The sequence below is a fragment of the Portunus trituberculatus genome, chromosome 9, assembly GCF_017591435.1.
Source record: "Portunus trituberculatus isolate SZX2019 chromosome 9, ASM1759143v1, whole genome shotgun sequence".
In the NCBI taxonomy this organism is placed as follows: domain Eukaryota; kingdom Metazoa; phylum Arthropoda; class Malacostraca; order Decapoda; family Portunidae; genus Portunus; species Portunus trituberculatus.
Window position 1 is genome coordinate 12,009,222 of NC_059263.1, and position 72,089 is coordinate 12,081,310.

Sequence of the window (72,089 nt, forward strand, 5' to 3'; positions counted from 1 at the left end):
CGGTAATATAGCAGCACTTCACTTTATTTCTGTGTGTGTGTGTGTAATAATAATAAAAATAATAATAATAATAATAATATATGGTTTATTAATTTGACAATGTAAAAAAATTACACTGAAAATGTACAGGGGGGGGGGACATTAACACATTGAACTAAAAATGCTTAACCTAACTATGGATCTAACTTAACCTAGAAAGCACTTATTTATTTAAGGCTCGCACAATAGTGGGCACCGCGCTAAGTCGGTACCGATCAGTGCGCGGTGCTCTTAAGGGCGCCACGCGATTCTGGTGTCGGGTGGCGCGAGCAGGGGGAGGCACGTCGGGGGGTAGCAGGTGGCGGAGACGTGGATGACGCAGCAGTCCTTCCCCAAATTTTTCCAAGGCTTCCTGGTGTCTTGTGGCCAGCCTCGGCAGACTCAGGCAGGTCAGGGCGTCCTCGTAGGACCTGTAGGCAGGCCTAAGGATGACCCTGAACGCCCTCCTCTGAACCCTCTCCAGCTGTTGTCGTTGTGTGAGGTTCAGGGAGGAAGACCACGGTGGGGCGGCGTACATGAGCTTAGGGAGTATAAAGGTGAGGTACACTCCCCTCAGCTCATCTGCCGGTGCTCCCAGGGACCTGAGTCGGCGCAGTAAATATATTTTATATGAGACTGACCTGATGATGTTGGAAACATGCTGCTTCCATGATAAGTGATCATCCACCAAGACACCTAGAAGCTTGGTGCTGCGGACCACCTGGAGGGAGTGAGGGCCCACAGAAAGCTGGGGAGGGAACACTGCTGCTGTGGAGGTACAAATGTGCATCACCACGGTCTTGGTGTGGTTGATGGTCATTTTGTTGTCCTCCGTCCACGTCTGTAGTTGGTTTACAGTGGACTGCAGTGCTGAGAAGTCTGGGTTGGTGTTGTTGACGGGTACACCCACGGTGCAGTCGTCCAAATACTTCCAGCGGTGGGGGGTGTGGACGAGAGCATCGTTGATGAGGATGAGGAAGCACAGTGGACCCATCTTGGTCCCCTGAGGGACCCCGCATGTGAGTTGTTGGAAAGAGGAGACAGAGCCCTGATAACGAACGGCCTGACGCCTTCCCGTGAGGAAGTCTGCCAGCCACGCTATCAGGTAGGGAGAGAGACCCAGAGTGATGGCTTTATTTATCACAACAGTGTGATCAACAAGATCAAAGGCCTTTCTGAAGTCCACAAAAGCAATAGCTAGAGAAGTGTTGTGTTTGTCCAGGTGGCTGTGAACGAATTCCAGGAAGCTGACAGGGTAGTGAGATGTGGAGGTGGATTTAATATTGCCAAATTGTTGTGTGTCAATAGAGTTACAAATTTTGTTATAGGCCCAGTCGAACACAAAATCTTCACAGATAAGGCTGGGTATAGGGGTGATGGCGACTGGTCTTAGATCATTCAGTGACTGTGGATTATACATTTTGGGGAGTGGGGTGACGTAAGATGTCTTCCAGTCATCGGGGCAGGTATGTTGAGAAAGGGAGGCATTGATGATAGAGCAAAGGGGTGTGGCAAGTTCTTGGGCAAATTCTCTGTAAATTTTGATGGGGAGGTCAGTGGGAGTGGTGGATCTGTTTAGTTTAAATTTAAGAAGCTTCCTGTAAACATCAACCTCCTGGACAGGGAGTGGAGGGGAGGAGGCAGGGAGGTAGGCTGGGAGAGTAGTAGAGTGAAGGGGAGGGAGTGTCTGACAGATCGCAGCGAAGTGACCGTTAATCTCTTCGGCCGCGCTGTCAGGTGAAAGGTGTGAAACACAGGGAAGAGAAGAGGCTTGTTTTTGTAAACCACACAAAGACTTAATCTTGTCGTACCACTGTCTGTTGTTAGTAAGCTTGAGATGGTGAATTTTGTCTGGGTAGTAGCTTGCCTTGGCTTTTTTAATTTCCCTGATAACTCTGTTCCTTAAACTCCTGTACTGGTCAGGGCTAGAGTGGAAAGCCCTGTCACGCTGACGAAGGAGTCGTTTGATGCAGGGCGTCATCCAAGGGGCATCAGATAGGTCCACTGTGATGTCCTTGGTGGGAAAGTAGTGGTGGAACGCTTTCGTCGTGGTGGTGAAGTAGTTCCGCCATTTTGTGTGGACGTCTTCCTCCTCCAGTACCTCGGTCTACGGGTCAGCCACTGCCCAAATTCCCTCATGGCGGAGTCAGGCATGGGCCTGTGGGATCTGGTGACAGTTGACCTGGGAACCGAGGTGGTTGGGGTGGGTGTCCACAGGATGGAGAGGTGGGTGCTGCGTCCCATGGGGGGGGAGTGGCTTGGGAGGCGAGTACTGCTGGCTCAGGTCTGTCATGATAAGGTCGAGGGTGGACAGGTGGTGGGTGGGGAAGTCCACGACCTGGGTGAGGTGTAGCTGGTGCAGGATTTCACTGATATCCAAGCGGTTGAAGTCACCACAGATTACCAGCTTGGCAGCAGGAAATCTCACCTGTAGAGCATCAGCAGTCTCGATGATGTGATCAGTGTGTGTGTGTGTGTGTGTGTGTGTGTGTGTGTGTGTGTGTGTGTGTGTGTGTGGTGGGTAGGTGGGTGTACATGGGTCAGTATAGCCCTCCGCCACAACTGTTGTCATCACCACCACCCCCATAAGACTACTGCCGTGTCAGAAGCCAGAAGGTTGTCTGTAAAGACAGTACGCATGTATATATATTTATGATAACTATCTGTTACGAAATCTCTTATCAATGAGACACTATACTTATACAAATACAACATGTCGATTTATTGGTTATTGTGACATCTTTCTCTTCGTTATCGTGTCCAGCTTTTGTTATTTGTCAAAGCAGGAAATATTAAATTGTATCCTGTTGTACAACGAGTGTTGGCAACTCCCGCGAGGCAATAAACAAGGTGCTTAAAAGGCAATACTATTTCTCTCATTCTCTATTTCTACCGCCTGATATACGAGTCCCAGTGTCATGACTTCTCCTGGTCCAGACGACATTCCTTATGCCTTTTTGCGTCACATGTCTGACCGGGCTTTTAACTTTTTATTAAATGTATATAATATGATTTGGCATACCGGTGACTTTCCATCTTCTTGGGCTGTAGCAGTGGTTCTCCCATTTCCGAAGCCTGGGAAAGATCATCTCCAGGCTACGAAGTACCGTCCTATATCTTTGACGTCTTGTATTTGTAAAGTCTTAGAAAATATGGTAAATGTAAGACTCATGTGGTACTTGGAGAGGGGGAAGTACTTGTCATCGGTACAGTATGGCTTCCATAAGATGAGGTCTACTACTGATGCTCTTTTATCCCTGGAGTCCTATATTTGTGAGGCCTTTGGTAATCACCACCACCAGGTTACTGTATTTTTTGAACTGGAGAAGGCCTACAAAACAGCTTGGTGTCATGGGATTTTACGTTTCTTATTTAATTTTGGTCTCCGTGGCCACCTTCATATTTTTATCCAGCAGTTTTTATCCAGACGTCTTTTACGGGTTCGAGTGGGGAGTGTTCTCTCCGATGCTACTGCTCTAAATGACGGTGTCCCACAGGGAAGTATTTTTAGTGTTACGCTATTCGCAGTTGCAATAAATGGCGTTATAGATACTCTACTAGATGGCGTTCACAGCTCTTTATATGTGGACGACTTGTGCACCTCTTTTGCTGCTGCTAGGATGTCACTGATTGAGCGAAAGCTCCAACTGGCAATCAATCGAGTGTCCAGTTGGGCCAACATAACTGGATTTCGTTTCTCCACCTTAAAGACCGTGTCTATGTATTTTTGTCGTAATCGTGGCATTCATCCAGTTTCCGATATATATTTAGCCAGTAGACGCATCTCATGTGTGGAGGCCACTCGATATCTTGGCCTATTGTTTGGCAACCGTCTTACTTGGGTTCCCCATTTCCGTTCGCTTAAGGCGTCTTGCAGGACGGCACGCGAAATTTTTTTTCCCAAACGATTTGGAGCTGACAGATGACAACAATAAAGATGGCGGACGAACAGGAGGAGGAGGAAGAGGATTTGGTGTTAGGCGCCGCAACAGCATAGGTCATATGGCGCTGCATGAAACTATTTAATTAAAACCAAAAGGGTTTAAAACAAATCGTAAAATAACTAAAACAAGTAAAAACGATAAAAATTAATGGTAATTACAAACAAACAGCTACAATAATATACATAAAACATTAAAATACATATAATAAAATTAAATAAAATTCACAGCTTAGGGAGAAGGCCAGCTTCTCCCAAAAATCTAAAAACGTCATGGCCTTGGGCCAGACACTTTGGCCCAAGGACCTTTGAGATATAATAATAGACACCGCTATCTCTACCGCGACAGCGGTAGAGGTAGCGGTGTCGTAACTCTATCAAACTAGGGCACTCTACCAATAGGTGCCGCACGGTAAGCGGCACCAGGCAGTCATCACAGTAAGGTTGAGGGTCCCTGGTCAACAGGTGCCTCTGTGTAAGGTACGTGTGACCTATACGCAGCCAATAAAGTCTGTAAACGTCGATCTCGAACATGGGTGTATGTCCAGTGAGGGATAGAGGAAATAGTGATCTCTCCTATTTTCGAGGTTGCGACCCCCGTTAGCTATCTCCTCTGCCAGATTGCTGCAACTGCCTCACGAATTAGAGGAAAGACATCTCAAAACGGAACAGACGCAGGAGATGGAGCGCGACTTGCTGCCTCTTCAGCGAGGCGATCTGCGTGTTCATTCCCTGGAACACCAACGTGACCAGGAACCCAACAGAACCCAACACGATATCCTCGTTGTGTAAGAAGGTATAGCCACTCCAGGGCTGATAAAACCAAAGGGTTAAAGGATATAGTGCAAGAGAGAGAAGTAAGAGCACTGCGACAGTCACTAAAAATTGTAAAAGACGAAACCGGTAGAGTAAAAATTATTTGTAAAGCTAGGACTATGGCAGACAGCTCCGCAGTAAAAACGGATGCCACTGAAGGAAGGCTGCCAGACCGATAAAAATAGGGGAAAACCACACTAAATCCAACGCCTGAATCGGATTTGGAGCCATCACTAAAAACAGGGATATCATCAGAATGCATATAAAAGTGTCCTAAAATCCGTGTGTGGGACAGAGCTGGCAGAAAATCCTTCTTGCCATCCATGGCAGGGCATAATGAGATAACAGGAAGCTGCCAATAACCAACTCGCAGGAGACGGAAAGAGTACACAGGAGTGGGGTCGATAGATAACTCTGCCATGAAATTTGCAACACGTAGGCCAAAAGGTTTAGGGAGACTCGGTCGAGTGACATACGCCTGGGAGCGCGAGTCCCGCAACATTGACACACAGGGGACAAAATCAGGCAGACGGTGGGTGCGAAACCAACACCGGAGCATCGAAGATTGGCGCCGGAGGTCGAGCGGCCAGAAACCAGCATCCACTAGAAGGCTAGGTATTGGAGACGTCCGAAATGCACCCGTAGCCAAGCGGACCTCAGCATGATGCACGGGGTCAAGCGAGCGTAGTCGTGCATCTGTTGCGGATGAGTAGATCTCACAGCCGTATTCCAGCTTCGGAAGTATGAGTGTACGGTGAAGCAACAGCAACGTGTCCCTGTCCGCACCCCAAGAGGTATGACTTAAAACCCGAAGAAGGGATAGTGCCTGCCGACAAGACGCCTTAAGAGAGCGAAATGGGGAACCCAGGTGAGACGGTTGTCAAATAAAAGGTCAAGATATCGAGTCGCCTCCACGCATGAGAGGCGAGGTATAAATCCGGGTCTGGATGGACACCACGGTTGCGACAAAAATACATGGCTACGGTCTTCGAGGTGGATAATAGAAAACCGTTCATGTTGGCCCAACTGGACACCCAGTTGGAGCTTGCGCTCAATCAGTGACATCATAGAAGCAGCAAAAGAGATGCACAAGTCGTCCACATATAAAGAACTGTGAACGCCATCCGGTAGAGTATCTATAACACCATTTATTGCAACTGCGAATAGCGTAACACTAAGAATACTTCCCTGTGGGACACCGTCATTTAAAGCTCGAACCCGTAAAAAACGTCTGGATAAAAACTGCTGGATAAAAATAGGAAGGTGGCCCCGAAGGCCAAAATTAAACAAAGACTGTAAAATGCCGTGACACCAAGCCGTGTCGTAGGCCTTCTCCAGGTAAAAAAAGACTGTTACTTGATGGTGGTGATTAGCGAAGGCCTCACAAATGGAAGACTCTAGGGATAAAAGAGCATCAGTAGTAGACCTCATCTTTCGGAAGCCGTACTGTACCGGTGACAAGTACTTCCCCCTCTCCAAATACCACATGAGTCTTATATTTACCATCTTTTCTAACACTTTGCAAATACGTCCTAGGACGTTAAAGATATAGGACGGTAGTTCGTAGCCTGGAGATTATCCTTCCCAGGCTTCGGAAATGGGAGAACCACTGCCACAGCCCAAGAAGATGGAAAGTCACCGGTATGCCAAATCATATTATAAAGATTTAAAAGAAAGTTAAAAGCAGTGTCAGACACGTGGCGCAAGAAGGCATAAGGTATATCATCTGGCCCAGGAGAAGAGTCGTGACACTGGGACAAAGCAGTCCGCAACTCGGAAGCAGAGAAAGGGACATTATAAGACTCCTCCAGCGGAAGAAAAGTTTATGCCGAGAGATTCCATTCTCTGGCGGTGACGTGCGCCCGGAGCTGCAGGATGCTTCTGGGAAACACTGGCAAAGTGCTCCGCGAAGAGGTCAGCGACATTCCTAGGGTATGCCACCGTTCGCCCAGCAGACAACAAAATTGGTGGGGAAGGAGCAGAATACTTCCCAGTAATTCGGCGGACTTTGTTGAAGACATCCGTAAGAGGGGTGCGGACGTTTATGGAAGAGACATAGGCTTTCCACGAGGCTCTTTGTGCCTCTTTCAAAATGCGGCGGGCCCGAGCTCGGCATCGCCGAAAAGCTTCCAGGCACTGCGGGTCCCCACGATGTCGCCGGAGACGAGAGAAAGCTGCCCGTTTCTCTTTTACCGCTGCAGTGCATGCTGCGTTCCACCAAGGAACGGGACGCTTAGTAAAGCGACCTGACGTCCTAGGAATTGTCTGAAGGGCTAAAGAAATTTTAAAAATCAGTAAAATAATCAACAGCCTCAGCACAAGTAGAAAAGTCAGCCAGCGGACGAATAAAAGAGCTAAGGTCTGTGAATCGACGCCAATCTGCCTTGTCTAAAACCCAGCGTGGTGACCGGGACTGTGGCTCAGATTTCACAGATTACAATAAAATCGGAAAGTGGTCAGTACCGTGTAAATCCGGTAGGACTCGCCAATTAAAATCAAGGAAAGAATTAGATGTACAAAGAGAAAGATCGATAGCTGTAAAAGTCCCAGTAGGAGTGTGGAAATGTGTAACATCCCCAGAATTTAAAATCTCCAATCCCTCATCCTCAATAAAAGAACCGATTAAAACCCCACGAGGATTACTAGCACCTTCATCCCACAATGGGTGACAGCCGTTAAAATCTCCCAACAAAAGAAAAGGCGGAGTCAGCTGACGCACCAGGCCGCCAAGCTCACCCCTGGAGACAGGAAGCCGAGGAGGGAGATATAAACTGCAGATGGTGTACAGTCGTCCCGTAAAGACCTTAACAGCAACCACCTGAAGGGGAGAGTTAAGTTGTACCAGGATAACAGGTATATCCTGACGGACTAGAATAGCTGTGCCACCGTGGTGGCCCTGGTCAGGGAAAGGAGTGTTAAAAAAAGCACGATAGCCAGGAGGACAAGAATAAGTACTATCACCTATCATAGTCTCTTGTAGAGCTACACAGGCTGGAGAGAACTCCGACAGCAAAGCTCGGAATTCCCGCCACGAGGCGCGAAGGCCTCTACAGTTCCATTGTAGAAGCTTGAAGACGTCTATTTGGGTGCAGTGGACGCGTGAGCCTTTTGAGGCTGCCCGTGACTGACCTGACTAGAAATAATCAAACGACGAGAAGACACCGGGAATTGAGGTGTGCCGGGTCGTTGGACCTCACCCTTTCGGCTTATCGGTGGATGATGCGAACAATCATCACTTTTACTGGTCCTCGGAGGATGAGGATCAGGCAGGACTGCACTTTCCGATACAGTTGGTCCACGAGGGACGGCTATGACAATATCATCGGACGTCTCCATGCTCAGACCGTCCTCATCATAAGAAGCCCGATCTGAAACGGAGGGCGTCACAGAAGGCTGGACAGAAACTACTGGAGCTACCCTAGCAGAGCGGTCCCTGGAGGACTCACGATTATAAGCACCGGGAGAAAACTTAGACTGCTTATGCTGAGCTAAATCTAACGACTCCGCAGAGCCGCGGTGCCGCTTAGTTAGACCCTTGATACAGGTGGCAAATGGACATCTACTACATGGGTGACTTTGTTCAAGTCCGTATTTTTCTCGTCACTTCTAAGAGATGACTCAACCGAGTCATCCGCCAAAATGGCAAACCTGTTAGCCAGATAAACAGTACCACCCGCCCCAACAGAGCGAGAGGTAGCAGGAGGAGTTGTCTTCGGACCGGCAGACTCAGCCGAAGAGCGAGCGGCCAATGAAGCATAGGATGTCGCACCAGTACCATCCTTCTGGCGGTACAAGAGTTCACGGCGGGCGCTACCGAGGCTGATAAACTGACTATTGGCAAGCTGTAGAATGTCCTGCTCCAGGCGATACCTAGGGCATTGCCTGGAACGTACCTGGTGAGCATCACGACAATGAAAACAATAAGCTGCACCATTGCAATGCTCCTCTGAATGCGAGTCGAGTGCAGAGCAATTACCACATCGGGAAGCTTCCTTACACGAGCTTTTCCCGTGACCGTACCCATAGCATGAGAAGCACTGAAGAGGGCGAGAAACAAAGTGCCTCACCCTAAGGTTGATAGGACCGATATTAACACGGTCAGGAAGGGTGGACCCAAAAAAAGTGAGAAGGACCATGTTGGAGGAGTTCCTCATCTTAGTCACCTTTTGTACTGAGCTAGGGCACATTGCTAGTATTTCCTCTTCTAGGAATTCATAGAGGTCTTGGCTATAAACACAACTTTTGCTATAGTTAAAGGTGGGATGAGCCTTAACAGTCTCAAACATGCTGTCAGAAGGGCATGGGAGATGTTGCAACATCCTAGCTTGCGTAAGATCTTTTGCTCGCACAAGCACCCCCTTCCCATACTTTTTCAGATTCCCCTCAGGAATCGTGCCGATTTCTTTGGACAGGTACCGGGAGGCATGGATGAAATTCCCACGCCCATTTCTATAGTACGCCACAAACCAACGTGGAGGTGGGATCTGGCGGACTGTTGGAACTGAATTCTCTAAATAGTTTTCAAAAACATTTGGGATGTAATCCATGTCACTGTCTGCAATATTACGTGACTGGAGAAATTCAGTTTTAAAGCCATGGCCGGCGAGGGGCAGAGATACTACATGTTCATAAGCTAAACAAGCTTCATCACATGACATAAACGTTACATAGCAGCGGTTAGAAGGAAAGTCCTTATCATAAACCAGTCGAATGCGAACAACCGTACCATACGCCTTGAGAAGTGAGTGCAAGGCATGATAGGAAAATGATGGATTAACATTTACCATTACAAGAGAGTCATATGCAGCAGAAATGCATCCCTCAAAAGAACTTCCAGAACAGGAGACTGCTGTGGGAGGCCCTTGTGGAGGGGAATCCTCCTCCTTACTCAGACCTGAAGATGATGTCTCGTGGGCCAGGTCAGCCACCTCACGAGAACCTGAATGTTTTTTGTGTTTTCCCATAAAAAAAAAACAGCTACACAAAAAACCACCTACTGGGACTACAATGGGAGGAAGCGCTGGCTGCCGTGGACGGGGTACCTCGTCCCCATGCGGACCAATCGTTTGAAAAATAGGCCCCACATGATACGAATGTTTGTCCACGACAGAGCTGAGACCCCTCTCCCAAAGCATCCCAGCCCGGACACCCAACCATCCAGCACAGGACAGCCCCTATTGGGCGATCCCTCCAGCGGGTGGCTCCGCTGGTCCACTGGCAGCCTACGTAGGAACCATTTAGTCTGGCCCTTCACTGGCGACCGAACTAGCATGGGTAGCCCTTTCCCCCTCGAAAGGGCAGAGCAGGGGCCTAGGCCTCCTCTAGCCTAGCTCGCCAGGTCACAGGGGCACGCAAGCCCCCCCACCACGACAAGGCGGTTCCCATCTGGGGGGGACGAACAGGAAGTGCAAGATATGCTGCAGCTTTGTAACTTATCTTTCCTCCCTGCATCAACAGTCCAGTCCATCATGTTTCCAGACTTGCCAGAGATACCAGAAGATACTGAAACAGCATTCAATTTGGTGCAGAACTATCAACAGCAGCTAATGGAGCATCCATTCGTCACGTCAGGAAGTACCAGGTACAGTGACCAGTGTAAATAAAAAGTATTTTCTTATGTAGCATCCCGTAGGACAGGCTACCCAACTATTATGATTAAAGGGTCAGCTTAGTGCTTACAGTGTAATTTGTCAAGGTCTGCATAAATATTCTACAAGTAATTATGAGAATAAAACCAGCAGAGTACACAGTAGTCAACTCATATGATTTTTATTAGGTTTAACTAAACTTAACGCTTTGAGTAATCCATCGGCAGGACCTTCATGTTATACAATTATATTGAAGTGGTTTGTTTTGGTAGTTAAATGTGGTTTGACTATATTTTGGATTTGGTGTAGTTTTTAATTATTAATTTTGAACCTTGGGTTGTATTGATGACAACAGTGCCGCTATTTGGTGATGAGAGTCTTGTGCTGTTGATGGACGTGTTTCTAATTACCTACCAAATATTCCTTAAATTTCTATTCTACACTGATTGGACATGTACCAAATTTCATGCCTACCCATTATGACTGTAAGGCACTTGTATAACCTACCTGTATAGGCCACTATTTTTTTTTTTTTTTCGGTAAGCTGGTAGTTTCCGGTAGTACTGAATACAAGTACCGGTATATAACAAAAATGGCACTGGGAAAACAATACTACCCAGCCTAACCTCCCCTGCTAGTGCTAAGCCACTAAATCAGGGAGAGGTTAGGTTAGATGGTTTGATTTTGCTTGTACCGGGTATCTTTGTTATTTTTTTCTTTTCTTATCTTCCACCAGACAGTCACACCCAAAACAGCAAGGCTTCAGTCAGCACCTGGAAGAGAAGGACAATCTGGACTTCTTCCGGAATCTGAGGGTGACAAAGGACACCTTTTAGCAAATTCTGACCATTGTGGAGAACTACAAACCAATATCTGTTTCTGCTAAGGAATGTTTGCAGATGGGCTTATGGTTCTTAGGCAATAAGGCTACTTATCGGGAAATGGCTGAGTTATTTGGCCTATCAGAAAGTACTGTGTTCAGTTCTGTGCAATTTTTCATAAACATTATTTGTAATGTAGGATATAATTACATTAAATGGCCAACCATGACTGAAGCAAAAGAAAATTCAAGTAAATTTAAATTCATGGCAGGGTTTCCTGGAGTTGTTGGTGCTTTGGATAAGTGCCACATACAAATAAAAGCACCAAAAGAGGCCCAAGCTGACTACATTAACAGAACCAACAGACATAGCGTAAATTTAATGGCAGTATGCAATTCTGAATTATTATTTACTTTCATTGATGTAGGTTTTCCTGGTTCTGCTCATGACAGTAGAGTTTTTAAGAATACTGAACTATACAGTGTGATGTCTAATTTCCCTTTAAATATCTTTCCCTCAATTAATTATCACATTATTGGTGACTCTGCCTTCCAACGCTCCGATCATCTTTTGACTCTATTGAGACACTGGTAGATTAACGCAGCAGCAGAACTTTAATAGGAAACTGTCCCAAACCAGACATGCAATTGAAAATGCGTTTGGCTACCTAAAAGGCAGGTTCAGGCGTTTAAAGTATTTTGATGCAGACGTTGATAGAATACCCAAGATAATTCCCGACGTCGGAAAGTGCTAAAAAGCTGCCAGATTCGCCAGATAATTAAGCACATTCAACTCGGTATGCTGGAAAAAAAATTACGTCAAATATGTGCTATCAAACTAAGTAATAAATTATTAGGAACATCTCTAATCAGCTTCACCAAGCACAGAGAACGTAATATGGCAAAACGAGCCAAAAATGCTTGGTTCATGGTCTCAGTTTTGGGACACTTCATCACCTTGAGTGAATTTCATTATTTTCAGTAAGCAAGCACATTTCATTGATTGAAGTTAATTAATTAGCAATCAAATCCAGAAAACGTGACGAATATCAAATTAACACGATGTTTTGATGCAAAATCCTTGTATGACTTCAGTGAAAGATTATCCGTTCCGTATGTAAACAACAACAAGCAGGGTTTCTACCTGCTCCCCACCGGTTATAGGCAAACAGTTCAGGGTCTGGATGCGATGCTGACGTTCCTTTGCACCAATCTATGAAGTGCTTTGAGCAGATAGCATGGTCCTTGGTAGCTCTCCACGTCGGGCCTCGTTTACATCGTGTCTCCCATAATCTTCGAGCCGCGTATTTCTTCCTGGGAAACACAGTCCATCCTTTTCACGCCTTGGTTTTTTTTTTTTTTTTTTATATAGAATTGCAGTCAGCTACATGTATAAACCGGCATTCTGTTCCAGCTCTAAGAACACTCCGCACTAGGGTGACCAAATTTCTGAGACAAATTACGGGGACATTTTCAGTTCAGGGAGGTAAAAAAACATGTAGTGTTTTTGCACTGGAAAAACTAAAACGGGGACACTATTCGTACCATTTATAAACCAGCAATCAAAAGTTTCTCTCGCCTTATTTACCCAAGTTGCAAAGAAAAAAAAAATCTGTATCTGATGAAATATCTGAGATCATGAACACCCATTAGCTGTTAAAATGTGTCCGCTATACACTTCACCGTCTTCACGGAAACTATATAAAAAAAAAAATAAGGCCTTCTTATTCTTGACATTGTAGAGTGTGTATTACCAGATCATATGGATAATGTTAGGATAAACAATTGGAATTAATGTTTTGCAGTACAAAGACTCAATACCTCACTATTTATTATGATATGAATTTTAGAATGTGTGTCTCTTGCGAACTGGCTGGCTTTATACCGAGTCGTGTATTAAAACAGCCAGCGATCAATGGCAACCCAGCAATATCCGACGTTGGGAATTAAAGTTGCATGCATTTTGCACAATATCACACTGCAAAACCCTGAAGAAGAAAGCATACTGATAAGGGATGGGATAGAGATTGATCCTGAAGATCACCATGATGTTGCTGCAGAAATAAATCTCCCTGACATAGGTGGGATGGAGAAAAGTAACTTAATTGCTATGCAGCTCTAATTGAGTGAGTTGGTTGGCAGAGGATATTTAAATGTAAATAAATATATACATATTTAGTCTATTATTTTGTTTAGTATAAAATATATATATATAAAAAAATTAAATCAAATAAATCCGATTTAAATAAAAAAAAATCTGATTTATTTGATTTTTTTTTAATGATACAAAAAAAAATCAACAACCCTGTTTACACTGTTGCATAACTTTAAGCTTTTGTAACTATTATTTACAGTTCTTATGCCACGTCCACACGGTCAAGCACTGCTCGGAAGTCTGGGTATGGTGTGACGTCAGAAATAGAGAAATATACTTCAGAAATGTAAAAGTCTTGCTATTTCTCCATTTCTGACATCACAACGGCACAGACTGCTCAGCAATGTTCGACCGTGTTGACGTGGCATTATTTATCGTATAGAAATAATTGAAAGATTTTCACACATTTACAAACATCATATGTTTTGTACTTTGGCTATTTGTACTAAAATTTACTTAAATTATTTATTTGTACCAGTTCACTGAAAAAAATTACAAACTTTCCTAATAATTGTTTGTGGTCTGTCACTGAGCCTGGCTAGCTTATAGTTTAATGTGCTCTGTCACAACTGGGGCACAGGCACGCTCTTACACACTGAGCACTAAGGTATCTCTATTTCTTTTTCTTTCTCTGCAATTCAAACAACTCTTTCAGGACTTCTAATTTCTTTTCTTCTATTTCCAGTATTTTTTTTTGTTGTTGTTTTTTAGGACTTCCACCTGAAACATTCTATTCTTTTCCATTCCCTCTTCCTTCTTTTTAATCCACTCTTCCTGTATTGCCAAAAAGTTTTCCATTTTACGCCTAGAGGCTTTCACCTGTTTTAAACTCTCCTTTTGCATTAATTCAAATCTTTTTGACTGTGATGGTGGTCTTATTTTCTTCCTCTTAACTGACTGCCTCACTTCAGGGATATTTAATAATGGTGGCGGGTCATCAGGATCAGACATTGATGCAGGAGTGGTAGCTCTGCTGACACCTGATGGTCCTGCAACAGGAGTGGCAGCCCTGCTGACACCTGATGGTCTTGCAACATGAGTGTCAGCCCTGCTGACACCTGATGGTCCTGCAACAGGAGTGTCAGCCCTGCTGACACCTGATGGTCCTGCAACAGAGTGACAATCCTGCTGACACCTGAGGCTCCTGCAACATGAGTTACAGTCTTGATAGTTGTGGTTCCTGTAACTAGAGCATCACGTATTTGTTCATTCTCAAGGCCACACCTCTCAGTTCTAGGGTGTGTGATGGGTCGTTCACCAAGGAATGAACAAAGAAGATCGTATCCCTGGGGTACATGCAGTTTACGAGCTCCTGTTGTCTTCATGTTTTCAATATAACGCATGAAGGCATACCTTAGGATGGATGGATATTAATGTAGGCGCCGCAACAGGTCATTTGGCGCCGCTACCAAAATTTTTAAATATACAAAAATGTTTAAAAAACAAAAAAGAAAAATAAAGAAAAATAATTATAAAAAAACTAAAAACAATAAAACCAATACAATTAAAAGTTGCTAAAACACTAAAAGTACAATAAAATCGAATAAAATATCAAAATTCATAAATAAAATTCTAAAATTCACAAATAAGGGAGAAGGCCAGCCTCCCAAAAAAAAACTAATAAATAATGGCCAAGGGCCAGACACGCTGGTCCAAGGACATGAAAGAGGAGGTAGACACCGCTATCTCTACTGCGACAGCGGTAGAGGTAGCGGTGTCGCAGGTAAACTAGGGCACTCCACAAGTAGGTGCCGTACTGTGAGTGGCACCAGGCAGTCTTCACAGTAAGGTTGAGGGCCCCTGGTCAGCAGGTACCTATTTGTAAGTACGTGTGACCTGTACGTAATCGCGCCAATAAAGTCTGTGCACGGCGATCCCGGACATTGGAGTATGTCCTCTAAAGGAGAGTGGAAGTTGTGATCTTTCCCATTTTCGAGGTTGCGACCCCCGTTAGCCATCTTCTCTGCCATATTGCTGCGACCGTCTTACGAATAATATCAAATACATCTCGAAACGGAACAGAGGCAGGAGATGGAGCGCGACTTGCTGCCTCTTTAGCGAGGCGATCTGCGTGTTCAATGTTCATTCCCTGGAACACCTACATGACCAAGGACCCAACAGAACCCAACATGATATCCTCTTTTGGTAAGTAGATAAAGTCACTCCAGGGTTGATAAAACCAAAGGGTGAAGGGAAATAAAAGAGGAGAGAGCAGTAAGAGCACTGTGAGTCACTAAAAATTGTAAAAGACGAACCCGGGAAAGTAAAAATAATCTGTTAAGCTAGGACTATGGCAGAAAGCTCCGCAGTAAAGACGGAGGCTACCGAAGGAAGGCTGCCAGACCGACAAAAAGAAGGGAAAACCACAGAAAACCCAACTCCTGCGTCGGATTTGGAACCATCAGTAAAAACAGGGATGTCATTAGAATGGATAAACAAGTGTTCTAAAAACCGTGTGTCGGACAGAGCTGGCAAGAAATCCTTCTTGCCATCCATGGCAGAAGGGCATAATGAGGTAACAGGAAGCTGCCAATAACCAACTCGTGGGAGCCGGAAAGAATACACAGGAGTGGGATCGATAGATAACTCCGCCATGAGATTTGCAACACGTAGGCCAAAAGGTTTAGGAAGACTCGATCTAGTGACATACGCATGCGAGCGCGACTCCCGCAACATTTACACACAGGGGACAAAATCAGGAAGACGGTGGATGCGAAACCAACACCGGAGCATCGAAGATTGGCGCCGGAGGTCGAGCGGCCAGAAACCAGCATCCTAGAAGGCTAGGTATTGAAGATGTCCGAAATGCACCCGTAGCCAAGCGGACCCCAGCATGATGGACGGGGTCAAGCGTGCGTAGTCGTGCATTTGTTGCGGATGAGTAGATCTCACAGCCGTATTCCAGCTTCGGAAGTATGAGTGTACGGTGAAGCAACAGCAACGTGTCCTTGTCCGCACCCCAAGAGGTATGACTTAAAACCCGAAGAAGGGATAGTGCCTGCTGACAAGACGCCTTAAGAGAGCGGAAATTGGGAACCCAGGCGAGACGGTTGTCAAATAAAAGGCCAAGATATCGAGTCGCCTCCACGCATGAGAGGCGTCTATTGGCGAGGTATAAATCCGGGTCTGAATGGACACCACGGTTGCGACAAAAATACATGGCTACGGTCTACGAGGTGGAGAATCGAAAACCGTTCATGTTGGCCCAACTGGACACCCTATTGATCGCCAGTTGGAGCTTGCGCTCAATCAGTGACTAGCAGCAGCAAAAGGGATGCACAAGTCGTCCATATATAAAGAACTGTGAACGCCATCCGGTAGTGTCTATAACACCATTTATTGCAACTGTGAATAGCGTAACACTAAGAATACTTCCCTGTGGGACATCGTCATTTAAAGCTGTAGCATCGGAGAGAATACTCCCAACTCGAACCCGTAAAAAACGTCTGGATAAAAACTGCTGGATAAAAATAGGAAGGTGGCCACGAAGGGCAAAATTAAACAAAGACTGTAAAATGATATGACACCAAGCCGTGTCGCAGGCCTTCTCCAGGTCAAAAAAGACTGTTACTTGATGGTGGTGATTAGCGAAGGCCTCACAAATGGAAGACTCTAGGGATAAAAGAGCATCAGTAGTAGACCTCATCTTACGGAAGCCGTACTGTACCGGTGACAAGTACTTCCCCCTCTCCAAATACCACATGAGTCTTATATTTACCATCTTTTCTAACACATTACAAATACAAGATGTCAAAGATATAGGACGTTAGTTCATAGCCTTCAGATTATCTTTCCCAGGCTTCGGAAATGGGAGAACCACTGCCACAGCCCAAGATGAAAATTCTCCGGTATGCCAAATTATATTTTATAGATTTAATAAAAAAGTCAGACATGTGGCGCAAGAAGGCATAAGGAATATCATCTGGCCCAGGAGAAGAGTCGTGACACTGGGACAAAGCAGTCCGCAACTCGGAGGCAGAGAAGGGGACATTATAAGACTCCTCCAGTAGAAGAAAAATTTATGCCAAGAGATTCCATTCTCTGGCGGTGACGTGCGCCCAGGGCTGCAGGATGCCTCTGGGAAACACTGGCAAAGTGTTCCGCGAAGAGGTCGGCGACATTCGTAGGGTCTGCCACCGTTCGCCCAGCAGACAACAAAATTTGTGAGGAAGGAGCAGAATACTTCCCAGCAATTCCACGGACTTTGTTGAAGACATCCGTAAGAGGGGTGCGAACGTTTCTGGAAGAGACATAGGCTTTCCAAGAGGCTCTTTGTGCCTCTTTCAAAACGCGGCGGGCCCGAGCTCGGCAGCGCCGAAAAGCTTCCAGGCACTGCGGGTCCCCACGATATCGCCGGAGACGAGAGAAAGCTGCCCGTTTCTTTTACACAGCTTTAGTGCATGCTGCGTTCCACCAAGGAACGGGACGCTTAGTAAAGCGACCTGACGTCCAAGGGATTGTCTGAAGCGCTACTGAAATTTAAAAAAATCGGTAAAATAATCAACAGCCTCAGCACAAGTAGAAAAGTCAGCCAACGGACGGATAAAAGAGCTAAGGTCTGTGAATCGAGGCCAATCTGCCTTGTCTAAAACCCAGCGTGGGGGCCGGGACTATGGCTCAGTGTTCATAGATTGTAATAAAATCGGAAAGTGGTCACTACCGTGTAAATCTGGTAGGACCCGCCAGTTAAAATCGAAGAAAGACTTAGATGTACACAGAGAAAGATCGATAGCGGTAAAGTCCCAGTAGGACTGTGGAAATGTGCGACATCCCCAGAATTTAAAACCTCCAATCCCTCATCCTCAATAAAAAAAGAACAGGGCCGCGTTCCGTTGGGGACCGTAAGGCGTACAGTATGGCATACTTCCCCCGAATCAGGGGGACCAGCATACAGCTCGCCTTGCGGAAGCTTGCGAGACCTTGCGCTCCTCGGAGGTGAATGCTTGGCGGTGTCTGGCAATCTTTGTTTATCAACAAACCGCAAAGATGGCCGCCCCTTCACCACTATGTTTTCAGTGTGGGGGCTGCAAACGCTATTTTGATAGCTTATGCGATGTCACAGAACATCAAAAGCAATGCGGTAAGTCTGTTATTCCTTGTAGAATGTTGAAATAAGGCAATATGACCAAAATATTAGTATTTATAGCAATAAAAGACGGTGTTATATGTGTCGCATTTCTTCCCACAGACGCTCGGGCCTCTTCCGCCATGGTAGCTGCTGCTACAGAGGCCCTTTTCAGCACCTGTGGCTGCAGGAACAGCCCCTCCATCACCTGTGGTTGAGGGAACAGGCCCCCCTGACACCATGGGAGGTAAAGGTATGTGTTTTAACTCACTCTGGCCATGATACAACGTAGTGCGTCATTGGTACACCACCTACGTTCTCCTTTTCTCCAGCCTTTGTGTATTTTTAATTGGTAATTTGTTTAAGAGTGCACAGGGGAGTATTGTAAGGCAGGTATTTTCAGTAATTTTTATGTGTTTTGAATAAATGTAACCTTAAGGGAGTGCTAGGGTACTTATAGGTGAACGTGTCATTGAAAGTTGTTCTACTTCTCTAGTGAGCTTATGTATACTTACTCTTTTCAATAGAGTATAAAGCCTGAAAGTTTACATATTTCCCATACACTGGATATGGTGAAGTTTATGTATGAGTATAGTATTAAAAATAAAACACTCCGGATTGAGGACAGTCTTTGTTGTTTTCAGTTATGCATTCCTGCAGCTGCACTGCCAAAGCAGTTAGGAGTTAGGCACACATAGGTTCATAGCCAAAGTTATGTTAGACTAGTGACCTTAATACTATTTGTTTTGTGCCGAAAATGCATTTTTCCTGAATTGTACCTAGACAGCTTTCAGTGCCAATTAGAATGAAATGCCCCTTTCATCTATCTAACTTATGGATTTGTTTTACAGGTTTCTTCTGGCCTATCAATGCTGTCCTCCTCCTCATTGCCACAGTGGGAGATTTGAAGCAAGAATTTGCAAAGGGGACCAGGAAGAAGGTGGAGGTGTGGAGGGACGTGGCTCTGAAGATGCACCAAGAAGGCTATCCAGTGAATGGAGAACTCTGTGATAAGAAAATGCGCTCCCTAAAGCAAAGGTAGGAGAAAATTTACTTTAGCACAATGTTTCTTAACCTCTTATGATCTCAGCACCCCTTTTGGTCAGGCCTAAGCAGTTCAGCACCCTGTACTGAGGGAGCGGGGGCGTCTTGCCGTCTGGTGACAGACATTAGCACACAACCGAACGTGCACATTAGTAATATACAAAGCTTATGATGTTGATTTAATATTAAAGTGTGGAACGCTCGTACAAATCAAGTGTTTCTTTAATCATTAAGGTACAACAAACATGAAAATCAGGTTAAAGTTTACCCATATTGTATTTCCAAATATGTGATAAAAATACGTTTGTCCAGACGTATTCCTTTTACCTTTTACTGCCACATATGTGACCTTCCCCAACACCCCCTTAAATTTATTTCAGCACCCCTTTTGCACCTCAGGTTAAGAAACACTGCTTTAGTGGCTTAAAAGTTACTGTGTACATCTATTAGTGGGCTGCAGCGCTTAGAAACCAACTTTTGCTTTGTATACACCAGCCCTGACCTGTAAATTCCCTACTCACACATTTTCTTATCTCCTCATCCATGATGCCTCACACATTACTTTACTCATATTTTGCCTGCCACTCCCCCACCAAAAAAAAAAAAAAAAAAAAACTAAATATGTACTCAGTAAATGCTTCAATTTTTCCTCATTTTACTGATTTCATTTTTCAGGTACAAAATCATCAAGGATAACACAAAGTTGAGTGGGCGAGGCACTGATGACCAGTGGCCCTTCTATGATGCAATGGATAGCTTCATGGCAGGAGACCCATCAGTGCAACCCCTTTCACTGGAGTCTTCTCTTCAAGGTACATATAAAAAAAAAAAAAAAAAAAAAAAAGTTGAGTTGAAAATCAGTAATTTGGAAGACAATTTCGTAGAAATAGATTACAAAAACCATACAACAAGTTGCATGTCTTGCTTAATAATAAGGTAATATATAATAAATTGGAGGAACATTAAAGAGGTAGTGTTGTTGCACATAAATTAAAGACAAGTGATGATGAAGCCCTCTCAACAAATGCGATATGTGAAAGGATTTCATAAGTTGACTGCAATATTTTTGCAGTACCATTGTTTGTTTTCTTTACAAGTGTTATTCTTTGATTTTTTTTTCTCTTTACATGTCTGTCCACGAGTAGTACCTAGTCTTGTGTAAGTTAAAATCAGACATCCTCATTTTTATCATGTACTGTATCCGTTCACTGGAGAGGGAAAAAAAATCCAAAAGCTGCTTTTTCATGTGCTATTTGTTGAGCCTTGCAGTCATTTTGGAAAGCACAGGATAATTGCACATTTCAGTGCTCTAGTTCATATATTTCTCTATCAAATAGTGGCTCAGCAACATCTCATTTAGTATAACCACTTTCTTTTCAATCCTTTTATTCCTGCAATATTTTTGTGAGTTAAACTTTAATGCATTTTTATTTCACAGTACCGGCAACAACTGCTACAGAAAGGCCACAACAAATACTACAACACCACCACCACCACCAAGAACAATTACACCTCCAAGCACAACACGAACAACAACAGGAAACACAAAGACAATTCATGATACTTTTACAACAGATATTCAACAACCAATCTGAAATTATTAAACACCTTCACAAGAAAATTTTTTTTTATTTATTTATTTATTATATTTTTTTGGCCTCTTGCAGCCTTTATTTTATTTTATTTATATATTTTTTGTGGCCTCTTGCAGCCTTTTTTTTTTGGGGGCTCTTGCAGCCTGTCAATCTCATTGTTCATTCTATTCATTGTGTGTATTATTAAGTTGATTCCACTGTGATAAACTGGGCAGGTAATGAAAACTAATACTTGTACTCATTGTGTGTATTAGTTTGTTGATTCCACTGTGATAAACTGGGCAGGTAATGAAAACTAATACTTGTAGTCATTGTGTGTATTATTAAGTTCATTCCACTGTGATAAACTGGGCAGGTAATGAAAACTAATACTTGTAGTCATTGTGTGGATTATTAAGTTGATTCCACTGTGATAAACTGGGCAGGTAATGAAAACTAATACTTTTGTACTCATTGTGTGTATTATTAAGTTGATTCCACTGTGATAAACTGGGCAGGTAATGAAAACTAATACTTGTACTCATTGTGTGTATTAGTATGTTGATTCCACTGTGATAAACTGTGCAGGTAATTAAAACAGGTTTTTTTTTTAGGTTTTGTATTTTTATAAAGAAACTTTTTTGTATAAGTTATCATTGTTTTGTACTTGTATTAATATATATGTATGTATGTATGTTGTTTCCACTGTGATAACTGGGCAGGTAATGAAAACTAATACTTGTACTCATTGTGTGTATTAGTATGTTGATTCCACTGTGATAAACTGGGCAGGTAATTAAAACAGGTTTTTTTTTTATGTTTTGTATTTTTATAAAGAAACTTTTTTGTATAAGTTATCATTGTTTTGTACTTGTATTAATATATATGTATACTTACATACATCTGTCTTACTATAATCCCACTGTACTCTAATTATTTCTGAGTGAAAAGTATCTTTAGTGGTCATGCGGGTTGAGGCGCCGCATTCTGCCACGGTGGAGGTAGTTTGTGGGGCATTTATTCAGACCCAACTACTGTTTCATACATGATTTTAACAAATTTAAATATTTTACTAAATATTAACTTTAACCCTCTCAGCACGGCATGACTTGAGGCAGAACATGAGTATTTTAAGCTTGCTGGGACAAATGAAAGGGCATATTAAGCTTACTGGTCTATGAAAAAAATATATTTTAAGCTGTTTGTCAAAGGCTGTATTTCAAGCTTGCCCTATTCCTTAAACTATCAAACTGAAAATCCGCTCTTCTTTGTCCGTGCAGAACGGGTTAAATGAATATATTTTACAAGAAGGGTAAATAATTTAAACTTGTACTTTGACTTAACATGATTACAAATTATCTATTTACATGTGCATGGCCAAGCCAGTGGCTATCTCATCCCTTTTCTGAACTGCCGCAGCATGTATTTGTCGTGCTGCAACATTATCATCTCCAACATCATGTCCAATTACTTTTAAGTCCTGCTGAATCTCTAAATCTAGGTTTAAGTTTTCCTTCATTAAAATTATATTATGCATCACACAGGCACCAGCTATTACTAAAGGGATTCTTTCTACATCAATCATCTCTAACTTCTGTAGCCGCCTAAATTTTGATTTCAGAAGCCCAAATGCCCTCTCCATGATAACCCTTGAAGTGGAGTGGATATGATTAAAATTAACCTGCCATGGAAGCAAGTGTCCATTGTCTCTATATGAAACTAGCATGTAAGGCTGCAGAGTATAGGCTGAATCTCCTAATAGATGATAATCTTCAGGAAAATTACCATTTTCCAACAGAGTGTAAAGTGGGCTATTTCTAAACACTCTGGCATCATGTACAGAACCAGGCCAACCTGTCAGAATGTTAATGAACCTAAGTTTGGCATCACAAACAGCTTGCAACTGAATGCTAGGAAAACCTTTCCTATTTATGTATGCCTGTCTTTCATGTGACGGCCCTGGGATAGGGATGTGAGTCCCATCAATGGCTCCTATTACTCCAGGCATATTTGTTCTTCTAAAAAAGTCATCAGCCAGTTGTGGAAGCTGATCTCGTGTTGGCCATGCAATGAGAGTACCTCTTATGGCTTTCAGTGCATTGCAGACTTGGAAAAGAACACGGTGAAGAGACGATTTGCCAAGGTCAAACCGATCAGCAACCCCGCGGAATGACTCAATGTTTCCCAGCAGCCACAGCGTAACCAACACCTCTTTGGATACAGGAATGATCTTGGCAGGCAGGTGTGGGGCAAGCAAACGGCAGACTTCCTGTCGAGTTAAAATTGCAGTTAATCTTTAATCTATAATTCCAGAAAATATGTCTGTGTCCAAATGGAACATGGCACCACAATGAGCCGATAACACACCAAATGCTTTACCACCATTTAGTTCAAGAATTCAAGAGTCATGTGGACATGAAAATACCTATTAGATGTTATCAGGCACATTGCCAGGGACAACATTTCTAAGTACTGCTAGTACATATGAAAACACATTTTTGACCTAGTTATTCTTCACTATGAGCCTGTGCATGAGAGCTCTGATACCTTTGAAGAATAGTTGATTTTTTTTTCGATATTTTTTTTTTCACAAATCAAATCTTACTTTGTGATATTGGCAATGTGAAAAGTAGTGATTTGTGATCCATAGGAAGCATATTTTGATTAATACATATTATGAACCTAATTAAAAAATGTGTAATATTTCAGTGAAATGCATCCTGATGCGAATAAATGCTTACATGCGATGCCCATCGCGAATAAATGCTTACATGCGATGCCCATCACTCTGAGTCTTGTGATTGATAAGGAAGGTAGAAAAATTTAACTTTGAAGTAAAAGCCAGTTTTGTCTATAATAGGCTAGGCTAAGTTTTAAGTATGAAATGCTTTGGGTTAGGTAAGATTAATAATCTTCATAGGCAAAAATGGTAGCATACAGACAATGGTGTGCTAGCATAACATTATGTGCATAATTCAAGGAAGCTACTGGGTATTCTTGCAATGACCACTGACAATCCAGCATCTTTTTACATAAAGCAAAGCACTGACAGAGCCTCACACATAATTAGTTAATAATTTTGTGTAATACTCATTGTTTTATAAAGGAACTCTAGTGCCTGGTGAAGGCAGGGGGGCCCCAGGGTTTTATTGCAGTTTCTGCCAATACACTATGTATGTTTTTTATTATCAAGGTTACTATCTCATTATTAGTAATATTTATGACTTTGTCAAGCTGAAAATTATTTCTTGAACTATGTTAGGTTAAATCAGAGAGGTTGGTGTGGAGTCCATTTTCGAAATTATTTCCAAATGGCTAATGAGTTTAGAAGTGTTAATAATAATAATATGTAAACAATCATAATATTAAAAACCACCAATAGTGTATCGCCTGGAACTGCAATTTGTGTGGGCCCAGCCAATTTCTAAGCACTGTAGGGGGAGGCAGTTGTTAATGACGGCAAGGCTTGGAAATAGTATTTAGGATCTACTATTTCTGTTTCTTATGATGAAAAGATCACATCTATACTAATAGATTTCTTAGTTTATGCAATATATAGGATTGTTTATGCCCAAAACACGACCTCTGTTCTCCTTCAAAGTTGCCGTCTATCACTGCCTCACCCTTTCCACAAATCAATTAACCAAGTTACCCATGTCCTTCACTACTTACTTCAACAGTTTCCCTTTGCATACGAAAGTGTTTCTTGAAGTCTTCCCCGGAGTAAAGAGGCACTATCGTCTCTGCATAGTCCTTGACCCTCACAAGACTTGGCGGCCTATCATCTCCCTCTTCTCCTTGACTTGGCAGCCTCTATTCTCCCTCTTCCTCTTGCCTCAGCAATATTTCCTCCTCTCGTGCTAAGAGGAGCTCTGCAGCGTCCAACAGAGGGTCTTCTGCGAGCTCTTGAGCGACGAGGAGGAGAGCAGCTTGGACGGCCATCTTTGTCAACCATACCCGTATGGTTTACGCGTTCCCTTGCGTTCCGTTGGGGGTTGCGGGGAGGGGGGCAGCGTGCTAACTTCCAACGGAACGCAGCCCAGATTAAAACCCCACGAGGATTACTAGCACCTACATCCCACAATGGGTGACGGCCGTTAAAATCTCCTAACAAAAGAAAAGGCGGAGTCAGCTGACGCACCAGACCGTCAAGCTCATCCCTGGAGACAGGAAGCCGAGGAGGGAGATATAAACTGCAAATGGTGTACAGTCATCCTATAAAGACTTTAACAACAACCACCTGAAGGGGAGAGTTAAGTTGTAATGGGATAACAGGTATATCCTGACAGACAAAAATAGTTGTGCCACCGTGGTGGCCCTGGTCAGGGAAAGGAGTGCTAGGAAAGGCACGATAGCCAGGAGGACTAGAATAAGTACTATCACCTAGCATGGTCTCTTGTAGAGCTACACAGGCTGGAGAAAACTCCGACAGCAAAGCTCGGAGTTCCCCCCACGAGGCGCGACGGCGTCTACAATTCCACTGTAAAAGCTTGAAAATGACTATTTAGGTGCAGTGGACGGGCGAGCCTTTTGAAGGGGCTGCCCGTGACTCACCTGACTAGAAATAATCAAACGACGAGAAGACACTGGGAGTTGAGATGTGCCGGATCGTAGGACCGCAGCCTTTCGGCCTATCGGTGGGTGATGCGAACCATCATCACTTGTACTGGTCCTCGGAGGACGAGGATCAGGCAGGACTGCACTTTCTGATACAGTGGTTCCACGAGGGACGGCTGTGACACAATATCATCGGACGTCTCCATGCTAAGACCGTACTCATCACAAGAAGCCCGATCGTAGACGGAGGGCGTCACAAAAGGGTGGAAAGAAACAACTGGAGCTACCATTGCAGAGCGGTCCCTGGAGGACTCACGGTCACGTACACCGGGAGAAACCTTAGATTGTTTAGGCTGAGCAAAATCGATCGACTCTGCAGAGCCACGGTGCCGTTTGGTCAGGCCCTTTAAAGGCTTAGGAGATAGAGGTGGCAAATGGACATCTTTGGTCAAATCTGTACTATTCTCGTCACTTCTTAGAGATGACTCAACCGAGTCATCGGACAAAAGGAAAAACCTATTGGCCAAATGAACAGGACCACTCACCCCAACAGAGCGAGAGGTAGCAGAAAGAGTTGTCTTTTTACCGGCAGACTCACCTGAAGAGTGTGCGGCCAATGAAACATAGGATGTCGCACTAGTACCAACCTTCTGGCGATAAAGGAGTTCGCGTCGGGCACTACCAAGGCTAATAATAAACTGACTGTTAGCGAGCTGTAAAATATCCTGTTACAGGTGATCCCTAGGGCATTGTCTGGAACGTACTTGGTGAGCACCACGGCAATGAAAACAATAAGAAGCAGCATTGCAATGCTCCTCAGAATGTGAGTCTAGTGCAGAGCAATTACCACATCAGGAAGCCTTCTTGCAGGAGATTTTACCGTGATCGTACGAATAACATGATAAACACTGAAGAGGGCGAGAAACAAAACGCCTCACCCTAAGATTAATAGGTCCGATATTAACACGGTCAGGAAGGGTGGAACCAAAAAAGGTGAGGACCATGTTGGAGGAGTTCCTCATCTTTATCATCTTTTGGACTGAGCTAGGACACATTGCTAGTATTTCCTCATCAGAGAATTCATAAAGATCCTGACTGTACACACAACCTTTGCTGTCACACAACCTTTGCTGTAATTAAAGGTGGGATGTACCTTTATAGTCTCATACATGCTGTCAGAAGGACATGGTAGATGTTGCAACATCTTTACCTGCGTGATATCTTTCGCTCGCACTAGCACCCCCTTACCGTATTTCTTGAGATTTCCCTCAGGAATCATGTCAAATCTCTTTTGACAAGTACTGCGAGGCATGTATGAAATTCCCGCGCCCATTTTTGTAGTAGGCCAGAAACCAACGTGGAGGCGGGATCTGACGGACTTCAAGAACTGAACTCTCAGAATGGTGGTCAAAAAGATTTGGGATGTAGTCCGTGTCGCTGTCCGAAATATTACGCGAGTGGAGAAGTTCTGTCTTAAAGCCAGAGCCAGCAAAGGAAAGAGATTCTACATGTTCATTAGCCAGACAGGCTTCGTTACATGATAGAAAAGTCACATAGCAGCGGTTAGATGGTAAATCCTTATCATAAACAAGTCAAATACGAAGAACCGTGCCATAACCCTTGAGAAGTGAGTGCAAGGCGTGATAAAAAAATGATGGGTTAACATTTACCATCACAAGGGAGTCATATGCAGCAGAAATACGTCCCTCAGAAGAACTCCCAGAACAGGAGACTGCTGCGGGAGGCTCTTGTGGAGGGGAATCCTCCTTCCCACACAGACCTAAAGATGACGTCTCGCGGGCCAGATCAGCCACCTCACGAGAACATGAGTTTTTTTGTGTTTCACCATATATATATAAAGTTACACAAAAAAATGGCTCCAGGGGCAAGGGAAACCACCTACTGGGACTACAATGGGAGGGAGCGCTAGCATGGGTAGCCCTCTCCCCCTCGAAAGGGCAGAGCAGGGGCCTAACCCCCTTCTAGCCTAGCTCGTCAGGTCAAAGAGGCACGCACGCCCCCCCCCCCCACCACGACAAGGCGGTTTCCATCTCGGGGAGAGTAAAAGACGAAACCGGGAATGTAAAAATAATCTGTAAAGCTAGAACTATGGCAGACAGCTCCGCAGTAAAGACGGAGGCTACCGAAGGAAGGCTGCAAGACCGATAAAAAGAGGGGAAAACCATCAGTAAAAAAGGGGATGTCATCAGTATGGATAAAAAGTGTTGTAAAACCCGTGTGTGGGTCAGAGCTGGCAGAAAATCCTTGCCATCCATGGCAGGAGGGCATATTGAAACAACCGTAAGGTGCCAAGAACCAACTCGTGGGAGCCGTAAAGAGTAGACTGGAGTTGGGTCGATAGACAAATCCAACATGTTTGCCACACGAAGGCCAAGAGGTTTAGGTAGACTCGATCGAGTGACATATGCCTGCGAACGCGAGTCCCGCAACATTGACAGACAAGGGACAGAGTCGGGAAGACGGTGAGTGCGAAACGAAAACCGGAGCATCGAAGACTGGCGCCAGAGGTCGAGCGGCCAGAAACCAGCATACACTAGAAGGCTAGGTATTGGAGATGTTCGCAATGCACCCGTAGCCAACCGTGCGAAGTCGTGCATCCGTTGCGGATGAATAGATCTCAGAGCCGTATTCCAGCTTCGGAAGTATGAGTGTACGGTGAAGCAGCAGCAACTTATAACTTAAAACCCGAAGAAGGGATAGTGCCGTCCTACAGGGACGTTTTAAGAGAACGGAAATGAGGAACCCAAGTAAGACGGTTGTCAAACAATAGGCCAAGATATCGAGTGGTCTCCACACATGAGATACGTCTATTGGCTAAATATAAATCGGGATCCGGATGAACGCCATGAACACGACAAAAAAGCATAGACACGGTCTTTGAGGTGGAGAAACGAAAACAATTTATGTTGGCTTAACTGGATATTCAATTGATTGCCAGTTGAAGCTTTCGCTCAATCAGCAGCAGTAAAGGAGATGCACAAGTCGTCCACATATAAAGAGCTGTGAACGCCATCTGGTAGAGTATCTATAACACCATTTATTGCGACTGCAAATAGTGTAACGCTAAGAATACTTCCGTGTGGGACACCGTCATTTAGAGCAGTAGGATTGGAGAGAACACTCCCCACTCGAACACGTAAAAGACATCTGGATAAAAACTGCTGGATAAAAATAGGAAGGTGGCCACGGAGACCAAAATTAAACAAGGAACGTAAAATCCCATGACACCAAGCTGTGTCGTAGGCCTTCTCCTGGTCAAAAAACACTGTTACTTGATGGTGGTGATTAGCGAAGGCCTCACAAATAGAAGACTCTAGGGATAAAAGAGCATCAGTAGTAGACCTCATCTTTCGGAAGCCGTACTGTACTGAGGACAGGTACTTCCCCCTCTCTAAGTACCACATGAGTCTTACATTAACCATCTTTTCTAAATGCAGGACGTCAACGATATAGGACGATAGTTCGTAGCCTGAAGATTATCTTTCCCAGGCTTCGGAAATGGGAGAACCACTGCCACAGCCAAAGAAGTTGGAAAGTCACCGGTATGCCAAATCATATTAAAAAGATTTAATAAGAAGTTAAAAGCTTTGTCAGACATGTGGCGTGCCATACACCTTGAGAGGTGAGTGCAAGGCGTGATAAGAAAATGATGGATTAACATTTACCATCACAAGGGAGTCGTATGCAGCAGAAATACGTCCCTCAAAAGAACTACCAGAACAGGAGACTGCTGCGGGAGGCTCTTGTGGAGGGGAATCCTCCTTCCCACTCAGACCTGAAGATGACGTCTCGCGGGCCAGGTCAGCCACCTCACGAGAACCTGACAGTTTTTTGTGTTTCACCATATATATAAAGTTACACAAAAAATGGCTCCAGGGGCAAGGGAAACCACCTACTGGGACTACAATGGGAGGGAGCGCTGGCTGCCGTGGACGGGGTACCTCGTCCCCATGCAGACCAGTCGTTTTAAAAAAAAGAGAGAGAGAGAGAGAGAGAGAGAGAGAGAGAGAGAGAGAGAGAGAGAGAGAGAGAGAGAGAGAGAGAGAGAGAGAGAGAGAGAGAGAGAGAGAGAGAGAGAGAGAGAGAGAGAGAGAGAGAGAGAGAGAGAGAGAGAGAGAGAGAGAGAGAGAGAGACAGACAGACAGACAGACAGACAGAGAGAGAGAGAGAGAGAGAGAGAGAGAGAGAGAGAGAGAGAGAGAGAGAGAGAGAGAGAGAGAGAGAGAGAGAGAGAGAGAGAGAGAGAGAGAGAGAGAGAGAGAGAGAGAGAGAGAGAGAGAGAGAGAGAGAGAGAGAGAGAGAGAGGGAGAGAGAGAGCGCAGCATCTAAAAACTTACTATTCTGCCGAGAAAAGGCCTGGTCCTGGCACACGTGTAGGTGTCCAGAACTACCTGTGGAATAAAGTAAAGATGTAAAATGTTAGAACTTGCCTCTCACATCACTTTTCTTAAGCTCATGAGAGAGGTAAAACGGTACAGAAAGAAGCTGCATTGGCAAGAAGAAAATCAATGATAATACATATGAAGAGAGAGAAAGACCTAGCAATTGTCCTGATTATTGCATTAAACTTTAGAAAGAGAGAGAGAGAGAGAGAGAGAGAGAGAGAGAGAGAGAGAGAGAGAGAGAGAGAGAGAGAGAGAGAGAGAGAGAGAGAGAGAGAGACCGGCACCAGGCAGTCATCACAGTAAGGTTGAGAGTCCTGGTTAAAAGGTACTTATTTGTAAGGTACGTGTGACCTATCCGCAGTCGCGCGAATAAAGTCTGTGCTCGGCGATCCCGGATATGGGTGTATGTCCACAGGGATAAAGGAAGTAGTGAGCTCTCCCATTTTCGAAGTTGCTACCCCCGTTAGCCATCCATCTCCTTTGCCAAATTGCTGCAACTGCCTCACGAATTACAGGAAATACATCTCGGAATGGAATAGGGGCAGGAGATGGAGCGCAACTTGCTGCCTCTTTAGCGAAGCGGTCTGCGTGTTCATTCCCTGGAACACCAACGTGACCAGGGACCCAACAGAACCCAACACAATATTTTCTTCTGGTAAGTAGGTATAGCCACTCTAGGGCTGATAAAATGGGTTAAGGGAGATAGTGGAAGAGAGAGCAGTGAGAACAATGCGAGTCACTAAAAATTGTAAAAGACGAAACCGGGAGAGTAAATATTATATGTAAAGCTAAGACTATGGCAGACAGCTCCGCAGTGAAGACAGATGCCACTGAAGGAAGGCTGCCACACCGATAAAAAGAGGGGAAAACAACACCAAATCCAACGCCTGCGTCGGATTTGGAACCATCAGTAAAAACGGGATGGATGGATGGATTTTAAAATAAGGCGCCGCAACGGTTAAGGTCATTTGGCGCCGCTTGAATAATTTAAAAAAAACTATATAAAATATAAACAGTTAAAAACTATATTATCTAAAAACTAAAAAAAAAATAAAACTAAATAAAATATTAAAATGCATATAATAAGAATAAAATTCAAACGGGAATATCATCAGAATGAGTAAAAAAGTGTTCTAAAAACCGTGAGTGGGAATGATCTGGTGGAAAATCATTCTTGCCATCACTGATAGGAGGGCATCATGACAACCGGAAGCTGCCAATAACCAACACGTGGGAGACGGAAAGAGAGGACAGGAGTGGGTTCGATAGATAATAAGTCCGCCATAAGAGTTGCCACTCGAAGGCCAAAAGGTTTAGGTAAACTTGGTCGAGTGACATACGCCTGCGAACGCGAGCCCCGCAACGTTGACAGACAAAGGAGAGAATCGGGAAGACGTTGGGTGCGAAACCAACACCGGAGCAACGAAGACTGGCGCCGGAGGTCGAGCGGCCAGAAACCAACATCCACTAGAAGATTAGGTATTGGAGATGTCCAAAATGCACCGTAGCCAAGCGGATCCCAGCATGATGCACGGGGTGATGCGTGCGTAGTCATGCATCCGTTGCGGATGAATAGATCTCACAGCCATACTCCAGCTTTGGAAGTATAAGTGTACGGTGAAGAAGTAAAATGTCCCTGTCCGCACCCCAAGAGGTGTGACTTAAAACACGAAGGAGGGATAGTGCCGTCTTGCAAGACGCTTTAAGAGAACGGAAATGTGGAATCCAAGTAAGACGGCAGTCCTAGGATCTGCCACCATTCGCCCAGCAGACAAAAAAACTGGTGGCGGAGGAGCAGAATACTTCCCAGCAATTCGGCGGACTTTGTTAAAGACATCTGTAAGAGGGGTGTGGGCATTAATGGAAGACACATAAGCTTTCCAAGAGGCTCTTTATGCCTCTTTCAAAACGCGGCGGGCCCGAGCTCCGTAGCGCCGAAAAGCTTCCAGGCACTGCGGGTTCCCACGATGTCGCCGGAGACGAGAGAAACCCGGCCGTTTCTCTTGCACAGCTTTAGTGCATGCTGCGTTCCACCAAGGAACGGGACGCTTAGTAAAGCGACCTGACGTCCTACGGATTGTCTAAAGCGCTACTGAAATAAAAAAAAATCGGTAAGATAATCAACAGCCTCCGCACAAGTAGAAAAGTCAGCCTACGGACGGATAAAAGAGCTAAGGTCTGTGAATCGAGGCCAATCTGCCTTGTCTAAAACCCAGCGTGGGGGCCGGGACTGTGGCTCAGTGTTCACAGATTGCAATAAAATCGGAAAGTGGTCACTACCGTGTAAATCCGGTAGGACCCGCCAATTAATATCAAGGAAAGAATTATATGTACACAGAAAGATCGATAACTATAAAAGTCCCAGTAGGACTGTGGAAATGTGTGACATCTCCAGAATTTAAAATCTCCAATCACTCATCCTCAATAAAAGAACCGTTTAAAATCCCACGATGATTACTAGCACCTCCATCTCACAATAGGTGACGGCCGTTAAAATCTCCCAACAACAGAAATGGCGGAGTCAGCTGACGCACCAGGCCGTCAAGCTCATCCCTGGGGACAGGAAGCCGAGGAGGAAGATATATACTGCAGATAGTGTAGGATCGTCCCATAAAAACTTTAACAGCAACCACCTGAAGGGAAGAGTTGAGTTGCAAGGGGACAACAGGTATGTCTTGTCGGACAAGGATAGCTGTGCCACCGTGGTGGCCCTGGTCAGGGAAAGGAGCGTTAAAGAAGGCTCGATAGCCAGGAGGACTAGAAAGCAAAGCTCGTAGTTCCCCCCACGAGGCGCGAAGGCCTCTACAGTTCCTCTGTAGAAGCTTGATGATGACTATTAAGGTGCAGTGAACGGGCGAGCCTTTTGAAGCGGCTGCCCGTGACTCGCCTGACTAGAAATAATCAACCGTTGAGTAGACACCGAGTTGAGATGTGCCGGGTCGTTGGACCGCAGCCTTTCTGCCTACCGGTGAGTGATACGAACCATCATCACTCCTACCGGTCATCGGAGGACGAGGTCAGGCTGGACTGCACTTTTTGACACAGCGGGTCCACGAGGGACGGCTGTGACAATATTATCGGACGTCTCCATGCAAAGACCGTCCTCATCACAAGACGCCCAATCTGAGACAGAGGATGTCACAGGAGCCTCAACAGAAACTACTGGAGCTACCCTAGTAAAGCGGTCCCTGGAAAATTCACGATTATGTGCACCGGGAGAAATCTTTGACTGCTTAGGCTGAGCTAAATCTAACGACTCCGCAGAGCCGCGTTGCTGTTTGGACATGCTCTTCAAAAGCTTAGGCGATGCTGGAGGCAGATGGACATCCACTACATGGGTTAGTTGACTGGTCAAGTCTATGTTATTCTCGTCGCTTCTTGCAGGTGACTCAACTGAGTCATCAGACAAAAGAGCAAACCTTTTAGCCAGATGAACAGGACCACCCGCCCCAACAGAGCAAGAGGTAGCAAGAGTTGTCTTCGGACCGGCAGACTCAGCTGAAGAGCGAGCGGCTAATGAAGCATAGGATGTCGCACCATTACCATCCTTCTGGTGGTACAGGAGTTCGCGGCAGGCACTACCAAGGCTAATGAATTGGCTGTTAGCAAGCTGTAAAATGTCCTGCTCCAGGCGATACCTGGGGCATTGCCTGGAACGTACCTGCTGAGCATCACGGCAATGGAAACAGTACGCAGCAGCATTGCAATGATCCTCAGAGTGTGAATCTAGAGCAGAGCAATTACCACATCGAGCAGCTTCCTTACAGGAACTTTTGCCGTGACCGTAGCCTAGCACTAGAAACACTGAAGAGGACGGGAAACAAAACGTCTCACACTAACATATATAGGACCGATTTGAACACTGTCAGGAAGGGTGGAACCAAAAAGGGTGAGAAGAACCATGTTGGAGGAGTTCCTCATCTTTGTCACCTTATGGACTGAGTTAGGACACATTGCTAGTAGTTCCTCCTCTGAAAACTCAAAGATCTTGACTATAAACACAACCTTTGCTATAATTAAAGGTGGGATGAGCCTTCACGGTCTCAAACATGCTATCATTAGGGCAGGGGAGATGTTGCAACATCCTTGCCTGCGTGATATCTTTAGCTCTCACTAGCACCCCCTTACCGTATTTCTTGAGGTTGCCCACAGGTAACGGGAGGATTGGATGAAATTCCCACGCCCATTTCTATAGTACGCCACAAACCAACGTGGAAGCGGGATGTGGCGAACTTCAGGAAATGAACTCTCTGAATGATGGTCAAAAAGATTTGGGATGTAGTCCGTTTCACTGTCCGAAATATTGCGAGAGTGGAGAAGTTATGTCTTAAAGCCAGAGCCAGCAAGGGGAAGAGATGCTACATTTTCGTAAGCCAGACGGGCTTCGTCACATGATAGAAAAGTCACATAGCAGCGGTTAGACGGAAAGTCCTTATCATAAACAAGTCGAATGCGAAGAACCGTGCCATACACCTTGAGAAGTGAGTGCAAGGCGTGATAAGAGAATGATGGGTTAACATTTACCGTCACAAGGGAGTCGTATGCAGCAGAAATACGTCCCTCAAAAGAACTCCCACAACAGGAGACTGCTGCGGGAGGCTCTTTTGGAGGGGAATCCTCCTTCCCACTCAAACCTGAACATGACGTCTCGCGGGCCAGGTCAGCCACCTCACGAAAACCTGAGTTTTTTTTCGGTTTCACCATATATATAAAGTTACACAAAAAATGGCTCCAGGGGCAAGGGAAACCACCTACTGGGACTACGAAGGGAGGGAGCGCTGGCTGCCGTGGACGGGGTACCTCGTCCCCATGCGGACCAGTAGTTTTTAAAAAAAAAGTCCCACATGATACGAAAGTTTGTCCACGACAGAGCTGAGACCCCCCTCTCAAAGCATCCAGCACAGGACGCCCCCTATTGGGCGATCCCTCTAGCGGGTGGCTCCGCTGGTCCACTGGCAGCCTACGTAGGAACCATTTAGTCTGGCCCCTCACTGGCGATCGTACTAGCATGGGTAGCCCTCTCCCCCTCGAAAGGGCAGAGCAAGGGCCTAAGCCCCCTCTAGCCTAGCTCTCCAGGTAACAGGGGCATGCAAGCCCCCCCACCACGACAAGGCGATTCCCATCTGGGGGGGGTTATGAATTGAGGATACGTGGTTATGCAGATAGACAAATGATAAATGAATCCCCAGTAATGAATCTCAATCTTACAGCTCAAAGTTTTGTACCACTCATTAATGTCAGCATGCCTAGCAATAATGTTAATACTGCTAAGCAGATTTGTCCTTTTCAGCTTGGGGGGGAACTTTGTTACTAACATGTTTGATCGGAGTGTGTGTGTGTGTGTGTGTGTGTGTGTGTGTGTGTTTGCTTCTTGTTACTTTCTCTGACCTGCCTCCTCTTCATTTCTGTTTTATTTAAAGACTCAAAAATGAAATTGCGTCTCCTCTTTGCAAGGAGTCTCCCTGCAAATTTGCTTGTGGATTCTGCCAGGTCCCTAAGCCTCTTCTCCATTCGCGAAATTTTCTGTAAAATCAAATCACATTAGAACACAAGAAAAAATGAAATAAGGCCTACGCATTGCAACGCTGTTCTAACAAAGTGGTTCCTCCAGCTCTCCTCATTTCCTGGCCTTCCGAATGGATGGATGGATTTAATATTAGGCGCCGCAACAGCAGAGTTCATTTGGCGCCGCTAAAATTTCTAATGGAAAAGAAAAATGTTTAAAAGAAAAAAAATTAAAACGACTAAAAGCAGTTAAAAACAATGAAATTTAAGGTAACTAAAACAAAAAAAAAAACTACAATAAAATTAAATAGAACATTAAAATACATATAATAAAATTAGATTCACAGGTATGGGAGAAGACCAGCTTCTCCCAAAAACGTCATAGCCCTGAGCAAGACACTCTGGTCCAAGGCCCTTTGAGATATAATAGACACCGCTATCTCTACCGCGACAACGGTAGAGGTAGCGGTGTCGTAACTCGGTCAAACTAGGGCACTCTACCAAAAGGTGCCGCACGCTGAGCGGCACCAAACAGTCATCATAGTAAGGTTGAGGGTCCCTGGTCAGGAGGTACCTTTGTGTAAGGTAGGTGTGACCTATACGAAGTCGCGCCAATAAAGTCTGTGCACGGCCATCCCGGACATGGGAGTATGTCCACTGAGGGATAGTGGAAGTAGTGATCTCTCCCATCTTCGAGGTTGCGAAACCCGTTACCCATCTCCTCTGCCAAATTGCTGCAACCGCCACACGAATAGTGTGAAATACATCTCGAAACGGAACAGGGGCAGGAGATGGAGTGCGACTTGCTGCCTCTTTAGCGAGGCGTTCTGCGTGTTCATTCCCGGGAACACCTACGTGACCAGGGACCCAACAGAACCCAACACGATATCCTCTTCTGGTAAGAAGATAGAGCCGAGCTCTGGCCCGCCGCGTTTTGAAAGAGGCACAAAGAGCCTCTTGCAAAGCTTATGTTTGTGTGTCTTTCATTAATGCCCATACCCCTCTTACAGATGTCTTTAACAAAGTCCGCCGAATTGCTGGAAAGTATTCTGCTCCTCCCCCATCAGTTTTGTTGTCTGCTGGGCGAATGGTCGCAGATCATAGGACTGTCGCCGACCTCTTCGCGAAGCACTTTGTTAGTGTTTCCCGGAGGCATCCTAAAGCCCCGGGGGCACGTTACCGCCAGAGAATGAAATCTTTTGGCATAAATTTTTCTTAGTCTGGAGGGAGTCCTATAATGTCCCCTTCTCTGCCTCCGAGTAGCGGAGGCTATCTCCGTCACATGTCTGACCGGATTGGATTGGATTGGATTTTATATAAGGCGCCGCAACGGCTAAGGTCATGTGGCGCCGCTTCAAAAAAATTAAAATGGCAGAGTAGTTATAATATATGAAAACAGTTAAAAACAATACAATATTAAAAAAAAAAAAAACTAAAGGCAATAAAACGAAATAAAATAATAAAATGCAAAATAAAATAAGAACAAAATTCAAAGCTATGGGAGAAGCCCAGCTCCTCCCAAAAACCTTAAAATGTCATGGCCCAGGGCCAGACACTCTGGTCCAAGAACCTTTGAGATATAATAGACACCGCTGAGCTGAGACCCCCCTCCCAAAGCATCCAGCACAGGACATCCCCTATTGGGCGATCCCTCCAGCGGGTTGCTCCGCTGGTCCACTGACAGCCTATATAGGAACCATTTAGTCTGGCCCCTCACTGGCGACCGTACTAGCATGGGTAGCCCTCTCCCCCTCGAAAGAGCAGAGCAGGGGCCTAAGCCCCCTCTAGCCTAGCTCGCCAGGTCACAGGGGCACGCAAGCCCCCCCACCACGACATGGCGGTTCTCATCTGGGGAGGTGTCTGACCGGCCTTTTAACTTTTTATTAAATGGATAGATTATGATTTGGCATGAGGTATACAACGGATCATCTTTTATCCCTAATCTTCTATTTGGAAGGCCTTCGCTAATCACCACCACCAGGTTACTGTATTTTTTGACCTGGAGAAGGCCTACGACACAGCTTGGTGTCATGGGATTTTACGTTCCTTGTTTAATCTTGGTCTAAGTGGCCACCTTCCTATTTTTATCCAGCAGTTTTTATCCAGACGTCTTTTACGGGTTCGAGTGGGATGTGTTCTCTCCAATGCTACTGCTTTAAATGACGGTGTCCCGCAGGGAAGTATTCTTAGTGTTACGCTATTCGCAGTTGCAATAAATGGTGTTATAGATACTCTACCGGATGACGTCCACAGCTCTTTATATATGGACGACTTGTGCATCTCTTTTGCTGCTGCTAGGATGTCACTGATTGAGTGAAAGCTCCAACTGGCAATAAATCGGGTGTCCAGTCGGGCTAACATAAACGGTTTTCGATTCTCCACCTCAAAGACCGTGTCTATGCATTTTTGTCGAAATCGTGGCGTCCATCCAGATCCCGATTTATATTTAGCCAATAGACGCATCTGATGTGTAGAGGCCACTCGATATCTTGGCCTATTGTTTGACAACCATCTTACTTGGGTTCCACATTTCCTTTCTCTTAAAGCGTCTTGCAGGACGGCACTATCCCTTCTTCTTGTTTTAAGTCACACCTCTTGGGTTGCGGACAAAGACACTTTGCTGCTTCTTCACCGTACACTTATACTTCCAAAGCTGGAGTATGGCTGTGAGATCTATTCATCCGCACCGGATGCACGAGTACGCACGCTTGATTCCGTGCATCATGCTGGGGTCCGCTTGGCTATGGTTGCATTTCGGACATCTCCAATACCTAGCCTTCTAGTGGATGCCCTTCTGACAGCATGTTTGAGACTGTTAAGGCTCATCCCACCTTTAATCATAGTAAAGGTTGTGTGTACAGTCAGGATTTTTACGAATTTTCTGAAGATTCCTTACTCAGTGAATAAAATGAGGAATTCTTCCAACATGGTCCTTCTCACTTTCTTTGGTTTCACCCTCCCTGACCGTGTTAATATCGGCCCTATTAATCTTGGGGTGAGGCGTTTTGTTTCTCGTTCTCTTCAGTGCTTCTCATGCTATGGGTACGGTCACGGCAAAAGCTCGTTTAAGGAAGCTGCTCGATTAGGTAATTGCTCTGCACTACACTCACATACTGAGGAACATTGCAATGCTGCAGCTTATTGTTTATATTGCCATGATGCTCACCAGGTACGTTCCAGGCAATGCCCTAGGTATCGCCTGGAGCAGGACATCCTACAGCTTGTTAATAGTCAGTAGCGCACGCCGTGAACTAGTCGGACATCTTATGCTTCATTGGCCGCTCGCTCTTCGACTGAGTCTGCCGGTCCGAAGACAACTCCTCTTGCTACCTCTCGCTCTGTTGGGGCGTGTGGTTTGCCCTTTTGTCCAATGACTCGGTTGAGTCATCTCTTAGAAGTGACGAAAATAATACGAACTTGACCAAAGTAACCCATGTAGTAAATGTCCATTTGCCACCTGTATCGCCTAAGCCTTTGAATGGCCTGACAGCGCGGCACCGCGGCTCTGCAGAGTCGATAGATTTAGCTCAGCCTAAATAATCTAAGGTTTCTCCCGATGCACGTGACCGTGAGTCCACCAGGGACCGCTCTGCAATGGTAGCTCCAGTTGTTTCTGCTCAGCCTCCTGTAACGCCCTCCGTCTCAGATTGGGCTTCTTGTGATGAGGACGGTCTAAGCATGGAGACGTCCGATGATATTGTCACAGCCGTCTCTTGTGGACCCGCTGTGTCAAAAAGTGGAGTCCAGCCTGACCCTCGTCCTCCGAGGACCGGTAGTGGTGTTTATGGTTCGCATCACTCACCGGTAGACCGAAAGGCAGCGGTCCAACGACCCGGGACATTACAACTCCTGGTGTCTTCTCGTCGCCTGAATATTTCTAGTCAGGTGACTCACGGCCAGCCCTTTCAAAAGGCTCGCCCGTCCACTGCACCTAAATAGTCATCTTCAAACTTCTACAGTGGAACTGTAGAGGCCTTCGCGCCTCGTGAGGGGAACTCCGAGCTTTACTGTCGTAGTTCTCTCCAGCCTGTGTAGCTCTACAAGAGACTATGCTAGGTGATAGTACTTATTATAGTCCTCCTGGCTATCGTGCCTTTTTTAGCACTCCTTTCCCTGACCAGGTCCACCACGGTGGCACAGCTATTCTAGTCCGTCAGGATATACCTGTTATCCCGTTACAACATAACTCTCCCCTTCAGGTTGTTAAGGTCTTTATAGGACGACTGTACACCATTTACAGTTTATATCTCCCTTCTCGGCTTCCTGTCTCCAGGAGTGAGCTTGACGGCCTGGTGCGTCAGCTGACTCCGCCTTTTCTTTTGTTGGGAGTTTTTAACGGCCGTCACCCATTGTGGGATGAAGGTGCTAGTAATCCTAGTGGGGTTTTTAATCTGTTGTTTTATTGAGGATGAGGGATTGGAGGTTTAAAAGTCTGGGGATGTTACACATTTCCACAGTCCTACTGGGACTTTTACCGTTATCGATCTTTCTCTGTGTACATCTAATTCTTTCCTTGATTTTAATTGGCGGGTCCTACCGGATTTGCACGGTAGTGACCACTTTCCGATTTTATTAGAATATGTGAACTCTGAGCCACAGTCCCGGCAACCACGCTGGGTTTTAGACAAGGCAGATTGGCTTCGATTTACAGACCTTAGCTCTTTTATCCGTACATTGGATGACTTTTCTACTTGTGCTGAGGCTGGTGATTATTTTACTTATTTTTAACATTTAGCAGCGCTTTAGACAATCCCTAGGACGTCTGGTCGCTTTACAAAGCGTCCCGATCCTTGGTGGAACGCAGCATGCACAAACGCTGTGAAAGAGAAACGGGCAGCTTTCTCTCGTCTCCGGCGACATCGTGGGGACCTGCAGTGTCTAGACGCTTTTCGGGGCTGCCGAGCTCAAGCTCGCCGCGTTTTGTAAGAGACACAAAGAGCCTCTTGGAAAGCTTATGTCTCTTCCATTAAGGGCCACCCATCGGTATTTTCAGTGAAAAATCCGAAAATTCGTGAAAATGTGTTAAGTGCACTGAAAAATCACCAAAGGTCTTGGCAACACCACCACGAAGTTTCATGGCGGTGCGGCGATTCCAAGCATGTTTTTTTAATATTAAATGGCCGGGAGGCGTGGTTTGTTTACATCCTGCCCTTTAAACGCTCGCTATTACTACTCATGTTTTCCCACAGTTTTATAGCTTTTTCTCCGGTTTTCTTACGTTTTTTTTTGTAGAAGAGTCACTTCATATAAAAGAGGTAGTTGGCAACACTGGAGATGGTGGGAGGCTGGCCTCCAGGGCTGCGTTTGAGAGTGGCGACCGGTCGGTGCGTGGTTTTCGAAGGGACCGATCTCCCTTTCAAACGCTCTCTAAACAGCTGGAGTTTGTAAACAAACCTCAGCTGTGACTTAAGTGACTTCACAACTGCAACAGAATGGCTCATCAAGGAGTGTTTTATGATGATTATTATGCCGGATTAGCTTTTCTAGAGGACGAGGCAAACGGTGGAGATGCTGCACTGGATGCTGCAGCTATATTACTCGCCAGAAGAGGTGTACTGGTGCGTGATTTGATAGAGAGGGAACAACACGATCGTCACCCAACCAGAGTCGAAGCTTACGTGGAAGAAATCGTGCCCATGTACAACGATAATGAATTCAAATCCCATTTCAGGATGAAAAGGGAAACTTTTGAGGTAAGTATTTCACATGGGTAGAATTTTAGTTATTATTTCCGATTGTGTATACACACACACACACACACCACGGCTGTTAAAGGAGGGAAACAGGTCAGGTTATGTCGATGTTAATACCATGGTATTTTTCTTTGTATCTCCATACTACTGTATGCTAAGTCCAGCAAATTAATTTGTTTGTATTTATGATTTTCAGAGACTTCAGGAGCTGCTGGCACCACATTTACCATCAAGACAGGTGACTCCGGAGAAGAAATTGCTGGCAAGTCTGTGGCTTCTTGGGAATAAAGAGTCCTTCCGAGGAGTTGCTGACCGATTTAACTTCAATAAAGGATTTCTTCACGGAATATTTTTTGAAGTTTGCAGTGCCCTGGAAGCAGTACAGGTACAGTTTTTATCATGGCCCACTAGACCAGAACAAAATGATATTGCAGAAAGATTCCTGCAAAAAACAGGATTCCCAGGAATTGTCGGATGCATAGATGGGTCACACATACCAATTCCTGGACCATCACACAATAGAGCTGGCTATATCAACCGCAAAGGGTTCCCTAGTATACAACTGCAGGCTGTGTGTGATGATAATCTTTTATTCCTTGACATCATCACAGGATGGCCTGGATCAGTTAACGATGCCAGAGTTTTTAGAAATAGCCCTTTGTATGATATATTGGAGAGGGGTAGTATTGATGAGAATCATCATTTATTGGGGGATTCAGCATATGGTCTTGCCATGTACATGATGGTTCCTTTCAGGCATTATGGTCACCTAAGTGCTGAACAAACCAACTACAATGTTCGCCATTCATCTGCCAGGGTAGCAATAGAGAGGGCATTTGGTCTTCTGAAATCCAAATTTAGAAGATTACAATATTTGGAAATGAGATTGATTGAGAAAATTCCATCAGTAATTTTGTCTGCATGTATTTTGCATAATTTCATTTTAAAGACAGAAAAAATAGATATTAATGAGGTTTTAGAGGACGTGGCCAACTTGCATGAAGGGAATGTACATGAATATGATGGTGACCTACATCAGGATAACAGACTGGCCATAAATAAAAGAAACGAACTGGCAAATCTTCTTGTCTGATGAAGGGTATCACAACACTGCTTTCCCTATCACTATGCTTGTTTCATTACTTTTTATGATCTAATTTAGTATTGTTGGTGTTTATTTATTTCAACTCTTTCTGCTCCGACATTACCCTTATTTGTGGAAGACACATTCCAAAGACACATTCCAAACTTTAAGAAGCTCATGTGGAGAGATCATGTTGAAATGTTGCTCTTTCTCAAGTACAACTTAAGGGCCATTTCATACACCACTTCCCAGCTCCCTGTTCCTGAAGGGTTTATTGCACCAAATTTGAAGGAGTATGATGCCAGGGCAGAGTCAGACATTGACACTGATAGTGACTCTGACTAATGAGAAGATTTGTAGTTTTTTACTCATTTTATCAATCATTAATCAAATATCTGAATTTTGTTCTATTTCTATTTTGCAATTGTTGGAATTAATTAAGCAACATTACTGTTTCTTTGTAATTTCAGTTATAAACTTTCAGTTATAAACTTTCGGCAATTGAATAGCCGGGGCCGGGTGTTTATTTATTTCAACTCTTTCTGCTCCGACATTACCCTTACAAATTCCAGGCTCAAGACAAAGCATTACATATTACATGCAACAAAAGTGTTTGTTCAAAAAAAAAAATCATACTACAATAGGTGAACCAATGAATGAAACATTTCTTTACTTTTTTTTTTATGCTTCCATATCACAATGTGATAAAAATAGTATAAATATAATGTATGAAAACTATGAAATCCCTACAAAAACACAGATCATCACAGACAGTATTCAGTAACATTACAAGGAATGGCACGGCACATTTGTACGGATGGAGACTAACAACTTTGTACTTCAGCAATTAAAAATAATACAACATTTAATGAGAAAAAAAAATTTTTCTTCTCCTGTATGTTGATGAGATCATTATCACAGACTGTAGTCAATAACCTGGACAGTCAGGGAGGAGAAAATAGAGAAGAATGCGGTTTCTAAGAGGCCTGGGAGGATCGGCAGAGCTATTTTATTTACTTTTTTTTATTCAGCAAAGGGCCAGCCAAGGGCACAATAAGTACATAAAATAAAAACCAATAAAGTGCTGGCTTCCCCAAGAAGACAGTCTTCCACAGAAGGTCCAATTACTTATGCAGGTGTCTTGATACTTCCCTTTAAAAGTTTAAGTCATAGAAAGGAGAAATTATAGAATCCGGTAGAGAGTTCCAGAGTTAACCAGTAGAGATGAAGAAACAATGTGTGTGTGCAATGTCTGAATTTCCGATTTACATACATATGTATGTTTTTGCTCGCCTAACATAGAGAAACCTTTGAATGCATGCAATATACAGAGTGTAAAAAGACAAGAAGAGAAACAAAAAATACCAACATAAAAAAAGTGAGAGAGAGCAAGAGAGAATATGACAATCACTGATTCTTACTTAAAATAAGTTTCACAAGTTGTTCTTGGTGCTGGGTTTGCAATGCAATTATTTCTTTTGCATGTTCTTTACTTAATTCTTGAATTTGACTTTGGTGCTTTTCATTGAGTTCTTTTATTTGGTTTTGGCACTTTTCAATAATTTCTTTCATTTCACTTTGGTGCCTTTCATTATTTTCTTTAATTTCTTTCACATGCTTTTCCGTATTTCTTAATATTACTTCATAAAGATCCTCAACCTTTTTGGTCAAGTCCTCTTTGTCCTTCCTGTAATCCTCTACAGCTATCTCTGAAGAGGATTTTCTGTGCTCCATGACATTTATGAAATTATTTATTGAAGTGTTGCGGTCCTTGCTAGTAGTAAGCAACTCTTCAAACGCCTTGTCTTGTGACTCCAGTAAGGCATGTGTCACATTACTTGCCCCTTCCGTCCTCCGTCTTTTGGGGCGTTGTTCCAAGGGCGATGGGGGTTCACTTGAGGAGAAGTTGGGACTCATCAAAGGAAGAGGTGAAGGGGCAGGACTTTGTATTCCTGTTGGTGATGGAACACCAACAGAAATTTTGGTGGGCTGCAGTCCCGATGTTGATGATCCTTGCCCTCCGACACATGATGGTGTTGCTGCTGTTGAGGTAGAGGCTGAAAAGGACACAAATCCATGTAGACTCATGTCACTGAATATAACCTATGTACAGTTGAAGTGTGGATAATCCTATATGAGTAATGACTGTTAAGATCACCTTTTCTGATATATATATATATATATATATATATATATATATATATATATATATATATATATATATATATATATATATATATATATATATATATATATATATATATATATATATATATATATATATATATATATATAGATAGATAGATAGATAGATAGATAGATAGATAGATAGATATAGATATACATATAAAATAAGAGCTGAAAATCTCTACCCATTCCATACTATCTGGTTGCATAAACATAAAGGCAACCAAAAAGGCACATTTTTCATCAATTCGAGTTTCTGCTGGTAAGTTTAATTGGTAGCTTTTATAAAGTGCCTTTTTGCTGTTGTTCGCTCTTCATTGTTTTGTTTTACAGCCTATCCCCACATCCTGAAATCACCAAAGGCACTCCATGAAACACTGTCTGTCCAAGAAATCAGTAAAGATCTGAATGATTACTTTAACGTTTACAGAAAATATGCCAGTGAGATAGTGCCGTAGCAATCTGGGCAATCCTCAATGTTTATAAAATAGACATAAAATATTTTGAAAATATGTAGCATAGGATTCAATACTAACCAAAAGGTAAAGAACTCTTCAGGGCAATGGGGCGTATCGTTGGATCACCAGACAGGAGATCATCCATGGCATTGAAGAACTGCCATGGTCTCATGGCCCCCTGCCCAGTCTTGCTGGCTTTATCTTTAATAAGCTTGTACCTGGAGGGAATGACAATAAATCAGTAAGAGGTAGCTCTTTGTAAATTTGTAAAATTATGGGCATATGCTGTGCAGCGTGTGTCCTCGGGCATCCATCCTGCACCATCTTGGCCTTTGAGCCTATGATGAAAAATACCCATTACCCCGAGACACAGGGCCACCCTGAGATTTGGGTTACCATCGTTCTTTGCCATTATATGCATTTTTTTTTTTTTTGTTTACTGATATACTTGGCATGGTAACAGACCAACAGATTTAATCTTGAACGTCTTTTGACTACCAAGGAATTGGGTACAAAACAAATAATTATATGATTCACAATCCTTCTTACAGTTTCTTAGAGTAGATCTACTGGCCCTTAGGCCTGTACATCCTGATTAATGATATGATTTTTATCTTAATTTTATTGATACTCCTCAAAACAAAGAAGCACTGGTGCCGTAGCTTGTTCACTGGTTGGTACTGGAGTCCACTCATCTAACATAGACTACATGTAACAAATTAGAAAAATAAATACCGAGATTAGGTACCTTTTCTTCAGTGATCGCATCTTGTTGTCACACTGAGCAGCATCAACAGCATAGCCTTCGCCTTGCATTTCTTTTGCAACATCCTTCCAAATGGCATTTTTCTTTTTGTTGGGATGATTGAAATCATCTTGGTGCTTCCTGAATGAATCTATGAGCAGTAGTGTTGCTGCCGCTGGCCATGCTGTTGGACAAAGTCATTATCAATATGAGAATAAAAAATTATTATTTAAGATTCAGTTCATGTCCCTTGTGAGCACACCATGGCCTGATTAGTATAGGATTTATTAATACAATTTTCTTCCTTCACGTCCAAGACCAACTTATAATAGAAGACACTAGTATAATCTTTATTGTTCATTTCATCCCCTCCAAATATACATAGTGATATCCATCCGAGCCTTACAATAGCCCAATGGCTATGTTTCCCATCAGACTTAGGTGGTCCTAGAAATATTAAATGGTAAATCCTATTTTCTTTGCTGTTATTATCATAGAGGGAAGGGTTAAAAAATGTGTGTTTAAGCTTAATGCTTCTCTTAAGCACAGCACACTAACTTACCATGTACAGACTGGGAGTCACCTGCATCATGACCGTCTTGAGCCAGAATTGTCAGTGTCTCTGTTACAAAATAAGTGTCAATTAACATAAACATGAATACATGCAAGCATGCATGCCTTAACATAATTTACCAAATGTGCATTTTTATACCTATATATAGATAAACTAATTTACATTCCTGTGTTCATAAAAGATAAACTAACCATCGTCCTGGTGTCTTGTCAAAAAGTCTTGTACAGCATCCAATGATTCCTCTTGTGCAGCATCATGAGCAATGGTAGCTGTTCCTGTGTGGTAAAACAAAAGTGCCATAAGATACATCTCTTGCAAAGTTGTGATTTTCTAATAGTCATATTAATAATTCAAGAACGCGGACTATCTCCAGCTAATTGTTGTAGGGATTAGTTGTAGAAAGGATGAGGTTAACTTTAAGGTTATGAAAAGACTCAACCAGTTATCTTATTCTGAATCGATGAAAAATGTAATCTCAATCATGTATAAAAAAAAAAAAAGTGAAGTTGGAAGCCCATGTTATGCTACGCTTTGCCACGGGCGATCATCTCCCATCTCATAGGCCTTTACGCCTGTGGGTCTGAATCTGATTATCTATTTATTATTTGTTTTTACCTTTGTACTGTTTCCTGGGATAAAAACGAGTATGGAAATACAGTATACCAAAGAAATGTGCAAACACTCATTTATATCTTATTCAATTTCAATTACGTTATGTTTGGTTAGGATTAGTTTGCTTTGGTAATGTTAGGTTAGGTTAGGTTTAGGAATTTGGTATGTGACAAAGGCCAGTTTGTCGGCCAGCAAGCCGTGTAACCGCGTGCTTTGATTGGGTGATTTTCTTCACTTTGATCCTGCTCTTTCACCATAGGAAATGGTAAAACTTACCAATAGCACCTCCTAACGAAGCTGTAAAATACTCCATGAAGTGATGAAGTACGTTATGCACAATATATTTCTTGGGATTTTATTTAGCCTTGATGTGTCTTTGCCCCCCCTCCTTTCATCACTATGAAACTAGCCTAACCTAAGCCCTTAATGTAACCTTCCTAGGTAACCTAACCTACTCTAACCTAACCTAACTTTACCTTATGTTACCTTACCTAACCTAATCTATAAACCTATCTACCTAATCTAACCTAACTTTACCTTTCCTAACCTAATCTACAAACCTATCTACTTAATCTAACCTAACCTAACCTAATTTTACCTTACCTTACTTTTCCTACACTTAGGCTGACCTACGGACGCTATTTGTGGAAGACACATTCCAAACTTTAAGAAGCTCATGTGGAGAGATCATGTTGAAATGTTGCTCTTTCTCAAGTACAACTTAAGGGCCATTTCATACACCACTTCCCAGCTCCCTGTTCCTGAAGGGTTTATTGCACCAAATTTGAAGGAGTATGATGCCAGGGCAGAGTCAGACATTGACACTGATAGTGACTCTGACTAATGAGAAGATTTGTAGTTTTTTACTCATTTTATCAATCATTAATCAAATATCTGAATTTTGTTCTATTTCTATTTTGCAATTGTTGGAATTAATTAAGCAACATTACTGTTTCTTTGTAATTTCAGTTATAAACTTTCGGCAATTGAATAGCCGGGGCCGGGGCCCCGGTCGCTCTATAGTTACAATACTCGAAGGTGGTCCATGGGGGACTCATGGGTATGTCCCCAAACAAGGAATACTATATAGGATAGTATACAACTAATAAAATGCAAAATATTAATACTTTGCACCACATTCGACGTGCCATCCCTTTCATTTCATCTCCGTTGTTTCATATCAACTTGGCTAAGCATTTACATTCTAATCGCTATATATACTTGAGATTCAATTGAATACTTACCAGTGCAATTTTCCACATGGTCGCCTATTATTGTTATGCTTGAGGTCTTGAAGAGGCAGGACTGGCATTGATAGACTTGTTCTGGGTAGGCGGCCATCTTGATTGTTATTGTTTAGGCGACCCACCTCTGAATCGTGGGCGCGAAAGCAGTGACCGGTCGGTGTGACCGGTCGCTCTCTCAAACGCTGAACAGGCGACCGATCCGGATCGATCGCGATCGATCCGGATCGGTCGCCTCTCAAACTCACCCCAGGCGATCGATAACCTCCCCCGGACCCCCAGTGCTGGCTGACGCCACGTGGAAGGGATAGGCTACGTGCTCGCTACGTGGTGTAACCCCCGTGATTGCCTTTATTCGGGCACTTACTTCTTTGTGTACACGTTCTTCAACTTGGTGCCATTACAGACAATGCCTAGACCAAAGAAGAACGTGGCTTTACGTCGCAAATGTGCAAAAATTGCGACAAAAGCATCGGTTGTTGCCGCCAAGCGAAAGCGTCATGCCGCTGCTGGGAGCGCGGACGCGCCGCCACCACCACCTCCGCCACCTGTTGCTTCATGTTCACGTGAACCAACGAGTGCACAGAAAAGAAAATCTCTTGTGACTGAACAGAAAGAACAACCACAAGCTAGTGAAATGAAAACACGAAGCATATTTTGTGAAGAGACACTGAAAGAAATTGTGGAAAGCATGTTATGTCCATCGTGTTGTCAGAACAATGCTACTGCTAAGTTTACACACCACCAGATAGACACGTACATTCGAGTGGAGTGTTCATGTGGTCACGTTGTTGCAGATACTAAGAAAGGTGTGCAAGTGAAAGAAAAGTGCTATCCCATGACAACATTATTAGTGTACTGCATGATGATACTCGGTGTTGGATACGTTGGTGTTGACAAACTAATTTCATTTTTTAGCTTGCATCACTTTACTAGACCTACCTACGTTCGTTATGCCAGGTTTATCACAAAAACTGCCACATACTTAGCAAAAAGTGTCCTGGAAAAGAGTAGACATGCTGTAAGTGATCATTTTGCAAGCAAACAGGATGTTGAACAAGTTGATGGCAAGTTTCTAGTAAGCACAACTTTTGATGGCTCTTGGCATAAACGTGGTCACAAATCAAACTTCGGAGTAGGTGCAGTGATTGATGTTGACACAAGACTTATTTTAGATTATGAAGTTTGTTCAAAAGTATGTTTCAAGTGTCACACCAAAGTAAAGCAAATGGAGAGAGGCGAAATTACTGCTACCGAGTATGTGGTTTGGTTGGATAAACATGATGACTGCGACGCGAATTATGATGGCTCCTCAGGGGGAATGGAGGCAGCAGCAGCTGTGGCATTGTGGCGTAGATCTCGTCAGTATGACATGATTTATAAAACATTCGTATCTGATGGTGACAGCTCTGCATTCCGTTCTGTGTGCAGGATGTATCAAGGTGCAGGACCATATGGTGACCAGTGCCCTGTCGTGAAGGCCGAGTGCATCAACCATGTTGCAAAAAGACTTGGCACAGGTCTTCGTGCTTTGAAAAAGACAAAAAGTGATGCAGAAAAGCCAGCAACATGGGGAGGAAGACATAAGCTGACTGACGTAGTTATAGATCACCTGCAGTTTTATTTTCAAGTGAGTCTGAGCAGAAAGGTGGGCACAACTGCTAGTGAAATGCGTGAGGAAATCATGTCAACTTTCTTCCACTGCACGTCAACAGACGACAATCCTCAACATGACAGATGTGCCAAAGGTGAAAGATCATGGTGCTTCTACAACAGAAGCATTGCTTTAGGACAACAGCCTCATTCCCACACCAAAATGAAAGTTTATTTCCGTCTGGAAGAAGCTCAGAAGAGAAAAATAAAAGCCATCTATGACAGACTCACTACAGATGAGATGATGAATCGATGTCTTCAGGGCATAACTCAAAACCGAAATGAGCACCTACACTCAAGAATATGGAAGATATGCCCAAAACATCGCAATGCATCAAAAATGTTGGTGGACTTCGCAGCAGCAACTGCGGTATGTAATTACAATGTCGGCTACAGTGAGAGCAACTTGGCTGGCCTGCTTGGCATTGAACCTACATTGTCTATGGAGAAATATCTGCAGAACATGGACAAGACGATGGACTCCCCATTCAGACGAAAAATGAGGAACAAGAACCTGCGAAGAGACTTGGAGTATGCAGCTGGAGGCTTCTGACTCACTGTGTTGTCAACAAATCCTTTTTTCTCAAAAGTAAGTTATTGTGCTTTAAGTTGCTACTGTTCCGTTAGTTTTTATGGTATTTACATAATTTTTTTTTCACTGTGTTTGTCATTAAATTTTCTATAAGATAGAAGGATTTTTTTTTTAATAAGTGTGGTATTGAATTTTTATACAGGCGTAAATGCCGAGTTTATAGGCGCAGCGACACTTGTTGATGGTTTTTTATTATTTGCGTCATTAAAAATCATATAATTGGAAAAGTAAAGCTTCTGTTTTGTTTACTAATGATTACTTTCTCCAAAAATATTTTTAAAAACTAATTATCTTCATTAGCTTCAAAGCCTTAGTCGGTCAAAGTTCGCCTAAAATTTTAGCATTTTTTCTACATTTTTAATTTTTTCTCTTTTTCTTTTCCATGTACCATCTTCAAACTTTCTACACACGTAAGTAGGTATCTTAGCATTATGTCAATAAATTTTCATGAAGATTGATTGAGAAGTTTATGATTAACCCCAAAAATCATCCGTACTCCTCTTACGGATGTCTTTAACAAAGTCCGCCGAATTGCTGGGAAGTATTCTGCTCCTTCCCCACCAGTTTTATTGTCTGATGGGCGAACGGTGGCAGACCCTAGGACTGTCGCCGACCTCTTCGCAGAGCACTTTGCCAGTTTTTCCCGGAGGCATCCTGCAGCCCCGGGCGCACGTCTCCGCCAGAGAATGGAATCTCTTAGCAAAAAGTTTTTTTCGGCTGGAGGGGCGTCTTATAATGTCCCTTTCTCTGCTTCCGAGTCGGGGACTGCTTTGTCTCAGTGTCATGACTCTTCTCCTGGTCCAGACGACATTCCTTATGCCTTTTTGTGTCACATTTCTGACCGTGCTTTTAACTTTTTATTAAATCTTTATAATATGACTTGGCATACCGGTGACTTTCCATCTTCTTGGGCTGTGGCAGTGGTTCTCCATTTCCGAAGCCTGGGAAAGATCATCTCCAGGCTACGAATTACCGTTCTATATCATTGACATCTTTTAAAGTGTTAGAAAAGATGGTAAATTTAAGACTTGTGTGGTACTTGGAGAGGGGGAAGTACTTGTCATCGGTACAGTACAGCTTCCGAAAGATGAGGTCTACTAATGATGCTCTTTTATCCCTAAAGTCTTCCATTTGTGAGGCTTTCGCTAATCACCACCTCCAAGGAACAGTCTTTTTTGACCTGGAGAAGGCCTACGACACGCCTTGGTGTCATGATATTTTACAATCTTTGTTTAATTTGGGCCTTCGTGGCCATCTTCCTATTTTTATCCAGGAGTTTTTATCCAGACTTTTTTTACGGGTTCGAGTGGGGAGTGTTCTCTCTGAGGCTACTGCTCCAAATGAGTGTGTCTCACAGGGAAGTATTCTTAGTGTTACACTATTCGTAGTCGCCATTAATGGTGTGATTCATACTCTCCCAGATGGCATTATAGGATTATAGGGTGTCCAGTTGGGCCAACGTGAACGGTTTTCGATTCTCCACCTCTAAAACCGTAGTCATGCTTTTTTGTCGCAATCGTGGTGTCCATCCAGACCCTGATTTATACCTCGCCAATAGACGCCTCTCATGCGTGGAGGCGACTCGATATCTCGGCCTATTATTTGACAACCGTCTTACTTGGGTTCCCCATTTCCGTTCTCTTAAAGGGTCTTGCAGGACGGCACTATCCCTTCTACGGGTTTTAAATCACACCTCTTGGGGTGCGAACAGGGACACGTTGCTGCTGCTTTGCCGTACACTTATACTTCCCAAACTGGAATATGGGTATGAGATCTACTCATCCGCAACGGATGCACGACTATGCACGCTTGACACCGTGCATCATGCTGGGGTCCGTGTGGCTACGGGTGCATTTCTAACTCTCTAATACCTAGTCTTCTAGTGGATGCTGGTTTCTGGCCGCTCGACCTCCGGCTCCAGTCTTCGATGCTCCGGTGTTGATTTCGCACCCACCGTCTTCCCGATTCTGTCCCTTGTCTGTCAATATTGTGGGACTCGCATTCGCAGGTGTATGTCACCGAGCCTACCTAAACCTTTTGGCCGTCGAGTGGCAAATCTTATGGCGGACTTATCTATCGACCTCACTCCTGTCCTCTCTTTCCAGCTCCCACGATTTGGTTATTGGCATTTTCCTGTTGTGTCATTATGCCCTCGTACCATTGATGGCAAGATGAATTTTCCACCAGCTCTGACCCATTCACGGTTTTTAGAACACTTTTTTACTCATTCTGATAATATTCCCGTTTTTACTGAAGGTTCCAAATCCGACGCAGGCGTTGGGTTTAGTGTGATTTTCCCTTCTTTTTATCGGTCTGGCAATCTTCCTTCAGTGGAATCCGTTTTTACCGCGGAGCTGTCTGCCATAGTCCTAGCTTTACAGATAATTTTTATTCTCCCGGTTTCGTCTTTTACAATTTTTTGTGACTGTCGCAATGCTCTTACTGCTCAGTCTTCTTTTATTTCCCTTCACCCACAGGTTTTGTTAGCCCTGGAGTGGCTCTACCTACTTACCAGAAGAGGATATCGTGTTGGATTCTGTTGGATCCCTGGTCACGTAGGTGTTCCCGGGAATGAACATGCAGATCGCCTCGCTAAAGAGGCAGCAAGTCGCGCTCCATCTCCTGCCCCTGTTCCATTTCGAGATGTATTTCACTCTATTCGGTTGCAGCGTTATGGCAGAGGAGATGGCTAACGGGGGTCGCAACCTCGAGGAGGAGGAGGATTTGGTGTTAGGCGCCGCAACAGCATAGGTCATATGGCGCCGCATGAAACTATTTAATTAAAACCTAAAGGGTTTAAACAAATCGTAAAATAACTAAAACAAGTAAAAACGATAAAATTCATGGTAATTAAAAACAAAAAGCTACAATAATATACATAAAACACTAGAATACATATAATAAAATTAAATATAATTCACAGCTTTGGGAGAAGGCGAGCATCTCCCAAAAATCTAAAAACGTCATGGTTTTGGGCCAGACACTCTGGTCCAAGGACCATTAAGATATAATAGACACCACTATCTCTACCGCGACAGCGGTAAAGGTAGCGGTGTCGTAACTCTATAAAAGTAGGGCACTCTATCAATAGGTGCCGCACGGTAAGCGGCACCAGGCAGTCATCACAGTAAGGTTGAGGGTCCCTGGTCAACAGGTACCTCTGTGTAAGGTACGTGTAATCTATACGCAGTCGCGCCAATAAAATTTGTAAACGTCGATCTCGAACATGGGTGTATGTCCAGTGAGGGATAGAGGAAATAGTGATGTCTCCCATTTTCGAGGTTGCGACCCCCGTTAGCCATCTCCTCTGCTAAATTGCTGCAACTGCCTCACGAATTAGAGGAAAGACATCTCGAAACGGAACAGAGGCAAGAGATGGAGCGCGACTTGCTGCCTCTTTAGCGAGGCGATCTGCGTGTTCATTCCCTGGAACACCAACGTGACCACGGACCCAACAGAACCCAACACGATATCCTCGTTGTGTAAGAAGGTATAGCCACTCCAGGGCTGATAAAACCAAAGGGTTAAAGGATATAGTGCAAGAGAGAGAAGTAAGAGCACTGCGACAGTCACTAAAAATTGTAAAAGACGAAACCGGTAGAGTAAAAAATATTTGTAAAGCTAGGACTATGGCAGAGAGCTCCGCAGTAAAAACGGATATCATTGAATGAAGGCTGCCAGACCGATAAAAAGAGGGGAAAACCACACTAAATCCAACGCCTGCGTCGGATTTGGAGCCATTAGTAAAAACAGGGATATCATAAGAATGCATAAAAAAAAGTGTTCTAAAAACCGTGTGTGGGACAGAGCTGGCAGAAAATCCTTCTTACCATCCATGGCAGGGCATAATGAGATAACCGGAAGCTGCCAATAATCGACTCGTGGGAGCCGGAAAAAGTACACAGGAGTGGTGTCGATAGATAACTCCGCCATGAGATTTGCAACTCTAAGGCCAAAAGGTTTAGGGAGACTCGGTTGAGTGACATTTGCCTGCGAACGCGAGTCCCGCAACATTAACAGACAAGGGACAGAATCGGGAAGACGGTGGGTTCGAAACAAATACCGGAGCATCGAAGACTGCCGCCGGAGGTCGAGCGGCCAGAAACCAGCATCCACTAGAAGGCTAGGTATTGGAGATGTCCGAAATGCACCTGTAGCCAAACGGACCCCAGCATGATGCACGGAGTCAAGCGTGGGTAGTCGTGCATCCGTTGCGGATGAGTAGATCTCACAGCCGTATTCCAGCTTGGGAAGTATGAGTGTGCGGTGAAGCAGCAGCAACGTGTCCCTGTCCGCACCCCAAGAGGTGTGACTTAAAACCCGAAGAAGGGATAATGCCTGCCGACAAGACGCCTTAAGAGAACGGAAATGGGGAACCCAGGTGAGACGATTGTCAAATAAAAGGCCAAGTTATCGATTCGCCTCCGCGCATGAGAGGCGTCTATTGGCGAGGATGGACACCACGGTTGCGGCAAAAATGCATGGCTACGGTCTTCGAGGTGGAGAATCGAAAACCGTTCATGTTAGCCCAACTGGACACCCTATTGATCGCCAGTTGAAGCTTGCGCTCAATCAGTGACATCCTAGGAGCAGCAAATGAAATACATAAATCATCAACATATAAGGAGCTGTGAATGCCATCTGGGAGAGTCTCAGAGAGAACACTCCTCACACGAACCCATAAAAAAACGTCTGGATAAAAACTGCTGGATAAAAAGAGGAAGGTGGCCACGAAGGCCAAAATTAAATAAAGACAGTAAAATACCATGACACCAAGCCGTGTCGTAGGCCTTCTCCAGGTCAAAAAACACTGTTACTTGATGGTGGTGATTAGCGAAGCCTCACAAATGGAAGACTCTAGGGATAAAAGAGCATCAGTAGTAGACCTCATCTTTCGGAAGCCGTACTGTACCGATGACAAGTATTTTCCCCTCTCCAAGTACCACACGAGTCTTATATTTACCATCTTTTCTAAAACTTTACAATTGCAGGATGTCAAAGATATAGGACGGTAGTTCGTAGCTTGGAGATTATCTTTCCCAGGCTTCGGAAATGGGAGAACCACTGCCACAGCCCAACAAGATGGAAAGTCTCCGGTATGCCAAATCATATTATAAAGATTTAAAAGAAAGTTAAAAGCACTGTCAGACATGTGACGCAAGAAGGCATAAGGTATGTCATCTGGCCCAGAAGAAGAGTCGTGACACTGGGACAAAGCAGTCCGCAACTCGGAAGCAGAGAAAGGGACATTATAAGGCTCCCCTCCACCGGAAGAAAAAATTATGCCGAGAGATTCCATTCTCTGGCGGTGACGTGCGCCAGGGGCTGCAGGATGCCTCCGGGAAACACTGGCAAAGTGCTCCACAAGGAGGTCGGCGACATTCCTAGGGTCTGCCACCGTTCGCCCAGCGGACAACAAAATTTGTGGGGAAGGAGCAGAATACTTCCCAGCAATTCCACGAACTTTGTTGAAGACATCCATAAGAGGGGTGCGGACGTTTCTGGAAGAGACATAGGCTTTCCACGAGTCTCTTTGTGCCTCTTTCAAAACGCAGCGGGCCCGAGCTCGGCAGCGCCGAAAAGCTTCCAGGCACTGCGGGTCCCCACGATGTCGCCGGAGACGAGAGAAAGCTGCCCGTTTCTCTTTCACCGCTGCAGTGCATGCTGCGTTCCACCAAGGAACGGGACGCTTAGTAAAGCGACCTGACGTCCTAGGGATTGTCTGAAGCTAAAAAGAAATTTAAAAAATCGGTAAAATATTCAACAACCTCAGCACAAGTAGAAAAGTCAGCCAGCGGACGGATAAAAGAGCCAAGGTCTGTGAATCGACGCCAATCTGCCTTGTCTAAAACCCAGCGTGGGGGCCGGGACTGTGGCTCATAGTTCACAGATTCCAATAAAATCGGAAAGTGGTCACTACCGTGTAAATCCGGTAGGACTCGCCAATTAATATGAAGGAAAGAATTAGATGTACAAAGAGAAAGACCGATAGCTGTAAAAGTCCCAGTAGGACTGTGGAAATGTCTAACATTCCCAAATTTAAAACCTCCAATTCTTCATTCTCAATAAAAGAACCGATTAAAACCCCACGAAGATTACTAGCACTTTCATCCCATAATGGGTGACGGCCGTTAAAATCTCCCAACAAAAGAAAAGGCGGAGTCAGCTGACGCACCAGGCCGTCAAGCTCACCCCTGGAGACAGGAAGACGAGGAGGGAGATATAAACTGCAGATGGTGTACAGTCGTCCCATAAAAACCTTAATAGCAACCACCTGAAGGGGAGAGTTAAGTTGTACCGGGATAACAGGTACATCCTGACGGACTAGAACACTGTGCCACCGTGGTGTCCCTGGTCAGGGAAAGGAGTGTTAAAAAAGGCATGATAGCCAGGAGGACTAGAATAAGTACTATCACCTATCATAGTCTCTTGTAGAGCTACACAGGCTGGAGAGAACTTCGACAGCAAAGCTCGGAGTTCCCCCCCCTAGGCGCGAAGGCCTCTACAGTTCCACTGTAGAAGCTTGAAGACGACTATTTGGGTGCAGTGGACGGTCGAGCCTTTAAAAGGCGCTGCCCGTGACTCGCCTGACAAGAAATATTGAAGCGACGAGAAGACACCGGGAGTTGTGATGTTCCAGGTCGTTGTACCGCTTCCTTTCGGCTCACCGGTGAGTGAGACGAACCATCATCACACCTACCGGTCATCGGAGGACGAGGGTCAGGCTGGAATGCACTTTTTGACACAGTTGGTCCACGAGGGGCAGCTGTGACAATATCTTCAGACGTCTCCATGCGAAGACCATCCTCATCACAAGAAGCCCGATCTGAGACAGAGGATGTCAGAGAAGGCTGAGCAGAAACTACTGGAGCTACCCTAACAGAGCGGTCCCTGGAGGACTCACGAGCGTGTGCACCGGGAGAAACCTTAGATTGCATAGGCTGAGCAAATTCTATCGACTCCGAAGAGCCGCGGTGCCGTTTGGTCATGCCCTTCAAAGGTTTACGCGATGGAGGAGGCAAATGGACATCAACGACATGGGTAAGTTTGGTCAAGTCCGTATTATTCTCGTCGCTTCTTACAGGTGACTCAACTGAGTCGTCGGACAAAAGGGCAAACCTATTGACCAAATGAACAGGACCACCCACCCCAACAGAGCGAGAGGTAGCAGCAGGAGTTGTCTTCGGACCGGCAGACTCAGCCGAAGAGCGAGCGGCCAATGTAACATAAGATGTACCATCCTTCTGGTGGTAGAGGAGTTCACGGTGGGCGCTACCGAAGCTGATAAATTGACTATTGGCAAGCTGTAGAATGTCCTCCTCCAGGCGATACCTGGGGCATTGTCTGGAACGTACCTGGTGAGCATCACGGCAATAGAAACAATAAGCTGCACCATTGCAATGTTCCTCTGAATGCGAGTCTAGTGCAGAGTAATTACCACATCGGGAGGCTTCCTTACACGAGCTTTTGCCGTGACCGTAGCCATAGCATGAGAAGCACTGAAGAGGGCGAGAAACAAAACGCCTTACCCTAAGGTTGATAGGACCGATATGAACACGGTCAGAAGGGTTAAACCAAAAAAAAGTGAGAAGGACCATGTTGGAGGAGTTCCTCATCTTAGTCATCTTTTGCACAGAAGTAGGACACATTACTAGTATTTCCTCCTCTGGAAATTCATAAAGGTCTTGACTATAAACACAACCTTTGCTATAATTAAAGGTGGGATGAGCCTTAACAGTCTCAAACATGCTGTCAGAAGGGCATGGGAGATGTTGCAACATCCTCGCTTGTGTAATATCTTTAGCTCGGACTAGCAACCCTTTACCATACTTCTTGAGGTTTCCCTCAGGAATAGTGCCGATTTCCTATGGCAAGATACCGGGAGGCATGAATGAAGTTTCCACGCCCATTTCTATAGTACGCCACAAACCAACGAGGAGGCGGGATCTGGCGGAACCCAGGAACTGAATTCTCTATATAGTTTTCAAAAACATTTGGGATGTAATCCATGTCACTGTCCGAAATATTACGTGACTGGAGAAATTCAGTTTTAAAGCCATGGCTGGCGAGGGGCAGAGATGCTACATGTTCATAAGCTAAATGGGCTTCATCACATGACATTAACGTCACATAGCAGCGGTTAGAAGGAAAGTCCTTGTCATAAACCAGTCGAATGCGAACAACCGTGCCATACGCCTTGAGATGTGAGTGCAAGGCGTGATAGGAAAATGATGGGTTAACATTTACCATCAAGAGGGAGTCATATGCAGCAGAAACGCAACCCTCAAAAGAACTCCCAGAACAGGAGACTGCTGTGGGAGGCCCTTGTGGAGGGGAATCCTCTTTCCCACTCAGACCTGAAGATGACGTCTCGTGGGCCAGGTCAGCCACCTCACGAGAACCTGAAGATTTTTTGTTTTCCCATAAAGAAACAGTAACACAAAAATTGGCTCCAGGGGCAAAGAAACCACCTACTGGGACTATAATGGGAGGGATCGCTGGCTGCCGTGGACGGGGTACCTCGTCCCCATGCGGACCAGTCGTTTTAAAAAAAGTTCCCACATGATACGAAAGTTTGTCCACGACAGAGCTGAGATCCCCTTCCCAAGCCTGGACACCCAACCATCCAACACAGGACGGCCCCTATTGGGCGATCCCTCCAGCGGGTGGCTCCGCTGGTCCACTGGCATCCTACGTAGGAACCATTTAGTCTGGCCCCTCACTGGCGACCTTACCAGCATGGGTAGCCCTCTCCCTCTCGAAAGGGCAGAGCAGGGGCCTAAGCCCCCTCTAGCCTCGCCCGCCAGGTCACAGGGGCACGCACGCCCCCCCACCACGACAAGGCGGTTCCCATATGGGGGGGGGGGTGGCGCAACTTCGAAAATGGGAGAGATCACTACTTCCACTATTCCTCAGAGGACGTACTCCTATGTCCGGGATCGCCGTGCATAGACTTTATTGGCGCGACTGCGCATAGGTCACACATACCTTACACAAAGGTACCTGTTGACCAGGGACCCATAGCCTTACTGTGAAGACTGCCTGGTGCCGCTCACCGTGCGGCACCTGCTGTTAGAGTGCCCTAGTTTGATCGAGTTACGACACCGCTACCTCTACCGGTGTCGCGGTAGAGATAGCGGTGTCTACTATATCTCACAGGTGCTTGGACCAGCATGCCTGGCCCCAGGCCATGAAGTTTACAAGTACTTGGGAGAAGCTGGGGTTCTCCCCAATGTGTTATTTTTTTTTTTTTCCTTTTATCATATGTGTTTTTAATGTTTTATTTAATTTTATTGTAGTTTTAGGATTTCTAGAGACCTTTGATTTTATTGTTTTTAACTGATTTTAGTTTTCATAAACTACAGTATAAATAAAATATCGTAGCGGCACCATATGACCGTTGAAGTTACGGCGCCTAAAATTGAGAGAGAGAGAGAGAGAGAGAGAGAGAGAGAGAGAGAGAGAGAGAGAGAGAGAGAGAGAGAGAGAGTCAGTCTCGGCAATCCCGTCCCACCTTGGTGAACAAGTAACGTCATGGGAGAATTTCCTGCTCGCTGCGTCGACTGTTAAATAGTTCGCCAGTGTGCCAGTTTGTTTCGCTGCCGTTATCATGGCCGCATTAACACCCATCTCACATAAGCCAGTATAATAAAATTGTTACATCTTGTGCGTAACAATTAACGTAATTATTATGGCAAGATCCTTATATATGCATAATAATTCCAGCACACCTAAATTTTAGCACGTTACAGAACGAATAACGGTATGTTACCGTCTCATAACGGGCCGCTACAATTGTTTCAGATACGATGTAAACAACGTGGTGGCAAGCAGGAAGAGTGGGCGTGTTACCGTAGGGCTGTTCGGCTGAATGCACGCAAGTTGTGTCGGGGAGTTGACTGATGTTGGCCCGGGATATTTGACAGGGCAAAAGTATGTTGAACTCCTGGAGGAGGACCTTCTTCCTTCAGTTCAGGTGTTGTTCTTCCCTGTGGGTGAACCGTTCTACCTCCTCCATGATAACAGCCCTGATAAAACCAATGGGTTAAGGGAGATATTGGAGCACTAAGAGCACTGCAAGTCACTAAAAATAGTAAAAGACGAAACCGGAAGAGTAGAAATGATCTGTAAAGCAAGGACTATGGCAGACAGCTCCGCAGTCAAGACGGAACCTCCAATAACTCCAGGCGTACTTACAACATGGCGAATTCTCCCCCCACTCCAACTCTCTATCTTTAGCGGGTTTTTTTTTCCCTCTCCAGCTCCAATCTCATCATTTCCATCTCTCTAGCCCTCTCCTCAGCAGCTAGTCTCTTTACCTTTCACATCTCTAATGTTTCTATCTCCATATTCCTTATTTCCAGCACCTGTCAAAACACACACCTCGTACCTACGGCTTACTGCAAGACACGATGCGTATTCCACATCCGGTGGCATACACAAGCCCAACTACCAACTCCAGAATGGATGGTTTTAATTTTAGGCGCCGCAACTTCATAGGTCATATACCGCTTCTACAATATTTTAATTAAGATAATACTGATAAAGAATTAAAAACAATAAGATAAAAGGTAACTAAAAAAAATAAAATTACAAAAGCTAAATAAAACATTATAAATACATATAATAAAATTAAATAAAATTCACACATTGGGGAGAAGCCCAGTTTCTCCCAGGTACCTGTACATACATACCAGACATACTGGACCAAGCACCTTTGAGAGATAGGTGACACCGCTATCGCTACACCAACTCCAGGTGGCAACCAGCCACGCAGGGAGTCAATTTACGCGTAGCTAACAAGTCGTGCAGGCGATGACTGCACGCCGACTGGGGAGACAGCACGAAGCTTTCCACCAGACATCTAGTGTGTGTGGCTAAGGACACTATAATCAATATACTACAAGAAAGTACGCAAAGCCACACTGGTGACCACAGCCATCTAAATACAACAAGCGGGACGAGACAACATACTCATACAGCGCCCCTCCGCGTCGTCACTTAACAGGAGGGACGAACGCAAAACCCGGGAAAATGCAGCCAAATCCGCTACACTTTCCCCTAGAACAAACCCGTTGCTCCACACCGTCATGGCCAAATCAGCAGCAAACCAGTTACTCCAAAAGGAGGGCACAACTCCCAGACCAAGACTGATGAGCACACAGAACAGCCTAGCAACACGCGTCTCAACACTGCCAGGAAACCCAGAGCGAGTGTGTAGGCTATACCTCTGGTAAAGGCTGGCTACATACTGAGTGACGCGACGCCTGCCAGGCCCTGATAGGGGGAGGGTGGCCGCGCTGCAGAACAGCCAGAGGTTCGTAGCTGAGGCCGCCCCACATAAAGTATAAGAAATTAAAGGAGGGAATACAGCGGTGGCCCTCACATATATATATATATATATATATATAGCGGTATATATATACATATATATATATATATATATATATATATATATATATATATATATATATATATATATATATATATATATATATATATATATATATATATATATATATATATATATATATATATATATATATATATATATATATATATATATATATATATATATATATATATATATATATATATATATATATATATATATATATATATATATATATATATATATATATATATATATATATATATATATATATATATATATATATATATATATATATATATATATATATATATATATATATATATATATATATATATATATATATATATATATATATATATATATATATATATATATATATATATATATATATATATATATATATATATATATATATATATATATATATATATATATATATATATATATATATATATATATATATATATATATATATATATATATATATATATATATATATATATATATATATATATATATATATATATATATATATATATATATATATATATATATATATATATATATATATATATATATATATATATATATATATATATATATATATATATATATATATATATATATATATATATATATATATATATATATATATATATATATATATATATATATATATATATATATATATATATATATATATATATATATATATATATATATATATATATATATATATATATATATATATATATATATATATATATATATATATATATATATATATATATATATATATATATATATATATATATATATATATATATATATATATATATATATATATATATATATATATATATATATATATATATATATATATATATATATATATATATATATATATATATATATATATATATATATATATATATATATATATATATATATATATATATATATATATATATATATATATATATATATATATATATATATATATATATATATATATATATATATATATATATATATATATATATATATATATATATATATATATATATATATATATATATATATATATATATATATATATATATATATATATATATATATATATATATATATATATATATATATATATATATATATATATATATATATATATATATATATATATATATATATATATATATATATATATATATATATATATATATATATATATATATATATATATATATATATATATATATATATATATATATATATATATATATATATATATATATATATATATATATATATATATATATATATATATATATATATATATATATATATATATATATATATATATATATATATATATATATATATATATATATATATATATATATATATATATATATATATATATATATATATATATATATATATATATATATATATATATATATATATATATATATATATATATATATATATATAAACAGAGCCAGTCAAAGCAGCCCCGGCCAGTCCGTTGTAGTGTCCTGTGTATCCTTGCCTTATCGCACACAGTAGATTCAATTTTTGAAGTGATGGCTATCAGTACCAAGATTCCATGGACTCAGACTTCTGAGGCTTCTTTGTTAGAATTGGTGAGACAGAAGAGATTTTTATGGGACCATAAAGATGCACTGTTCTCCAAAAGAAAGGTGAAACAAGGTGTCTTCGATGCCATTGCCAAGGAACTTTGGGAGGAATATACAGAACTATCTCAACTGAATGGAGGTTAGTATTTTCATTATTTCATCCCAACTATATGAAATGTAAATGTTAGAGTGACACCAACCCTTTCTCCTTCCCCCATATCCACCAAACCCTTCCAACAAGCTTGGGGGATGGAAATAATTTTATTTGTTTATTTATTTAATTTTTGGAGGATAAGAAAACATCAACTTTTTATAAGGTTCTTTTTATTCCAGAAAACAGTAGAGATAAGAAAAATAATAAGATTCCGACCTGGGTGTAGCCAATATATTAGCCTGGTTAGGTTAGGTTAGGTTTGGTTAGATAATTTTAAATTAGGTTAAGTTACACTGAAGAATGACCAAAATCCAAAAATCCTTTTTCTGATGTATTTTTTTGCCTACAGTTACTTTTTTTTTTTTTTATCATTCTTCAACTTAACCTAACCTTAACTGGTCTTACCTAACCAGGCTAACATGTTCGCTACACCCAAGTCTGAATCTTGTTATATTTTTACCTCTAATGTTTCCTGAATTAACAATGAATATGGAAGTTATTATTATTATATAATTATTACAGATAAATTTGTAGTTTCACTCAATATTTCCTATCTCTGCCCACAACCCAAATTCCCCAAGCAAGCTTGGGGGATTTGGAGAAGGGGGTGAGGGAGGCATATATGAGTGATGTATGGACTTAAAATGTAAGGAAATTCCTTTAAAAGTCCAAATTCCCTAATCCTCAAGGAAGCTTGGGAGCATAAACTAACCTAACCTAACCTACATATGTAATGCACAAAATTCAGAGCTTACCGTACCTTAAATTGACTTAAGAGGCACCATCTTTGTAAGAAATGTTTCCTAATTGTTATACCTATTTATACATCAACATTTCTTTTTCAGTAGATGTAAGAATAAAGTTTAAGAACTTGAGGACATACTTCATGAATGTTTACAACAAAATGAAGAATGCTCCCAGTGGTTCAGAAGGATGCCCGGGGAGACCCGGGCAACTATTTGATAGTGCATCTTTCTTGATTGATTCACTAGTTGAGAAAACACCAACAGTAGCCACATATATGATACCTCCTGCAGACACAGTAAGTGTGTGTGTGTGTGTGTGTGTGTGTGTGTGTGTGTGTGTGTGTGTGTGTGTGTGTGTGTGTACATATACACAGAGACCTAAGACTAAATAAACAAAACTAGAAAAATATATTCATATATGCAACCAAACTTGACTAAACGATTACAGACCTAGGACCTTTAATCAACCTAATAAAAATAAATATATCTTTAGGTATATAATCATGATTCCAGTTGCTTATAGCTAAACTATCAGTATACATTAATTGATACTTTGTGTTGTTAGTACATTAAAATTTTGAAATGATAATTTATTTTTATAATTGGTGGTCACTGGAATATAACCTGGACTCTGAACATGAATAGGCAGTGATTAGGTTAGCTGATTGCCTTTGGAATGTTTTTTTATGTTCAGGTTGTTGCAACTTTGTCTTGTAACAATGCATCACAAGACTTCTTTTTCTTCTGATATTTACAATTGAAGGTGATGGCTGCCTCATAGAAGATCCAGATGTCCAACCTCTTGGCAGTGAACCATGTGGGAGTTGGAGTCAAGGGTCTAATGAGTGCAGAGGCTTTCCTAGTGGGTCAAGCACCAGTAACACACCTGAGATTGCCAGTTATGAATCATCAGGTGCTTGCAGCCTTTCATTAATGGAAACTGCCCTTAAAAGGAAGAAAGCACATGCACAGGGGCGCAGTGTGAAAAGAAAGGAGGACAAGGACCCAGTTATGGATATCCTTCAAAATATCGGGGGGTATATGGAAAAAAGAAATAAGGTTGATAAAGTGGATGTTGCTATAGGGCACATAGTAGAGACTGCAAGTCAATCTTTACCTATTGAAGCTAAATTGGAATTCATTCCAAGAGTTTTAAATCTCATTAAAGAAATGAAACGTGAAATATCTGCAGGAGAGAATAATTCTACATGATCTGTCTCCATATGGAGTCTGCCTGTACCCTCTCTCTCTCTCTCTCTCTCTCTCTCTCTCTCTCTCTCTCTCTCTCTCTCTCTCTCTCTCTTTATTAGCTCTGATTGTCAGTCACCTTCCAAGGCATCTTAATAATAAAAGTTTCAAAGTTACAGTATATATATAAAGATAAGATAAAATATCCTTACACCCAAACAAAAAGTTCAATAAAAGATCAAGCTAGCCACTTTAAAAAAAAAGATGCTTGAGAAAGATTATTCCATAGTTGTAGTAGCAGTAGCACCAGTACCAACAGCAGCAGCAGCAGTAGCACTAACACCACCAGCACCAGCAGCAGCAACACCAGCACTAGCAGCAGCACCAGCATCAGCACGAACACCAGCAGCAGCAGTCCTCCACTAGTGCATTGGTGCCATACGTGTTTGCCAACTTACTTTTCCTTCGTCATTGAAATAATCCTTGAACTTATCTCGAACATTCTTTGCCTGGCTTGTATGGCCCCTACCGACTGCCTGTAGTCTATCTACACCACCATTTTGGTACTGGTGCATTTGCCCGGTGTACAGTGTTCCAGTGGTGGTATCCTCCGCGTCCAAGAATCCAGGTGGTGTGTACACGTGCCTTGATGTTTCCCGTAACATGTTGTGGAGCGTCACAGCAGCAAGTGTGATATCTTTTGCCGTATCAGGTGATGTTTTTATGGGTTGCTTGAACACCTGAAACCTGGCAGCAAGGATACCAAAAACATTTGCACTTGTCCTTCTGGCACGGGAGAGACGATAGTTGAAGATGCCAACAAACACATATGGACACTGCTTTGCCAAGAAAGGTATGTTTGTTGGTTGAGGAATATCCAGCAAATTACTTTCCACTGCCTGCTTCAGAGTACATCTATCCCATACTCCACCATCACTGGCTCTTCCACATGCACCGACGTCTGCATACATAAATTTGCAATCGGCATCCACTAATGCCAATAGAATTATACTGAAGTGACTCTTGTAGTCATAAAACTCAGAACCTGAGTTTGGGGGCTTACTGATTAAAACTCTCTTTCCATCAAGTGCCCCTATACACATTGGGAAGTTCCACCTTGAAAAGTAGTCACTAGCAACTGCACACCACTGTTCTTGTGTTGTTGGTAGTTTTACATACTTTTCATGCAAAACTGTATATATTGCTCTGCAGCATGATACTTGAAATCAAGTTGTGGCTAATTATGAACTGGCAGGACAGGGATCGATACGACTCTCCTGAAAGAAGAAAAATCTAAATTGTATTTGGTATATTTGATTAATTAAAAAAAAAAAAAAAAAAAAAAAAAAATATATATATATATATATATATATATATATATATATATATATATATATATATATATATATATATATATATATACTATGCCTGATGTACGAGAGGTTTTATCAGGAGAAAAGAAAAAGAAAAAGAAAAAGAAAAATATTATTTTATGGAAATATTTTCTATGTATATATTTATGTGTATATGTATATCATCTCTTTCCTGTTAAAAAGGCTCTCCTAAAATAAGAACAGCAAGACTTAATCAGATAGTGATTACACTTACACAGTCAAAAACCAAAGCTTTCCTACTTAAACAAAACCATAAATAACTTAGACCAGTAGGTTTTAACTGTTTTACCAGTCTCTTCATTTCAGATGATTTTTTGGTAATTAAGTTGGTTTCACAATACCATATACAATATGGCAAGGTTATACAGTGCCTTAGATGGTATATATATATATATATATATATATATATATATATATATATATATATATATATATATATATATATATATATATTGTTACGGTTTTAAACTTACGTCACCCGGCTGCGGTTAACTGCTACAGCTCACTAGACTGTTATACTGGCAAAATCGCCAACTTTGTTACGGTCAGTACAGTGGGGATTATAAAACACTCCACAGAGTCCCCACTACTATAACTCGCAGCCGACGTAACCCTCAGGTTCTTTCAAGGTCGCCAACAGTGTATAATTTCCTCCACTGTAAGGGAATCTCCTCAGCAACTCCTTCTCCTCCTGTACCCAACCAAGTAGAATTTATAAATGGTAGATGTTATGTGTAACAGGGCGAGGCCTTAATACCCCCTAGAGAAACCGCCCACAAGGACAATTCCACCCACTTCTCTATGAAGTATTAATGCCTCTCCACCCGCCTTGTCCATAGACTGTGATAACTCACAGACCGGAACAACGTGCGCGGTATATTATATAACTATACTATCCTACTACAACAAATGCTTACTAACACCTGTTAGACTGACATCCCTGGCCTATTACTACTGCAATATATGATGTGTACAGCACATCCGGTGAGGTACACACAAGCCCAGACACCACCTACGGGTGACACCAGCTATACACGAGTCCAAATACTCGTCGCAGACAAGTCTGACGGACGACACTACGCACTACTGGCCGACATGAAGCCTCTCAGCATTCAATAGTGTGCGTGGCTACTACCACTACAATACAGTTTACTACTGAAACTATACAAAAGATGGTGGGGGCACACAACCACCCAACAAAACACACTGGTGACCACAGCCACCAACAGCAACAACGGGACGAAACAATAACGCGTCCCTCCGCGTCGCCACACCCGAGTGGACGAACGCACAACAGGAAATGCAGCCCCAACCGGCTACACTTTCCTCAGGACAACAAGCCCGTTGTCCTACACAGCCACGGTCTACCCAGTAGCAAGCCAGCTACTCAACAGGAGGGCACAACTCCCAGACCAATGACTAGCGAGTAACAAGAACAGCCCAGCAACACGAGTCTCCACCCTGTGCCAGAAACCAAGAGCGCACGTGTGTACCTCCGCTGAAGACTGGCTGGTTACTATAAACAGTATACTACTGAAACTACACAACAGATGGTGGGGGCACACAGCCACGGTCTACCCAGTAGCAAGCCAGCTACTCAACAGGAGGGCACAACTCCCAGACCAATGACTAGCGAGTAACAAGAACAGACCAGCAACACGTGTCTCCACCCTGTGCCAGAAACCAAGAGCGCACGTGTCTACCTCCGCTGAAGACTGGCTGGTTACTATAAACAGTATACTACTGAAACTACACAACAGATGGTGGGGGCACACAGCCGCCGACCAAACACACTGGTGACCACGGCCACCAACAAAACAAACAGGACGAGACAAAACGTGTCTCTCCTCCGCGTTGCCGCCACAATACAGGACGGACGCACGAGAAATGTAGCCAAACTTACTACACCTCTCCTAGAGCAACAAGCCCGTTGCTCTAACAGTCACGGTCTACCGAGTAGCAAGCCAGCTACTCAACAGGAGGGCACAACTCCCAGACCAATGACTAGCGAGTAACAAGAGAAGCCCAGCAACACGAATCTCCCTAACACTGTGCCAGACCGACGAGAGTGCGTGTCTATCTCCGCTGAAGACTACCTCTGTACTGAGTCCCACTCGCAACGAGAAGCTTGGAGAGGGAGGCGGGCCATCTGCTCAACAGAACAGCCCGAGGGGCCCGCGATGGGTGGCCATAGGCTTCACATATAATAATATAATAAATTAAAGGGGATTAAGACGGTGCCCATCACAATATATATATATATATATATATATATATATATATATATATATATATATATATATATATATATATATATATCACTATTACACATCACACGGAGTAATTATAAAGAATTTCTGGTAAAATTACACATGTGCACCTTACTAACATATTGAACAGAAACTATATACAATAGTTTCTTTAAAACACTCGCCCATAAGGTTGCATGAATTTGGCTTAGATGAGTAGGGGAGAGCGGGGCTAGTTGCATCACGGGTAAGTTGCATCAGTGAGCATAACTGGCAACTCAACGGCTGCATTAGGGTGACAGGCGGTTCAAATGTGTGTTGGTCAGTGCGGACATCGCTGCGGCAGAGGGAGGTGGATTGCGCAAGTGCTCTTGAATTTATGAGAAATTTACTGATTTCGGCCTTGGTAAGTAATTTTTTTCGATTTCACAATTTTTTTTCTTGTATATATATATATATATATATATATATATATATATATATATATATATATATATATATATATATATATATATTAGTAACAGTGTTTTGAAAATAGCTATATAATTCTGTACTATATGCAATTATTTCTCTTACAAATTTGCATTAGAATGACCGTTAGTATATATTTAGCTGGCGATCAAATTTTGGTTGCTGTGAGGGGGCAAGTTGAATCATTCGTGACGGGGCAAGTTGAATCATGATTCAACTTGCCCCATTAGTAAATTTATTTCATTATTATAGTTAGACTATTCTTATGCATTCAACTCGTTTTATTTATTTCAGAAATGGTTCGGAACTACAAAAGAAAGACTGAACGTGGGTCAGCAACACCCCAACTAATGCAGGAGGCTGCTGATTTTCTTCGAAATAAGAATAAATCAGTGAGAGAGTCCGCACAACTGTTTGGTGTCCACTACTCAACCTTACAACGATTTATTCACAAAACCTCTGGCAACACTGCTAAAAACAATACACATGTAGGATATGCCAAACCAAGACAAGTATTTACATGTGAGCAGGAAGAAGAATTAGTATCCAATCTGAAAACAGCAGCAGCAATTTATTTTGGTCTTTCTCCGAGAGAAGTCAAGGAACTGGCTTTCAAATGCGCCAATGAAGCAAAGATAGAAATGCCTGATAATTGGCGCAATGATAAATATGCTGGAAAAGACTGGTTTTCAGGTTTCATGAAGCGACATGGACAAGAACTCTCAATTAGACAACCTGAAGCGACAAGTTTGTCCAGAGCTACAAGTTTCAACAAGCATAATGTAGAGTTATTTTTCTCCAAGCTTTCTTCTCTCATGGATAAGTATAAATTTGAACCTCAAGACATATGGAATGCTGATGAAAGTGGAGTGACAACTGTTCAGAAACCTCGTGCAGTGGTAGCAGTTAAGGGCACAAAGCAAGTTGGCTCTCTTACCTCAGCTGAGAGAGGACAACTTGTTACATTTTGTGTTGCTGTCAGTGCCATTGGAGGGTCTGTTCCTCCCATGTTGATATTTCCACGGAAAAACTACCATGATCATTTCATAATTGATCCAGAAGGATCAATTGGAGCCTGTCACCCTTCTGGATGGATGACACAGGATAACTTCTTACTGTTTATGAAGCATTTCATTAAGCATACAAAAGCAACTGTCGAGAAACCTATCTTGCTGTTGCTAGATAATCACCAATCTCATGTTAACTATGATGTTATCACATTATGCAAGGAAATTGGAGTGGTTTTGCTGTCATTTCCTCCACACTGCTCCCACAAGTTGCAGCCCTTAGATAAGTCAGTTTATGGACCTTTCAAGCGTTACCTGAGTTCAGCTCAGAATGACTGGTTACGGAGTAATCCTGGAAAAAAAAAGACCATTTACGACATTCCTTCTCAAGTAAAAAAAGCTTTTCTGAGAGCTTCAACTCCCATTAACATCACGAGTGGCTTTAAAGTCAGCGGCATCAGTCCTTTGAATACAAATATCTTTGATGACTGGGAGTTTGCTCCCTCTTCAGTAACGGATCGCCCAGTGAGGCAGCAATGTGAACAGGATGCGGCCAAAGCAATGCAAGATGTCTCAGAGGTTTCAAAATCGGTAGATGAACATTGGTTTTCTTCCACTTCTGCATCAATGGAACCCCATCCTTCCTCTTCTACAGCCAGTGAACCCCTTCCTTCCACTTCAACTGCAGTAGGACCACAACCAGCAGTAGCTTCTTTCCTTACTGATCAAGTTGAAACTGCAAATGTTGGTGAGTCTTCCCTTTGCCCAGAAAAAATCATGCCACATCCAAAAGCAACACCTCGGAAAAAGAAATGTAATACAGGCAAAGCACGTAAAAGTGCCATATTAACAGACCCACCTGAAAAAATGCTCTGTTTGCTGAAGCCATTAAGAAAAAAACAACAAAAAGAATGATGTCAAAGAAAAGAAAGCCACCAAGAAAAGGAAGCAGGAGTTTTTACACAAAGTTCGATCCAAAAAACCTGTTGAAAAGTACGACATATCCAGCTCAGACGACGAAGACTGGTATTGTCTGATTTGTGTAGAACCATATTCCAATAGCAGGCCCCGGGAGAAATGAATTCAATGTAGTACATGCAGAGGATGGTCTCATGAGGAATGTTTGGGAACAGATGGAGGTATATATTATATTTGTCATAACTGTGAATCTGATGATGAATAAATTTAAGGTTCATCGGTTCAGTTTATTGTGGATTTCCATTTTCTTATCATTTAAATAAAATCTCAAAAGTTATAGTTTGTTTATGATGCAACTTGCCCCTCATACTGATGCAACTTGCCCCGCAGATGGGGTAAGTTGCATCAAATATTTTTTTAGATTTATATCAAAATTAAGTATATAAGAAATGATTTTCATTAATATCTACGCATGTGAACTTGATGATGAGGTCTAGCATATTTATATACGACAACTGAATTTCACTTGAATGAATTATACACAATTCTATAGAAGGAAATGTAAAATTTGATGCAACTAGCCCGCTCTCCCTACAC

General features: G+C 43.0%; 4 protein-coding genes across 5 annotated transcripts; 2 read left to right on the plus strand and 2 right to left on the minus strand.

The window, feature by feature from the left end:
• Positions 1-22,383: 22,383 nt before the first annotated feature.
• LOC123501723 (putative nuclease HARBI1) lies at positions 22,384-30,426 on the minus strand. Its single transcript, XM_045250728.1, has 3 exons — positions 30,328-30,426; positions 29,936-29,989; positions 22,384-23,289 (listed from the first exon to the last, which is right to left on the minus strand). Exons 1-3 carry the CDS (start codon positions 30,424-30,426, stop codon positions 22,384-22,386), a joined length of 1,059 nt encoding a protein of 352 aa, XP_045106663.1.
• Positions 30,427-40,870: 10,444 nt separating this feature from the next.
• On the plus strand, positions 40,871-43,283 carry LOC123501408 (putative nuclease HARBI1). Its single transcript, XM_045250230.1, has 2 exons — positions 40,871-41,181; positions 41,378-43,283. Exons 1-2 carry the CDS (start codon positions 40,921-40,923, stop codon positions 42,272-42,274), a joined length of 1,158 nt encoding a protein of 385 aa, XP_045106165.1. The 5' UTR covers positions 40,871-40,920; the 3' UTR covers positions 42,275-43,283.
• A 10-nt stretch (positions 43,284-43,293) lies between these two features.
• Positions 43,294-48,341, minus strand: LOC123501407 (inactive protein tyrosine kinase pTKL-like). The gene is made up of 6 exons (XM_045250229.1): positions 48,086-48,341; positions 46,421-46,504; positions 46,218-46,277; positions 45,659-45,839; positions 44,989-45,128; positions 43,294-44,322 (listed from the first exon to the last, which is right to left on the minus strand). The coding sequence occupies exons 1-6, from the start codon at positions 48,180-48,182 to the stop codon at positions 43,673-43,675; spliced, it is 1,212 nt and encodes a 403-aa protein (XP_045106164.1). The 5' UTR covers positions 48,183-48,341; the 3' UTR covers positions 43,294-43,672.
• Positions 48,342-48,356: 15 nt separating this feature from the next.
• Positions 48,357-50,788, plus strand: LOC123501406. 2 transcript variants are annotated; one of them, XM_045250228.1, is made up of 2 exons: positions 48,357-50,327; positions 50,746-50,788. In XM_045250228.1, the coding sequence occupies exon 1, from the start codon at positions 48,495-48,497 to the stop codon at positions 50,289-50,291; it is 1,797 nt and encodes a 598-aa protein (XP_045106163.1). In that variant the 5' UTR covers positions 48,357-48,494; the 3' UTR covers positions 50,292-50,327; positions 50,746-50,788. The 2 variants fall into 2 exon arrangements, with proteins under 2 accessions (XP_045106163.1, XP_045106162.1); XM_045250227.1 differs by having other exon boundaries at positions 50,749-50,788.
• The last annotated feature ends 21,301 nt before the right edge of the window (positions 50,789-72,089 follow it).

Excerpts from the sequence above, each read along its gene's own strand:
- LOC123501408 (XM_045250230.1), top strand. The coding sequence starts at position 40,921 with ATGGCTCATCAAGGAGTGTTTTATGATGATTATTATGCCGGATTAGCT. Across the intron at positions 41,182-41,377 it reads TGAAAAGGGAAACTTTTGAG|AGACTTCAGGAGCTGCTGGC; the intron begins GTAAGTATTTCA and ends TATGATTTTCAG.
- LOC123501406 (XM_045250228.1), top strand. The coding sequence starts at position 48,495 with ATGCCTAGACCAAAGAAGAACGTGGCTTTACGTCGCAAATGTGCAAAA.
- LOC123501407 (XM_045250229.1), bottom strand. The coding sequence starts at position 48,182 with ATGGCCGCCTACCCAGAACAAGTCTATCAATGCCAGTCCTGCCTCTTC. Across the intron at positions 46,505-48,085 it reads CCATGTGGAAAATTGCACTG|GAACAGCTACCATTGCTCAT; the intron begins GTAAGTATTCAA and ends TTTACCACACAG. Across the intron at positions 44,323-44,988 it reads GAAGAGTTCTTTACCTTTTG|CCTCTACCTCAACAGCAGCA; the intron begins GTTAGTATTGAA and ends TGTCCTTTTCAG.
- LOC123501723 (XM_045250728.1), bottom strand. The coding sequence starts at position 30,426 with ATGGGAGAGCTCACTACTTCCTTTATCCCTGTGGACATACACCCATAT. Across the intron at positions 29,990-30,327 it reads CGACTGCGGATAGGTCACAC|GTAGTTCTGGACACCTACAC; the intron begins GTACCTTACAAA and ends TTTATTCCACAG. Across the intron at positions 23,290-29,935 it reads GGCCTTTTCTCGGCAGAATA|GAAGTCTGCCGTTTGCTTGC; the intron begins GTAAGTTTTTAG and ends TTAACTCGACAG.